This window comes from Cryptomeria japonica, chromosome 4 (assembly GCF_030272615.1).
Source record: "Cryptomeria japonica chromosome 4, Sugi_1.0, whole genome shotgun sequence".
Taxonomy (NCBI): domain Eukaryota; kingdom Viridiplantae; phylum Streptophyta; class Pinopsida; order Cupressales; family Cupressaceae; genus Cryptomeria; species Cryptomeria japonica.
The window spans coordinates 451,293,842-451,365,930 of record NC_081408.1 but is presented as its reverse complement, the minus strand read 5'-3'; the positions used below and the strand labels follow the sequence as shown (position 1 = coordinate 451,365,930).

The 72,089-nt window shown below is 39.4% G+C and overlaps 1 protein-coding gene and 1 non-coding gene across 2 annotated transcripts; both read right to left on the bottom strand.

Moving 5' to 3' along the window:
• Window positions 1-28,649: 28,649 nt before the first annotated feature.
• LOC131875156 (uncharacterized) lies at window positions 28,650-43,403 on the bottom strand. The gene is made up of 5 exons (XM_059219190.1): window positions 43,399-43,403; window positions 29,926-30,203; window positions 29,619-29,634; window positions 29,168-29,372; window positions 28,650-28,790 (listed from the first exon to the last, which is right to left on the bottom strand). The coding sequence occupies exons 1-5, from the start codon at window positions 43,401-43,403 to the stop codon at window positions 28,650-28,652; spliced, it is 645 nt and encodes a 214-aa protein (XP_059075173.1).
• Window positions 43,404-50,075: 6,672 nt separating this feature from the next.
• On the bottom strand, window positions 50,076-50,222 carry LOC131033747 (U4 spliceosomal RNA). Its single transcript, XR_009103658.2, has one exon. It is a non-coding gene; the product is annotated as a U4 spliceosomal RNA (small nuclear RNA).
• Between the last annotated feature and the right edge of the window lie 21,867 nt (window positions 50,223-72,089).

The window sequence follows — 72,089 nt, the reverse complement described above, 5'->3', positions numbered from 1 at the left end:
TATTTATAATCTAGATAATATTAAGTACTATTTTTTATTTACATGGTCTATTTAACAATTGATGACAGAGGAGGAGTTGACACAGATCTAGGAGGGCACCTTGATGGCCATTTCATTTGGCCTTGATAGCTTTACGGTACATATATTATTGCACCTAGTCGTTTGTATTTTATTGTACATACATGCTCATCATTTATATTGGTATTAATTAGATTATGTAGTAACTTGCATGTATATCTTATTTTACTCTTGTAAGGCACAAGTAGCACGAGTGCGAGCTTGTGTGATTCGGGATTCGGTAGTGCAGTTGGAGACAAGGGAAAGGTAATCGAATGCAAATATGATTGAATGAATGGTTTAAATAACTTATAATGATTATACACATCTAGACATAGATTGATAGTTTCACATACTTGTTGTGTATTGTAGACACCTAAAATTGTCATGTCTAATTAAATAAATATTTTATTTATTTAATTATCTAAGCTTAATTCTTCTATTAATTAAATAAATCTTTATTTATTTAATTAATTCATTTATCCTCTTCTAGCCTTATTTCTCATTTAAATAAATACATTTATTTATTTAAATTATCCTTTTCCTAAATTAAATAAATATTTTATTTATTTAATTGTCCTACTTCTTCTATTAATTAAATAAATCTTTATTTATTTAATTAATTCATTATCTTTTTCTACACATGACACATGTCATTCATCTCTTAATTCATACACTATCTACCTCTTTCATTATTTTGGTATTTCTTTTACCTACCCTCTAATCCTAGCCGACCTCTCTTTTTACACCTCTCAATCTTATCCCTCCATTTCATATTGTGTCTTCTATTTAAGGAGATTCTTTCTTCATTGTCAAACCCTAATGATCCTAATCATTTTATGCATTCTAATCACTCATGCTAATGATCTTTCATGCAACTTGCTACACTACGATCCTACTTGCAACCACATTTCGTTCTTTGTTGAGCTCTTGTGCATATAAAATCTGAGAGCAAATATATCAAGAAAGATCAATGGAGATAGGAAGAATGGAGATCAAAACCCTATTGGGCATGTGATGGTATAATCTTTGTGATTTCATGTGATTCGCATTGTCTTAGGTAATCTTCATATGTTATGGTGGATCTTTGTTGATTGTTAGGCTAGGGTTTAGTGGTTGGATTCATTTAGCCTTTCAATATTGTTATTATTGTTATCCATTTTCACCATAAACATTTTGTTATGCCAAGTGCTCCATATATGCCGCATCAATATAGACCTCCATATGGACATGTCTACGATCAGTATCATCCATACATGCAGCAAGCTCCTCCTCAAATGGGTGTTTCAAACATGGGGTATGCTACAAGAAATCAATCTCCTCCCAAAAATAATTTGGAGCAACAAATAAGAGATTTACAAAAGAAAATGGAGGACATGAGTACATCAAAACCAACATACACTATGAGAGATATATGTCCTTATCCCTTCGATAAGAGCATTCCAATGCCTCCATTTCCTACACACTTTGTGACGCCTAAATTTGATAAGTATAGAGGAAAAGGGGATCCTAAGGCCCACATAAGACAATTTTTCACAGCTTGCATTGAGGTAGCTTCAGAAGAGACATATTTGATGAGATTATTCCCACAAAGCTTAGGTGATCAAGCTATGGAATGGTTTTCCCAACTCCCACCTGGTATTAAGTCATGGGGTGACTTAGCAGAGGCATTTATCCAACACTTCTCCTACAATATAGAGACAGACATATCAGTCACTACTTTGTGCAACACCAAGCAAAAAGAGGGAGAATCTTTTGTATCATTTTTACAAAGATGGAGAAATCTAGCCAGCAGATGCTCTTGTGAGATTCCACAAAAACAAATGGTAGAGATTTTCACTCAAAATGTTAACAAGGACATTGGCTATGATCTAAGGAAAGCTTGTTTGTCTAGCTTCAAGGATGTTATTGAAAAGGGCTTAACAACAGAAAAGGTCCTAATTGAACAAGGAGTCATTAAAATATTTAAGGAAAACAAAGATGACTTTAAAGGAAAAGACAAGCCAAGATTTTGGAATAAAAACAAGAATACAGTCAATGATGGTGTTGTTGATGCCAACACAGTGCGACCCAAATTCATCTTTTCAGGATCAAGTTCTACAAACAATCAAGTAAATACTCAAACAACTTCCAGATCACAAAGGAAGTACACTCCATTGGGAGAACCACTTGAGTCAGTTTTCAAGAAGCTTCTGGCAAACAAGGTAATCACAGTTCCAGATTTTCCTCCATATGAACCAAAGGTTAAGCCGAATTGGTGGAATGATGATGAGTATTGTGAATTTCATAAGAGCAAGGGTCATAAGACAGGAAATTGTCATCGACTGAAGAACATCATACAGGATCTCATTGATAGAGGTGACATTGAGATTGAGGGACATTCGTCTAATCAAGAACATGCGATGTTTAAGGAACCATTCCCAAAACATGACAAAGGAAAAGCTAAAGCCACAGAGGATCAAACCAACTATACTAGAGCATCTTATAACTATGATTCAACTATCAATCACATATTGATGGACAATTATGTCTCTACTATTATCATCAAGGACAAAGCGTCCGAGCATTCTACTCAGAGACCCAAGATTGTCCTAAAAGGTATTGGATCTTCTTCTGAACCTACCTCTGAATGTCATGTTACAACTCGTCGAGGTAAAATCACTTTGCAAGGTGCTCCAACTAAAAACACCGCTTCTTCATCAACCAAGCCTGAGTATGACCTTGTAGAATAGTTAGGGAAGACACCCACGCTCATTTCAATCCTTGAACTATTACCCATATCTCCCGCACATAAAGCCATTCTTGATAAAATCTTGAGAGATACTGTTGTTCCTACTGATCTAAACATGGACCAATTTCAAGCCATGGTGGGATACCTTTCCATTCCACACTCCCTTACATTCACGGAAGCCAATGACGCCTCCGTAAGTCAGCCACATAATGCACCACTACACATCGAAGCCTTCATACACAAACATAGAATCAAACGAGTCCTGGTAGATGGAGGAGCAGGTCTAAACATTTGTACATTGAGCACTATTAAACAATTGGGATATTCTAACAAAGCTATGAATTCTACAAACAAAATCACCATCAAGGCATATGATGATGAAGAGCGTTCATCCAAGGGCACAGTCACCTTACCTCTCAGAGTTGGGCCAGTTACAAAGGATGTGGTTTGTCAAATCCTTGATCTAGATCTCACATACAACATACTCTTGGGACGTCCATGGATTCATGAGATGAGCACAGTCCCATCTACATATCATCGATGTATCAAGTTTCCACACAATGGAGTTGAAGTGACTGTCAAAGCAGATCCAAATCCATTCATATATTGCAACAATCTGCAACCTCAATCAGAAATAACAATCCCAGTCAATCGCGAAGCTGTTCCTTCATCGGCATATGTGGATCCTGAATCCTTAAAAGCTTCTACATCCAAACAAGCAGAGCTAAAAGAAAAGTTCATGATTAAAGACATGGGATGTGGTGAGTATATCTTTCATGTTGATCAACTCCCACTATCTCCTAAGCCATTCAGTCGACAAGAACAATCTACAAGCAATATGCAAGACCAAGGAATTGGATGTGAACCACCTAGTGTTGTGGCTACTAAGTTCGAATGCAAATCTCCTCTAGTGGTGCAAGCAACTCTTGATATCAATAGTCCTAAGAGTGGTTCCAACAAAGAATCTATTGAGTCTATCTCCAGCCCTCTTGAGAATTCACATAGCTTTACCATATCATCCACTCATTCCATTTCCACTCCACTCCCAGACTTGGATCAACAAGAATCACAAAAGCCCTTACTCATTAGGGATCAAAAATCAAGCTTTGAAAAGAAAAATTTAAAAGTCAAAAATAAAGAAAAGTGCTTCAGTCCAAATCAAAATCAAAAGCTATTGGACTCTACAAAAATCAAAGTCAAGGATAAAACTCATATGAAGCAAAAAGAGCAAGAGTTTATCTCCCCTAACACCAAAATAACTGGGGGCAAAAGTTCTAAAATTTTAAGTCAAAAAGCATACTTGTTGATCTTAAGTCTCCATCATGCTATCCTACTTTCACTTCTTTTCACAATCATAAGCCTTCATCACTCATCCACTTGTTCCACACATCCTTTCCCTTCTGGCGATTCATCATGGACCTTTAATGGAGCTTCCTCGAAGGACTTTGCTATCAGTGATGCCCAAACTTCTTCAGGTGACATGCATACGAGCCTGTGTAGTCCACACACTAGTAATTCTATCGCAGTTCCTTCATCAAGGAAGACAGTCACTCAAGCTACACATCATTCAGTCAAGGAACAATGCAGTTACAATCATAAGATCAAGCCTCGCACATTTGAGGTAGGTGACTTAGTCCTTAGAGAGAACCCCAAGAATCAGCAAGACAGAGATAAGAAGGGCAAGTTTGAACCAAACTGGCTTGGTCCTTACATCATCACAGCGGTATATGGATCTGGGGCATATCAGCTCTCGACTACAGAAGGTGAACCTTTGGAGGATCCTATCAACAGCATGCACCTTCGCCGGTTCTACACATAGCTCATCAGAGTATCCTAATTTCAAAAATGCAAAAAAAAATTATAAAACAAAAAAATCGTTACTTGGTGAAAACCTGGCAAACAGGCACCTTGTGACAACAAAAAACATTGAAAAATTGAAAAAAGTAAAGAGAAATAATTTCGTCCAACGGTGAAAACCACTTCGGTGGCGCCCTGGGCAAGTACCATGGTGAAAACTGGGTCACCAGCACCATGTGTAGAGACATTGCTCCTCCCTCCTTCAGGATTCTCTTCATCATTTCACTTTGCACACACTCACGACCAATTCGTTCATAATAAACTTACCCATTCCCATCATGGCTTGTTATTGATCTACCCAAGATTGGTTAGCCATTCATAATAAACCTCCCTTTTCACCTCCCTTTCCATCCATAATAAATCATATTCTATCTGTGGCTAATGCAAAATCCTACGTCTAGTAATGGGTGTGGAACTGAGAACATCACATGTTTTGAGGAGTATAGTTTCTTCCAGCTTTCTTCAGTCTATTCGCGCACAATCCGCAATAAAGCAACATTGGCATGACAGATCCGCAATAAAGTTTCATCTTCTCCGCAATAAAGTATCAGTTTCATGGATTCAGTCAGTTTCAGATGAGACACAGTGGCAACAATGGGCCTCAACAAAATCAAATCTTTCAACAGACTCAGACAACATATGGTTCAGTGTTAATCTATCCTTTTTGTGAAAGTGAACATTGTGACCACAATCAAACATGATTTATACAAGTGACAAGAGACACTAAACTTGAGGACTACAGTGGATGTTGGTGTTGATTCTTGGCTTTCTTTTGATTTTATCTTTTTGGTGACATGTCTTTTAGCTTTTCCAGGATGTCTCTGACTAGAGATTATATCTCCAGGATGTCTTTGACTAGAAAGGCGAGGATGGGGTATCGTCACCTATTTTGTTTGCTGTCTGTGGATTGTCTCTTAGTAATGCTATGACTTGTCCAAGGATATGAGGACACTGTGAGTCTAGTATGAACTAGGGCATTCCTTGTTTGTGACTGTCTTATCTCCATGCAAACGGGTACAATGACTTTCTGGGTCGAACATATGCCTCGATTGTCATAACCTATTTTGCCATAATAAAGCTCAATGATGATAACGCACAAGAAGCTCTTTCACTTTCATATCTTATGTCTTCCATCCCCCTTTCTTGATTGACTTCCATCGTCCTTCTCAAGTCTGCGTAGCCTGCTATCACATGACTGAGTATAATGACACACCAAAAACATTTGCATTTCATGTAGCTGCACCTACATTACCACATATAAGCATTTCATACATACATATAGATATCACAATTGCATCACATCCTGCACACAACACCTGTTAGCACAATTTACATTTGCATTATCATATTCATCTGCATTACTTACATTCACATTTGCATCATGCATACACATATAAAACATAAAAGAACAAAAAAAAAAAATTGCATTGTATCATATACATATTTGCATCCATATCATAAGCATCACATAAGAACATCTCATCACATAGGTACACATGCATATAGCTGCCGCAAAGATGCATCATCTCATATATATATATAAAGTGTCATGATACAATGATGTCAAAATCATATGGCTACAATCACCCGCAGGTGTCTACATCATTATACAAAATGGTACAAAACTAATACAGAGGAACTCACTGATCACTCCTGCCAACACTATTGGTAGTGCTAATCCTATCCATGTCATGGTATCCCATGCCACGTGTCCCACCCTCATCTCCAGTCTTGGATCCTAGAACACTCATCTAAGGGCATCCCTGTCTCCGTCTCGATCGTACGGAATCAACTCCCCATCAATCGGTATCCGCATAATCCTATATACATCCTCCAGGGTGACTGTCATCTCACCCATCGGCAGATGAAACGTGCACGTCTCAGAGTGCCATCTCTCAGCCAGCACATGTCTCAAACCCATCTCCTCGATGGCAGCTCAGTCCTCGAGTGACAACTCAGGTCGCAACCTCTGCGTCGACGGGAATCTCTCCCATGACTCCAACATAGGCAAATACTCCTGCAGTCAAGCAACTCAATCATGTCAGTTATAGTGGCATTCACTGTTTATCACAAAATGCTACTCGCTATCTAAATGCATATGGCTATCTACCCTAGTGACACTCACTGTTCATCACAAAGTGTTGCTGATTATCCTAGTGGTACTCCATGTTCATCACAAAGTACTACGTGTGTGACACTCCCTGTTCATCACAAAGTGTTACTCACATTTGCACTCCCTGTTCATCACAAAGTGCTGCTCATATTTTAGTACTCCCTGTTCATCACAAAGTACTTTATCTTGGTACTCACTGTTCATCACAAAGTCCTTGATCTATCCTAGTCTTCCTAGAGGACCTGCTTGAGTGTATCCTCTCAGCAGCTTATCCAATCGACAGCGTATGTTCATCACAGAACTGCCGATTTGACCTAGAAGATGCAAATTCATACTTTTCAAATGCAAACGCTCTTTCCTGACATAAACGTGCATTTATTACATTACCTAGTATGCATTAATGACAACAATAAATGCATCAAAGTACGAGGAGGTTTTGTGGTACTCACTGGCTCTCCTACCTCTACTGGCCTCTAGAATCGGCGAACGCGGTCAAATCTATGAACCAAAGCCATCGCTGCTGACTGTTGCTGCTCTATTTTCGCTCTGCACTCTGCTCTCGTGGATGTGTAGATGACAATGAGGATGTATTTTCCCCCGTGGTCTATCTTATAGACTACCCCTAGCCTTCGTTTCCCGAGTCAGTCTTCTTTATCCCGTGACTTTGTCACTTTATCTGGTCAGTCCATTCTAGCCTCTCTTTCTTATCGAGAGATTGTCTGCAATCTTTTTAGACATTTTCATCCAATCTCTCGAGGGGGCATATCATTCCCATTCTGGGGCAACTCTGTATCAGTTCATCTTATCTTCTTTGAAACAACGCGACAAGCCGCATTGTCTCAAAGAGGGGCAAAATGTAGACACCTAAAATTGTCATGTCTAATTAAATAAATATTTTATTTATTTAATTATCTAAGCTTAATTCTTCTATTAATTAAATAAATCTTTATTTATTTAATTAATTCATTTATCCTCTTCTAGCCTTATTTCTCATTTAAATAAATACATTTATTTATTTAAATTATCCTTTTCCTAAATTAAATAAATATTTTATTTATTTAATTGTCCTACTTCTTCTATTAATTAAATAAATCTTTATTTATTTAATTAATTCATTATCTTTTTCTACACATGACACATGTCATTCATCTCTTAATTCATACACTACCTACCTCTTTCATTATTTTGGTATTTCTTTTACCTACCCTCTAATCCTAGCCGACCTCTCTTTTTACACCTCTCAATCTTATCCCTCCATTTCATATTGTGTCTTCTATTTAAGGAGATGCTTTCTTCATTGTCAAACCCTAATGATCCTAATCATTTTATGCATTCTAATCACTCATGCTAATGATCTTTCATGCAACTTGCTACACTACGATCCTACTTGCAACCACATTCCGTTCTTTGTTGAGCTCTTGTGCATATAAAATCTGAGAGCAAATATATCAAGCAAGATCAATGGAGATAGGAAGAATGGAGATCAAAACCCTATTGGGCATGTGATGGTATAATCTTTGTGATTTCATGTGATTCGCATTGTCTTAGGTAATCTTCATATGTTATGGTGGATCTTTGTTGATTGTTAGGCTAGGGTTTAGTGGTTGGATTCATTTAGCCTTTCAATATTGTTATTATTGTTATCCATTTTCACCATAAACATGTATATTTACAGAAAATTCTTGGCTTCACATCCTTGTTGACTACACCCACTATACCTGAAGAAGAAGAAGAAGAAGAAGAAGATATGCCTCGAGTACATGTGTTTATTTTATTTTGTGTTTAGTAGATATAATGTGTTATTATCAGTGACAATTATACGCTAACTTGTATCAATATCATGTTTGTGAACATATGTAGGTTGTGTATGAAAATATTGAAAACATACCTCCTCTACCGAAGACATACATCAAGGGTCCTTCAAAACCGAAGATAAAATGTGGAGATGAGGTAAACAAGAATAGTTCAATTATAGTTCATTTTTATGTTAACTTTTTGAATGTGAGTTATATAATATAACTAATCTTAATTGTGGTTTGTTTTCTCTTGTGCACGATCCTTCAGAACCGAGCAATGCGGTGAAGAGGATCGATTTTGATGATCCATCAGTAGCTTAAGATGTTATAGATAGTTTTGGGATGATTACATGTCTAGTTGGCATGTATATTTTGTATATGGACATACATTCACGTATATAGACATACATTTTGTTTCAGTTGGTGTTTATGCCATATTTGTGTATGGACATACACTTGTAATCATTTGACATTTTCATATATACAGAAGTTGATATTTGATCATATAAATTGTTTCTCATCTGTGCATGGTGTTATCATGGAAAACTTTAATCTTCAATCCAATAATTAACAATGGTTAATAATGGTTATTTAATGAACAATAAAATTCATTTCATTTCATCGTAAGTGTTGTTTGTATAATGAACAATACTATTCATTTAATAAACAATACAATACAATTCATTTAATGAACAATACAATAAAATTCATTTAATAAACAATACAATACAATTCATTATTACCCTATCCATGCTCCTATTCCCCCCCCCCCCCCCCCCACTCGGTCGAACGCTTGGGGTCATACCCTATCGATTGTTGGTGCCCAAAACCACAGATTGGAAAACCAAAAGATTTGCCAAATCCTTAAGTAGTCCAATTGGCCTTGGCCAACGAACAGGGATGGCCAAAAATCAAATCCCTCTACACTTTAGGCTCCATTGAACCTACGTGGGTGTGCCTTTTCCTCTCAAGCACAAGAAGAGGTTATTTATAGTGAATTTAAACTTTTTAGCAAATTTACACAAACGGCAAATTATTGTTCTGCAACTATGCTTTATTATGTGCTTTAACTGAATGCTTTGAAAAGAAACGATTGTGAATGTATATTGAAAATGAGATTGCTTTCAGGACTTAAATAAAATCTGCATACATCAGTTCATATAGGATTTGGGAAGAATGTTTCTCTATCAAGGACCTTGAATGCATACAGATCAAAACCTTAAAAGATCAATAACAAACCAGTGCCTCTATCCAGGGGTATATATGGCACTTTTTGGACAAAATATCTTATCAACTCAAGAGACAATTTCTCATCAACTATGAAGGTTCAGTATGCGTTACACAAACAATGAGAACTCAATCTTTCACTTAATGCAACGGCATGTGATTCACATCATAGCAAATCTATAAACAGATTTACCAGGAGGACAAAGATAACTCATCAACACCAAAGTATACATAATATTTGGAAAAAGAGACAATGAATCTTGTATATTAATCTTCAGGATATAATTGCATACATAAGCCGCACTTGTAAATACTTCATTACAGATTGTTTGCACAAAATGATACTTTTTCTTCCTATAGACTTCTCTGATACAAAATGATATTCAATCCCTATAGCATTATGTCATTCTTGTGTCTTTGGCCCCTCTTTTTTACATAAAAATTGACTCCCTATAAGTATGTAAATCAAAAGGCATATATGAAAGGAAACACCCTTTCATACACAAAAGTGAGTTACAAACATCTTCCCTCCAAAGGACACTCTTTGGTTTAATAAAAAATTACAAATGAGAACCCTTAAAAAATTCTAAATGATGCTTTAATAATGTGTCTTCTATTCTCCGTCTCGATAAAATTCTTCAGCATATATTCATCATCCTCTCATTATTTTCTACACAAAAAGATAAGCCAATCAAATTCCTTGATTAAAATATCTCACCTCCAATTAGGTCTTAATTGGAAGAATCAATAATCTTTATTTCCTTATGCAAATACTTGTTAAAATAATTCATTTAAATCAAAGTATTAAATACTTGTAAATATTTTTAAATAAGATAATTTACCATAATGATAGTTTTTTCATAATCTAAGGTAAAAGATTTTATATGACAAGTAAAACAAAATACTTCCCTTTTATTATTTTAAGGAATCGGTATTTCGGCCGTATTTCCTCCTTGTAGTCTGAGCTATACTTTTAACTTTAATTTTTCCATTTGCAGCGCATCCATTTGTGCCACGTATCTTCTTCTGGTTCGCTGGTGGATCACCCTTTATCTTTTAGCCAAACTTCCTCATCGGTGAATTGTTCGCAGGTCTTATCGATTCTATAGTTTCATCGATACCTTTTGTTTTATTATGGGACCATGTCTGATTTCTTCAATGAACCTCATATCGATGAAACTACTGCTTTCGGTGAGTCCCTTTTGAGATCCATCATAGCCCAAGTTTGTTCAATAAGCTCATCACTGCCGGACTGTTTCACTTCAACCGTTTTCCTTAACCGCCTCATTCTACCGCCTGATCTGCCTCCCTCTGCGCTCTCCCACGTGTCTTCTTTTGATTGGCTCCGGGGTCTTTATCATGTCACCTCAGCTTGGCCTGGACTCACCGCCAGAATTTGGTCTTTTGAATTGCTTCCTTAGCGGGCCCCACCACTCAGTTGCCATGTTGCGACGAATACACATCGAGCACCTTTTGATCGCGGTATAGCGACCACCATTGGATTGATTCATCTGACCGTCCGATCTTTCTTATCTGCTCGGCCTTTAATCTTGCCAAAGCGGCTTTCTCTTCTCTTCGTCTGTCTATGTCACATGTCACTTTTTGGTTCGCCTACGGATCCTCCTTGACTGCCACTGGACACCATCTGTCTTTCCATTTCATCTACCATTGGACCTAGGTTCCTCTTCTACACTCTGCCACATGGCACATCCTGACTCGCTTGCATATCTACTGGGACGACACCTTATCTACCACCTTGGCAGTCGCTAAATCGCGGGGGATATAGGTCGTGCAACTTCATCTTGTCGTATAGCGACGGCCATTGATCCACTTCGAATGTGTGTGCTTGTTAACCTTCCCTTTTCTACATGCGCTTAGTCACCAAGTTGTGGGTTTAAACCAGCATGAATCTCTATCCTACGGCATAGCGACGGCCATCAGATCCTCTACGATCATCATCTGATTAGTCAAACTTGCTCGATCTTTAACCTCCATCCTCTCCAGTCTATTGTAAAACTTTGGTTTCCTCATGATACGCACGCACATGGGGTCCACTGGCTTCAGCCTTCTTCACGCAAAAAGCCTTTTGTCTTTCAACAGTTATCATACGGGCCGCTTTGGACTTAAACATTAAACGAGCTTATCCCACAAACAATGTGGGATAAAGGTCTTCCCTCTACTAGCACAGCACACTTGAAAGTTTCCAAAGCCTTTTCCATTGTTCTATATGCGCAGGTTTGGGAGTCTTGGTGATGCCAGTTAATCTTTGGACAACTCCATTTTCTTCAGTATGCTCTTGCATATAAAACACCCGCAGTAAATGCTCGAATGATAAGAAAAAGGGCATCTATATATAGCACAAAGTATTTTGTAAAAATATGTGCTAACAATGGCTCTTTCTAGGGATGTATGTTCTCTTTAAGGACATAGCAAGATCCTAGTTATCTCTGGAAAGCAGACCAAAATGAGAATTGAAAACATATAATAGAAAACAAGAGAAAGAACTATATTACTATAATATAAGAAATACTCCCTAATCATCAAGAAAGAATTGTTTGAGATATTGAGCATGAACTGGAAATTCCAACACTTCTCCATCAGTATCCTGCAAGTAATATGATCTTTCTCCACCTTTTACAAAGATGATATAAGGTCCTAGCCAGAGTGCATCAAATTTTCCATGTTTTCCTTTGTCTTGGTCTTTGGCATTCCATTTTAGTACCCACTCTCCCTCTTCAAAAGTTTTGTCACAAGCCCTTTTATCATGTAAAGCCTTAACCATCTATTGCCTCAGAATATTTCTTTCCTAAGCCTCTTTTCTACATTCATCCAACTCAGCCAAAGCCATCAATCTGTCCCCCATAAATTTTACTTCTTCTGCAAATGCCTCTGTAACAAATTTATAATCTGGGAGCAAATTACTCAAAGGTAATCTTGCTTCTTTGTCATACACAAGCTCATATGGAGCAAATCCTGTGGACTTTTTGACTGTCACTCTATTTGCCTATACTGCTAATATCAATTTCAAATCCCAAGCTCTTTTATTATCACCCAACATCCTTTTGATAATCTTCAACAAGTTTTTATTGTTGGATTATGCTTTCCCATTTCCTTGGGGATGGTAAGGTGATGAATAGGACAAAGTAATGTCATAATTTTCACAGAAATTAGAGAACTCATTGGATCTGAAACATTATCTACCACAATTTTCTGAGGTACCCCAAATCTAGTAAGAATGTTTTCCAAAAGAAACTTTATCACAACTTTGTTGGTAGCTTGTCTTGTAGGAATGGCTTCAACCCACTTAGTAAAATAGTCAGTAGTCACCAAAATCCACTTATGCCCACCACTAGATTTGTTTGCTATTTCCCCTATGAATTCAATACCCCACATCTGGAATGGTTCCTCTGTATGCATAGGTCTGAGAGGAATGGATCCATTATACTTAAGTTTTCCTGAGAACTTTTGACATGCTTCACATTTTCTAATAAAAGCATGACTATCTCTGAAAATCTAGGGCCAATAATAACCAACATTTAGAATTTTATGAGCAGTGGTTTTAGCTAAGAAATGGCCTCCACATATGCCTTCATGTAAGTCTCTCAAAACAATAGATTCTTGACACTCATCTAGACATAATAAAAGAATACCATCTCTATTTTTCTAGTATAGGTCTCCATTAAGTAACACATACTTAGACGTTTGAAGCTTTAAAGTCCTCTTCTGACTATCATTTAATTATCTCGACATTTCATGTATCTTAAGTAATATACAATATTTATATACCAAGGACATCTCTCAATGCTAATTTCTACATTTTCCAACTCTACCTGATTTACCTGTGCTGCTTCAAAATCGGATTCTTCCATTAACTTTGCCAAACCCTGACCCCTTACCAACTTTGTGATTTGTAGATCAATACTGAATTCTTGGATTTGATTTATCCATCTACATCTCCTCCCAGTAGTTTATGATTGTCTGAAGATGTCTTTAACAATAGCATTTGGTACATAGGCAATGACAGTGGCACCAACTAGATAGGGTCTAAAAGATTTCACAGCTTTCACAAGAGCATAAGCTTGTTTTTTCATTTAAATCATAATTCAACTCGGATGCTTGCAATTTTTTGCTAAAAAATGCCCCTGGATGTTCATAACCTTCATCATTTTTTTGTAACATGACAGCAGCAATAGTATGGAATGAAGCAAATGAAAACGCTTAGAAGGGTTTAGAGAAATCGGGTGATTTTAATACGGGGGCTTCTTTGATGGCTCTTTTGATATTTACAAGAGCTTCAAGAGCCTCATTAGTCTATTTTATTTCAGCACCCTTTTTCAACATTTTAGCAATAGGCTTTATGATTTCAGAGAAGTTTGAAATAAATCTTCTTACAAAGTTAATTTGACCGAAAAAAGATTGAATTGCTTTAACTGTTTTTGGGATTTGAATTTTATCAATAGCAGCAATCCTTTCTGGAACAATTCTTACACCATCTTTTGAAACAATATGGCCTAACAACTTCCCTTTAGTAACCCCAAAGTGACATTTTTTAGGATTCAAATATATGCCATATTCTAATGCTCTAATAAAAAAAAATTCTAAGTCGTTACAATGGTTTTCTGCATTTTTAGAATAAGCAGTCATATCATGTTTGTACACTGCTAAAATATGATCAACTAACCCTTCAAAGGCTACATCCATGGCCCTCTGGAATGTAGCTCCTGCATTTCTTAATCCAAAAGGCATACTTGCATATACATAAGTCCCCCATGGTGTAGTAAAGGTTGTCTTGTATTTCTCTGACTCATTGACCTTAACTTGGTTATAGCCTGAAAACCCATCCATCATAGACAACAATTCATTTCCTGTAACCTTCTGCAACAGAGCTTCCATGTTAGGCAAAGCATAGTTATCCTTCAAAGATGAAACATTTAGATTTCTGAAATCTACACATAACCTAATATCACCATTTTTATTTCGTACTAGTACTAAGTTTGACACCCATGTTGAGTGTCTTATAGGCTCAATAATCCCTGCATTTCTTATTTTCATTAACTCCTCCTTCATCTTAGGAGCCAAGGTAAGGTTTATAGGCCTTTGTTTTTGCCTGAAAGGTTTAGCATCCGATTTTAATGGTACCTCATGTTGAAAAAGGTCTTCTCTGTATGCTTTAAGGTCATCATATGACCAAGCAAAGACATGCCTATACTTCCTCAATAAATTTATCAATGTTGTTCTAATCTTTGGTGTGAGATTTTTTCCAATATACACTTCTCTTGGATTGCTCTCACTTCCCAAGTTTAATTTTTCAACACCTTCACACCCTCCTGAACTAGGTCTAAAACTAGTCATGTCTTTATCATCAAACATTCTTTCCAACTCTACCAATCCCTTTAGGATTTTATTTGTCTTCAGCTGCAATACCTCTTGCCCAAGTATTGTTTTTGTGCCATCCTTATCTTCTACAAGTCCATTCCAATCAATTTGTTGGTATGCATATTGATCTTCACAAAAGAGAAATCTTAGCAGATCCCTGTCATCATCAAACACTTTCCAACTCTTAACATTATCAGGAACAGATGGTCTTGTTTTAATTTCAACTTGTGTAATATCATCAAAAGGGATATCATTATGTTTAACTATCAAGTTGGCCGTAAAGTCTGCCAAAATATTATCTGACCTTTCAGTCCAATTAACGGAAAAAGAATAAAAAAAATCAATATAATCCCAAACCTCATTCCTATAACTTTAATTTTGTATTTTTTGCAGCAAATTTGCCTCTAACTTGCGAAACAACTAATTCTGAATCACCATAAACTTTTATTAACTTAATGCCATGCTTGTTTGCTAATTTAAGTCCTAACAAGAGAGCTTCATATTCGGCAATATTATTAGTACATTCAAAAGCCAATGAGAAAGAGTATTTAAAAGATTTTCCAATAGGTGAAATCAATACAACTCCTGTTCCATTTCCATCCTTACTGCAGGCACCATCAAAATATAATTTCCAAATTAAACTTTCATTGTGTTTAACAGCCTCTGTAATTTTTTCAACTTCTAAAGGTTTAGAAATACTTACCTGAAAGTTGTCCATGTCGGAATGGCAAAAGCAAGTTACTTGATCCGGATCTTCCTCTATGAGGTAGGGAGATCTTGGTTCTCTGTTGATTCTTACCTTTGCTCCTTTGACTAGGATGGTAGCATATGATAGATCTAATTGCACATATCCACCTACCAAGTTCGACCATTATCTGGATAGCAGCATCCCATAGTTCGCAGGCACTTGTACAACTATTACATCTGTTTTATAGGTAGTGTCTGGACAAGCTGGAAACCTAAACTCAATATCCTTCATGATCCTGACCACTGGGACTGACCTGTTATCCATTACATAACATTTTCCATAAGGGGTATCTACCTTCATTCCCATCTCTCTCATGACATCCTCTAGCATAATATTTATTGTTGCTCCTGAGTCTATCATGTCATTTTTTACCATCTTGTTGTTTATAAGCAATGTTAAGTAAAAAGGATCCACTTGTGTGAAGTTTTTGGTAATGGATGTGCTTAGATATACCATAGGAGTATCTTCTTTTGATTTGGATTTTCTTTATTGTAATGACCCACATTTGATATGATTTTCAAAGTCTCATTATTGTAATCTGGAAATTTCATCACTTCAAGCAAAGGCATAGAAATTTTTACCTGAGACAATGCTTGCGACATAAAAGTTCCACAGTTTGAAAGAGGCTTACTAATTTGTTTTTTCTCTATAGGCTTGACCAACTTCGGAGCATCAATCTGCTTTGCCGGTTCACTTGGATCCTCTTTTCCTTTCTTTTCATTTGCCTCCTTTTCCACACTTTGTTTTGAGACTTTTGTGAATATTCTTACAGGCCTCCCCTGTTCAGGATTCACTGTTTTGTTTCTCAACTAGTAATTACTCTTGGCCTAGGCAACAGCAGCCACTATGAATTCTCTCTTCTCCTCTTCAGTCAAGTTTCTCAAAGAAGGCACTGCTTCCTCTTGAAACAAATTTCTCAAGGCAGGGGTATCTTCATCATCATAAGAAAAAAAACTTGTTGTATGATATGCTGTTGATGGTTTCTCATCCTTTGCATATCTGAATGTTGCTCTTCCTCAGATGAATCCTCATCTCTACCCCACATAGGATCTAATGACAGAACATTGACTGTAGGCTCACATTATTCTTCTTGATGCCAATCCTACATCAAACCCTGTGCAAACATGCATTGATTTTCATCATGGGGAAGGTTGCAGACCTCACAACATGGAAAATATCCCACAAAGTTATTTGCTCTCTTCAGTGGATCTAGAGTTTCTTTACTCGGATTTGGTTTTACTAGCTTCCCATCCTTCCAATTGGTGTTATAAGGCATATCATGGAGTCTGGGCCTATTGAAATTCATTTGCTTATTATTTATGTATGGTGGCTTTTCATTAAGATTTTGTTTACCTTTTATGTCCTTATGCATATCCATGATCTGAGTAAGGTTATATTTCTTGAGAACCCTAGGATTGTATAACTTTGGATCATCTCTTTTAGCAAAGTGGTGCCTAAGGTGCCTGAACCTTCTATCAAGTGCCTGTGGGTCCAGTTCTGAATCATCTTCGGTGTACTATTATCTGGCCATCCCTACTGCTCAAGGTACTGCGTGAACTCATCTTTGCACCCCTGGGCCATAAATTGACATAGTTGTGTCGCGTTGGCTGAATTACCAACCTCCATCTATCCAGTAAGATGAGCCATGCTGCGTGCAACATCCGAGAGTCCTTGTAGCTCTATCAGGAATCGTTTGAGTGAGCCTGCTAGGTCACTCGGATCAAGTAGTGTGATATGGAGTCCAGTGAGAGTCCCCTCCAGGCCACTGTTTTGCTCATCCCTTTCCTACTGCTTCTGATCAGTGGGTCTCTCCTCATCTTGAATAGTGACCTCTCTATCTGGAGTCACGCCTGGCCTAATAGCCATGTTATGTGGTACGGGGGAGGGGGCAAGTGTGGGGCGAGCACGATCTGTCCTAGCCACCCATCCAGCGACGCATCTATATCCTCATTTGTCATAGTACCCAAGGCTGCCTCTAAGTTGGCTGATGTCATACCAATCTCTATTGCCATCGTACCAGCTTCTATTACCGCCGTACTAGTTCTTGTTGCCATCGTACCAATTTTGGTTGTCGTCATACCAGTTTCTGTTGTACCAATTTCTCCTGTTGTCATACTAGTTTCTATTGCCAGAATAGCCAAACTGATATGTGGCAACGATACTCGTCGTTGTGCCGGCGGCTCCCCTTCACTAATCTTCTGGAATAGTACCCCCACTAGTCGTACATCTCCTACTGGGCTGACGACTGCAAGCACCTCCTGAGGTACCAGGTGTGTCGAAGCTAATTTTGAGGGTGTAAACTTTACCCTCGTACTTTTCCATTATGCCTGCAATCCCCCCTATTTCTCCTCTTCTTCATCTTCTTCCTACTGGAATGACTTTGTTTCTTCATCTTCTTCCTACTAGAAGGACTCTGTTTCTTCCTCCTCCTCTATGGTGGTGTGTTCCGACAGATGGAACCCTTCATCCCCACTTTCCTATTCTTCCATTTCTTCTGTTTCCTCAGAATCCTCGACACTGCTAACCTCTTCAATTTCCACAGATATGTCTATCTTCCTCCTCTTCCATGTGGGTTGCATTGTGTCGCCAAGGATGTCTAGGTGAATGTAGTAGTACATAGTGGGTTTATTTGGTTTGACCCATCCATGAGGTTCAAATGTCCCCCAATCCTCTAGCGGTACCTATAGGTGTACGACATCTAGGAACAAGCTAATGGCATGATGGCACATGTAGAATGCTTTGTGTTCTAATCTTAGGAAGTTGTGAATGCGTTCTACCAGGAGTTGCCCCTAGTTGTACACTTTCTCGCATCTGATCTCGTTCATTAACCCAATCATCCATATGGTGATGTCTGAGGCCCGGCTGGCTCCTGTCAGGTGGCTTTTAACCAGGTCCATCAACATCCTCCACTCTCTTGGTGCGATAAAACTACGCTTCATTCCCCTCCTATTGACCTAGATGCTCTTCCACTGTTCTTTTGTGAGGTCGTCTTTGCACACCAGGTCTATCAACCATTTTTTCTTTTCTCTGGTAAGGTTTTTGGTTGGTTTGGCAGCAGATGCTCCTCTATCCAGTATGTCAAATACGCACTTGAAATCCTCAGGTTTGAATGAAACCCGCACTATGCACCCTTGGAACTAGATGACCGGAGCTTGTTCATGAGGGTTATAACCGGATACCATGGTCCATAGGACTGGCTCAAACTCCTTAATGTTAAATATGGGCATCTGCACAGCGTGGTCAACTTGTGCTTTTTTCAGCGATTCCTTTATCACATGGTCTGGAGGGTTTTCCTCCCACCAAGTACGGCATTCACTGCCAGTCACACTCTCGAATGCTATGTTCGCTATCATGAGCTCCTCTGAACCATTGTTGCCTTTGGTCTACTCCTGGTTTTCCTGCTGCTGGCAGGCTCTGCAGCAGTCATGGTTGTACTGCAATTGCCTTTCTCTGCCCTTCTGCCCATACCCCTTCCTAAGTCGTTATTATAACCGTCTGACAAACTGTCTCACCATTTGGTATGGCCCATTGTGTCACTTCCAGTTTCCTTGTTTTATGGTCCCTTCCTTATGTTCTACCTTTCACCTCTTATACCCTCGTGCTTTGATTGTCTCACCAAATGCCTGTTGTACGGGCCGATTGTTGTCATCGTACTTCCCTGTCTTCCGTCGTATGGATTTTTCTTGCTTCTGCTCGTGCTGGGTTGCACTGACCGTACACCGTAAGGTGGAGATATGCCCCTTTTTCGTGTCTTGTCCGTACGGCCAAGTCGTACACCGTACGGTTTTTTACTCTGGTCTTTGCAATGGTTTACGTACGGACAAGAAATATGCACTGTACATCGTACACATACGAATGCACAAGCAATATGTCATACACATTTGGTGGATGGAGGTTGTATGTCGTACGATGGTCTTTTCTCATGCCTAATGCTTTGTACGTCGTACGAGTACGGTGATCTCACATTTTTTATTGTGCTTCAGGTGTTGTACGTCGTAGAGTGGTTCTTACTTAACTCCCTAGCACCTTGAATCCGTACGTCGTACGGTATAACCTATCATCCACTACCTGTAATCCATATGTCTTACGGCTTAGCTTGCCTTCCATGGTTCTTGCTTGATTCCCCTGTGCCTTGAATGCATACGTCGTACAGTATAACCTGTTGAGCAATCCATACATTGTACAGCCCAGCTTCCTAACGCTCTTATCTTCCAAACTACGTAATCCGTACACCATATGAATTGGTCAATTCCCTTGCGCTTCCTTCTGCGTCCGTACCAGCAGTTCTACTCAATGTTGTCTGGCTATCAGGTTCATCCTGCTCTCTTTCCTGTGTTGTGCCTAATGGGGTCTCCTGGCAACTTTTATAAGCACTTTTCTTTTTGAGGGTTAGGGTTAGGTAAACGTGCTTTATTAATTTAACATAAAATACTTGCTTTTTCAGTAATCGTAATTTTTCCTTACTACGTTTACTTGTACTTGCCTGACATTCCAACTTTTTAATGCCTGTTGATTTGGCCTTCCTTGTTTTTTCCCTATATTTCCCCTCTTCAGCTTTTAAGCCCCCTTGTTTTACCAGATGTCTTATTTCTTTTGTCTGGTATGATTTTTTCAATATTAGCTTCCTTGCCTTCAGTTTACCTCGGTACTGCTTGGCCTACTTGTGCCTTCTAATGTGGGCCCCTGGTCAGTTGATTGAGTTTATTACGCGCAAGAAATTCCCTTGTTTCCTTTGTTTTCTTTTCCCCAGCCTTTTACCTTGCCTTTTCCTTCATTCCTTCCTTGGTACATCATTCCTCCCCTTGTCCTCCTTCCATTTCTTATTTGGTTCTGGGTCTCTCTCTTCATTGATCCTTCTTTTTACTCCAGGTGTATTGTTGGGTGTCCTCATTTTTATTTCTGAGTCGTGCAACCATGTACACACATGTGGTAATCTTCTGTAGCATTCTTGGGTGCAGCAGGTCCCTACATATTCCACGTCCCATATTTTATCCACTAGTGGTGCAGATCCCACACCCTTGTAGCGGCCGTCAATGTACCGGTCCCCGTATTGGTGGTACCATTTTACTCTTTCTCCGTCAATTTTCAGTGGTCCAGTTAGGTTGGGAATCACCTGATATAATGAGTTAGGTTTGGCTTCCACCTCACCTACTCCGAACACGATGACAAATAGATCCTCTATCTTCAGTACCACTTTTAAACATGGTCCTAGGGTTTCCCCATATTCTTCCAGGTTGAGTTCTTCCTCTAGGTCCCCCGGCTCTACCTCTTTAAGGGAGTTCTTAGTCTTCCTCCGAGCTTCTGCTTCTTCGTTAATGTCATAAGTGACGTACCCCTCCCGAGCTCCTTCGTATGGAGCCCATTTTTTCCAATATCCTGACACCCGTACCCACACCGTTGGGTCTCCGAAGTATGCATTCGTGAGATGTTTGTGAATCCTGGGGACTGCTACACCTTCCACCCTTTTTGGTACAAGTCACTCTTCCATGGCCGATAAGATTTTTTCCCAGTTGTCATCCCTCTGGTAGGGTTCCCCTTGTACTACCAGGTCTTCCTTGATCTCCTTGTTTTGACCAATGGTCCAATGTCCTCTCGTGGCATATCCTAGCATGTTGATTCTGATCACAGGTTTATTCCTTTCCCTGTAGATTTTCAACTTGGAACCGTTCATGGGGTCCCTGATCAGAGTGTTATCCAGAGTCGCAAGTTTCACTGTGTTAGGGTTTCAAGCAGATCTGAAGCAAATATGAACTAACAATTATATGCAGATTTAAATACAAAAAATAAAGAAATAAAACAAGACACAGATAAAACAGAGATTTAATGTGGTTCACCCAGAATGGGTTATGTCCACCATACACAGCCGTCCAATCTTTCTTATTATCCAGCAAAAATAGTACATCAACCTTACAATGCCTTAAGCATCCCAGCCGCTTATAACATGCGTTTTTAGGGCAACAAACAAAGTCAGCCTTTTTAGGGTTTTATTACAATGTCGGTTTTCATCAACGAAAAATGGCAAAAAAAAATTTCTCGGGGGCTACCGCCCCCAAACCCCCACTTTTCTCCAGGGCTGCCGCCCCCGAACCCCTGCCCGGGGCCCAGCCCGACCCCGGACCCCGGCAAGGATACATGCTGAGTGTACAGTACTTTGCTAATCAGTCACCACATTTCAACACACTGATCCGTTCCTACAAACCTCCCTGACTTTATAAGGCCCGAGCCAACGGACCTTGAACTTCCCTGGTCGAAGTTCATTCCAACCATTATACTTCAAAACTAACTGTCCCGGTCAAAATTTGGCCTTCTACAGATGTTGGTCGTGCCAATGCTTTCGTTGATATTGTGCCACCTCAATTGCCCATTGTGTCATCAGTCTCCATTCAACCAACCCATCAACCCTTGCATTCATGCTTTCGGTGTCCCCTAATCAATTTTCTACCACCACTCGAAGGCTTGGCATGGTGTACTTAGTCGGTACCACTACCTCCTGCCTGTACATGAGCTGAAATGATGTATGCCCGGTAGTGACTTTGTATGTTGTACGGTAGGCCCATAGCACAGCTGGTAGTCTTTCCTCCCAGTCCTCCTGTTCTACCCCACATGACTTGTAGATTATTGATACCAACACTTTGTTGGTTGCCTCCACTTGTCCATTAGCAACGGGGTAGTACGGGCTGGATAGGTTATGGAATATTTTAAACTCCATGATCATGGTACCCATTACTTGATTGACAAAGTGCACTCCTCTGTCACTAGTAATTCGAAGTGGTATCTTGTACCTGGTGACAATCTATTCATACAAGAACTGTGCCATACTCAAGGTTGTGTTATCAGGCAAGGCCCTAGCTTCTCCCCATTTAGTGAGGTATTCTATGGCAACCACAATGTACTTGCACTAGTGAAGGCTACTTGGTTTCAGAGGTCCCACAAAATCCAAGCCCCATCATTCGAATATCTCTTGCAGTTGTGAGGGGAAGAGAGGCATGAAATCCCTCTTGAGAGGTTTTCCCGCTCGTTGACAGGTGTCGCATCCGATCACCCACTCTCAAGCATCCATGTGTAGAGTTGGCCACCATAGCCCTGCCAGAAGCACTTTCCTGGCAGTTGCATCGGGTCCCATATGTCCACCTGCCAATCTGTCATGTGCCTCCTTTAGTACACCACGAACTTCCTCCTCCATGACACACCTTCTCAAGATTTGGTCGGGGCCCATCTTGTATAGAATTCCATTAATTAGCTGGAAGGTTTTGCTCTTTAGTGCCAATTTCCTTCGTTCCCCTCGAGGCATCTCTCTTGGAAATGTGGAAGTAGATAGGTACTACCCTATCTTTTCATACCAGGTTGGCAGTATTGCAATTTGGAACAAGTGTGCATCTGGAAAGTCTTTGTTTACTCCCTCGGCCGGTTCTCCTGATCTGATCCTTGATAGCTAATCTGCTATCTCATGGGACTTCCCTGGCCATACGATAATGATGAAGGTGAATTCTTGTAAAAGCAGTAGCCACCGACTTACCCTCCCTTAGATGATTGGTTTATTTACTAGGTACATTATTGCCTAGTGGTCCACATAAAATGTGAACGGTGTGGCTAACAAGTAGTGTCGAAACTTCTTAACTGCATACACCATCCCTAGTGCCTCTCATTCCGTTGTGCTATAGTTCCTTTCTGCTTTTGACAGGAGTCGACTTGTGAAGAAGACGGAATGGTCTAGTCCTTGTGCCCCTACTTGGGCGATGGTAGCACCAATTGCAAAGTTGGAGGTGTCCACGTGCACATGAAATTCCTTGTTCCGGTCTGGGTATACTAATATCGATGCACTCACTAGTCGGTCTTTTAATTCCGTGAAGGCTTCTTCTTGCTCCGTACCCCATATAAACGGCTCACCCTTCCTTGTCAGCTTATCCAATGGCCAAGACACCTACGCAAAGCCCTTGATGAACCTCCGGAAGTAGCCTACGTGGTCGAGGAATGATTTCACCCCTGTTACGTTCATTGTACTTTCCATGTTGACAATCAACTCCTATCTTATCTGGGTCTATCTTCAATCCTTCCTTACAAACAATGTGGCCCAGGAGTTTCCCCTGTGGTACCATAAATCTGCACTTCTTCAGGTTCAGGGCTAGCCTAGCCTTCTGACATCATTCCATGCATTCTCCCAAAGCCTTCAAATGGGTATCCTGATCGCTGAAAATTGACCAGTCATCCAGGAATGCTCTGAAATTCCCTACCGACATCTTGTCAAAAATGTGCAGAATTATTCCCTGGAAGGTCACGGGTGCATTGCATAGCCTGAAGGGCATGCGGTTATAGGCATACACTCCTTCCTCCACCACAAATGTGGTCTTTAGCTTATCTTCCTCCACGATACTTATTTGGTTGTACCCAGAGAATCCATCCAGGAATGTGTACATTTCGTGCCCGGTGACTTCTTCCAGAATACTATCCGTGAATGGAATCGGAAATGGGTCTTTTATGGTTACTGCATTTAGGTATCTGAAGTCCATGCATATTCTTATCTAATTAGCTTCTTTTTTAAGGGAGATGACTATTGGGGAGACCTTGTCACTTGTCTCCACTTTGAATATAATCCCTGCTTCTAGCATTTTGTTGATCTCCTCATTGACTTGGGCTGCATAGTTTTTGTTCATCCTATACGGTCTCCTTCATACCAGTTGGGCTCTTGGTACGAGGGTTATGTGATGCATGCACAGCTCTAGCGGTACTCCTTTCAAGTCTTTGTAGGTCCAGGCGAAGACATCTTTATATTCCAGAAATATCTTGAAGGTTGTTGCCTTCAGTACCGGGTTCCAGTCATCTCCTACCAGTATCATCTGAGGTACTGCTTCATTTCCTAGATTAATCTTCTCTACATCTCGTTCTTCATACTTGATGGGTTTATCCCTATCAAACTAGTGTGATAGCATGTCATCCATTATTTCCATTCCCTCTTGATATCTACCATACTCTGGGGGAAAGGATTGTTCCTCCATCCCCCCACTTGATTCTCCTAACTCACATATTTGTAGCATGTGACATTCCGGGTGGAAGACCTCATAGTCCTCCATTTGCCAATGAAAAAGTCCTACCACTGAGCTGACTCCATCCTCTGAACATCCGTCCAACTCCAGCACTACTTTGTCGAGCTCTTTCCCGCCTCTGCCTCCTTCAGAGCCCCACTCCCAGTGATTGGAATCTTCTGAATCGGAGTCTGATGATGTGAGCTCTTTGTTGACGAACTGGTTCCTGAGATCAATTACATACTTATGACCATCACTCTCGATTGAGATCATATTCCTTTTCCAGTTATGATTAGCTTTGGCCATGATCAACCACCCCCTTCCTAGAAGAGCGTCGTACACTTTCCTTTCTAGTGGGATGACTATACGGTCTCCTTCATACCAGTTGGGCTCCTGGTACGAGGGTTATGTGATGCACGCACAGCTCTAGCGGTACTCCTTTCAAGTCTTTGTAGGTCCAGGAGAAGACATCTTTATATTCCAGAAATATCTTGAAGGTTGTTGCCTTCAGTATCGGGTTCCAGTCATCTCCTACCAGTATCATCTGAGGTACTGCTTCATTTCCTAGATTAATCTTCTCTACATCTCGTTCTTCATACTTGATGGGTTTATCCCTATCAAACTAGTGTGATAGCATGTCATCCATTCTTTCCATTCCCTCTTGATATCTACCATACTCAGGGGGAAAGGATTGTTCCTCCGTCCTCCCACTTGATTCTCCTAACTCACATATTTGTAGCATGTGACATTCCAGGTGGAAGACCTCATAGTCCTCCATTTGCCAATGAAAAAGTCCTACCACCGAGCTGACTCCATCCTCTAAACATCCGTCCAACTCCAGCACTACTTCGTCGGGCTCTTTCCTGCCTCTGCCTCCTTCAGAGCCCCACTCCCAGCGATTGGAATCTTCTGAATCGAAGTCTGATGATGTGAGCTCTTCGCTGACGAACTGGTTCCTGAGATCAATTACATACTTATGACCATCACTCTCGATTGAGATCGTATTCCTTTTCCAGTTATGATTAGCTTTGGCCATGATCAACCACCCCCTTCCTAGAAGAGCGTCGTACGCTTTCCTTTCTAGTGGGATGACTATAAAATCCAGGAGGAACTGTTGTGTCCCAATTACCACCTTTTGTGTCATGAGAGTGTTGAGAGGTTTGATACCATGTTGGTTGGCACCGACAAGGGGGAAGGTTGGTGGCTAGAGGGTAGGCTTGCCAAGTTCCCTCTGGTAGTATGTTGACTCCGGACCCGCCATCAACAATGGTGTTGGTAAGCTTTTTCCCCATTATATCCATCTCTACTACTACTAGTTTCTGTCCAGCACCCACCGCGAGTAGCATAGGACTCATGGCATCCGTACCAGATTCCTTCACTAGGTTCGTACTACATGGTTTCGCCACCGTTTGGTGTTCCTGCCCAGGGGAAGTGTCCATGGTTATATTTGTCAAAGCCATCCTTATCTGTGGCATGGTCTGCAGAAGGTCGTACACCCGCACGGGTATTGTGGTTTGTAACATCTGCTTGATGATAGTTTTTTCTGGTTCCAGCCGAGCTAGCGAATTGGCAGCCAGGTGCAAGGCCCTCCGCTCTCTAGCCATCGCCCGCTGGATATCTACCCTTGCCTCCTGAAGTTTTTCTTTTTCGGTGCGAGGGTCCAGGTACATGGCTTTCTTGTTTTGCAACCTTTTGATTTCCAACACGTCTTCTTTTGATCCCTCTACATCGAGCATGTTCACTTCTTTTTGCTTTGGACAATCTATGTCCTCGTGATTCCCTGGACCGCACCATCTGCACAACAAACTTCCTACAACACCTCTGTTTTGGCATTCTTGGGCAAAGTGGCCCCATTCATTGCACTTCTTGCACTGAATCATGGGTCGCCCCTTCCCATCGTATTGAATTCTGCTCCTTGGTGTGTTATTATTGGATCTGTTGTTCCCCCGCCGATTGTTTCTATACCCTCCAGGTGAGGCGTCAGGGTTTGTTGTTGGCCTTGGAGGCATTGCTGGTGGTATGGTTTGGTCGGGTTGGGCGTAGATCACTTGTGTGCTCCGTGCCTTCAAGTTGTATGGGTATTCCTTGGTGGAATGTCCCATTATTTGGCAGATGTCACAGAAGACTTTACGGGGACAACCTCCTTTAGTGTGCCCTTCGGTCTTGCAGTCAGTACACCATAGTTCTTTTCCTTCCCTACCACTTTCTTTGTCACCTTTTAACTCCTTCATCATTCTCATCATATCTTTGCGGAGTGCTTGCACTGTTTTTGAACCCCCGTCACTGTCGTCTTCCATACTGTCACCATCGATGGTCCGTCGCTTCCCCCGGGATGTCTTGTTTTCACTTTCAATATCCATGGTGCGATTGTATGCTTCATCGTATGATGGCGGAGGTACTACTTTCATCATCCTTCTCAGGGATGGTACCAATCCTTCCACAAACCATCGCTTCTTGAGGCCATCTGTCGACTGGTTCTCCATTTTGTTTAGTAGTTCCCTCAGTCGTCTGTTATATGCGTGAACGCTTTCATTTTTTCCTTTTTTGGTGTTGTAAATTTCCGCCACAATCTCGTTGTCGTCTCGTAGGAGTTTGAATTCTTCCTCGAAGGCCTTCTTCAGGTTGCTCTAGGATGTTTTATACTGAGCATCAAGGTCTGTGTACCAGTCAATAGCTATTCCCCGTAGAGTGGTTGGAAATGCCTTCACCCAATAGTCTCGATCGTCCTAGCCATTTGCTTCCCAGATGGTGACGCATGTCTTGCAATGTTGTACGGGGTCCTTTGACCCGTCGCCCATGAATTTCGGAAGTTTTTGTTTCTCCGGGGTGTGTGCCATCATTCTTTTCTGTGTGGCTTTATGCAGCGCCTGGAAATGGCTATATGTCGGGAAGGTACTATGTGTCTGGATGGTGTCATATGCTCCTAGTCTGGTTGGGTCCCTGCTAACCGGGCTTTGGTCATCTTCACTTCTATAGTCCCTCCTTCCTAGGGTTTTCGGATCCGATCTTCCTATTTTGATGCCCTCTAACAAGGACAAGTTTTTAATGTCAGACAACGTTGCTTCAAAAATAGTGGCGATTTCCTCGTGCAGGTCTTGTACCGCCTCCTCTCCTTGTTCAGAAAATTCTGATTGGGTGTTTTGTGATTCGGTTCCAGAGTCTTCTTCACTTGACGTCGAGTGTGGGGCCTGATCAGCGAGATCTTCCTCCGCTACGTTTGGAAGTGGCAGGTTTCTGGTGACCTCGGCCAACTCCTTCCACGTGCATGGTTTTTGCCTCTCCCAACTATGACTCTGACTCACACTCCGACTTCTGTTGTGTTTCTCCGGACTCCTTGAGTTGGCAACCTCTCTTAGTCACCATCTCTCGTTGGCCTATTCTTTTATGCGGAGGGATCGTCATACAATTCCCTTGTTTACTCCTTCGGTAGCAGTGGTACGTCTATCTTTGTTCGGCCGTAGGGGCATCAAGTGCCACAGGTACGGTGCTAACTAGCCTCCCTCTCCTCCTCCTCCCTACAACTCTGTTCCTCATACCGTCGGAGGACTTGTTGCCACCGAAGTTCATTTGTTGTTTCTTCTCTTTGGTTTTGTCATGCAATCAAGTTTCTGGCAAGTAATCTTGGAATGCTCCCGAGGAGGTCAAAGACGGGGGTGCTGACAGTGAGTTCACCACGTACCGTGCCTTCCGAGATGGCTCTCTCCTAAGCCTCTCACTGCACATACTACGTGACCGACACGTCCCACAACTCTAGCAAGTCCGCCGTCAACTGATCCTCTCGTTCCTCTTCCACGGTACTCTCCTCATACGTGTCGCTATCCACGACAATTAATTGTTGTTCAAACGGCCGGCCCATTAATTCTTTCTGCCTGCCGCCATAGTTATCTCCAGGTTCATTTAGGCAACGACGCCAAAAATTTTAGTCCTAAAGGTATAGTGATGAATAATTAATAACCCAGTAGTACATGCACGTACCAAGCATTCATAGAACAGAACAATTGTACATCATAACATAAATGACAGATGATAATAATCAGACCAGAAAGTTATATCTTTATTCCAATGTCTCCAATTGTCCATACATGATCCCCTGTCGAGGTTCCAACCAAACAATATATAGACCCGACGGTTGGCCAAGTTGCCAACTGTCACCGACTCCCAACTACCTGATGGGAACCTCTCAGTAATAGCAAAACATAAACACACATAACACACTTATAATTATTATTCATACTAACATACGTTTTTACCCCTAACAATGTCCTTATGCATATCCATGATCTGAGTAAGGTTATCTTTCTTGGGAACCCTAGGATTGTATAACTTTGGATCATCTCTTTTAGCAATTTTCCCAGCAACCTTCCTATTGTTCTCAATAGTAGCAGCAATGTTGAATGCTTGTTGTAGAGTATCATGTCTATGATACAAAATCTCATAATGAGTTTTGCTTTCAAAAGCACTCAAATAAAAGTTAATCAGAAAAGAATCAACATGTGTGACATCTCTGGGTATTCTATTTAATACTTTATTAAATCTTTTGTTAAACTCAGCAACTGATTCATTATGATTTTTCTTTATACTTGTTAACTCATGGGATGCAAATGAAGGATCATTGTGATCTACAAATTCTTCCAAGAACAACGTTAAAAACTCATCCCAATTGTCGATACATCCATGAGGAAGATTCCTATACCATTCCCCTGCATCTTCTGTCAAAGATTGAACAAATAACTTCATGAATATATCCTCATGAGGAAACTCAAATTCTTCAATGATATTTTTTACATTAACTACATGTTGTTCTACTAAATCAGTTCCATTCCCTGAGAATTTGGGGATTGCTGATTTTAAATTACTAGTGATCTGATTTGTATAACCAACAATGCCAGTGAAATCCAATTGTTTGTATCTTTCAATGATCATAGACTGTCTGTCGACATGATGGTTGCCTTGATTGTTCATACTTCCTCTATTGAATCCACCATTGTTGCCATAATTACCATTGTTCCCACTGTTTCCACTGTCATTACTATTGCCATTGTTTCCATTATTACCTCTATTGCCATTATTATTGTTCCTATCTCCACCATTGCCATTTCCATAGTTGCCATTGTTACCTCTATTATATCCATTATTTTGACTATTGCCATACCCATTACCTCCTGTATGGTTACCCCTATTTGTGTTATTCCAGTTCCCATCATTTCCCCTATTTCCATTCCATCTTCCATCCTCATGCCTTTCTTCACTTTGATCCCTATGTACATCCCTCCATCTTCTAGTTCCATTCAATAACGGGTTATCATAAGTTACAAAAGGCTTCTCTATTCTTTGCATATGAGGGGGACTATATTTAGGAATTGCTGGCCTATTTTCTTGACCTTTACTTTTGTCTTCAATTTCTTCTGGCCTAGGGCTTTGAATTGTATCTCTGTTTATTCCTAGTTTTTGCAACACCCAATCCGGTTGTCTCTTAAGAGCTTTCACCATCTTGGATTCATCTCCATTTAAATCGACCATATTAAGTATGATTTCATCCAGTTGCTTGTCCTCCTCAATCAAGATCTCATCATGACTATGTCTATTATCTTTTGTAATTATTTTATAGAAAGGATTTTCCTCCCTATTTTCAGATTTGCTAGCAGATGAAGAATCTTCCTCCCTACTAGTAAATCTCTTATATCCTTCAAACGTCATGTTTGATTTCTTCTCTTCGTTCCTTTTCTTGGGACTCAACTGAACAAAATCTTCTTGTCCCTTGTGCAGAGACCTCCTCCCCTGCATAAATCTTATGGACAAATTCCTAGGGGTTTCTCTTATTTTCTCAACATACCAATTATTATTCATGTATTAAAATGTAGAGTCGCCACCTCCTAAGAGGAAATATTACCAACTTAACTGATCTTCTGGGATCTCTCCTTCAGTAGAGTCTAAAACAAACTACCAAAGATTCTAAAAAATTTGTGTGACAACTCCCCAGCAGAGTCGCCAATTTGTTGGTGCCCAAAACCACGGATTGGAAAACCAAAAGACTTGCCAAATCCTTAATTAGTCCAATCGGCCTTGGCCAACGAACAGGGATGGTCAAAGACCAAATCCCTCTGCACTTTAGGCTCCACTGAACCTAGGTGGGTGTGCCTTTTCCTCTCAAGCACAAGAAGAGGTTATTTATAGTGGATTTAAACCCTTTAGCAAGTTTACACAACTGGCAAATTATTGTTCTGCAACTATGCTTTATTATTTGCTTTAACTGAATGCTTTGAAAAGAAATGATTGTGAATGTATATTGAAAATGAGATTGCTTTCAGGACTTAAATAAAATCTGCATAGATTAGTTCATATAGGATTTGGGAAGAATGTTTCTCTATCAAGAACCTTGAATGCATACAGATCAAAACCTTAAAAGATCAATAATAGACCAGTGCCTCTATCCAAGGGTATATACGATAATCTGTGGACAAAATATCTTATCAACTCAGGAGACAATTTCTCATCAATTATGAAGGTTCAGTATGCATTACACAAACAATGAGAACTCAATCTTTCACTTAATGCAATGGCATGTGATTCACATCATAGAAAATCTATAAACAGATTTATCAGGAGGACAAAGATAACTCATCAACACCAAAGTATACACATTATTTGGAAAAAGAGACAATGAATCTTGTATATTAATCTTTAGGAAATAATTGCATACATAAGCTGCACTTGTAAATACTTCATTATAGATTGTTTGCACAAAATGATACTTCTTCTTCCTATAGACTTCTCTGATACAAAATGATATTCAATCCCTACAGCATTATGTCATTCTTGTGTCTCCCCCCCCCCTCTCTTTTACATAAAAAATGACTCCCTATAAGTATGTAAATCAAAAGGCGTATATGAAAGGACACACCCTTTCATACACAAAAGGGAGTTATAGACAGTTTCCTTTCAAAGGACACACCCTTTGGTTTAATAAAAAATTACAAATGAGAACCCTTAAAAAATACTAAATGATGCTTTAATAATGTATCTTCTATTCTCTGTCTCGATAAAATTCTTCAGCAAATATTCATCATGCTCTCATTATTTTCTACACACAAAGATAAGCCAATCAAATTCCTTGATTAAAATATCTCACCTTCAATTTGGTCTTAATTGGAAGAATCAATAATCTTTATTTCCTTATGCAAGTACTTGTTAAAATAATTCATTTAAATCAAAGTATTAAACACTTGTAAATATTTATTTAAATAAGATAATTTACCATAATGATAGTTTTTTCATAATCTAAGGTAAAATATTTTATATGACAAGTAAAACAAAATACTTCCCTTTTATTATTTTAAGGAATTGGTATTTCGATCGTATTTCCTCCTTGTAGTCTGAGCTATACTTTTAACTTTAATTTTTCCCTTTGTTGTGCATCCATTCGTGCCACGTATCTTCTTCTGGTTCACTAGCAGATCACCCTTTATCGTTTGGCCAAACTTCCTCATCAGCGAACTGTTCACAGGTCTTATCAATTCTACAGTTTCATCGATACCTTTTGTTTTCGATGGGACCGCATTTGATTTCTTCGATGAACCCCATGTCGATGAAACCGCTGCTTTCGGTGAGTCCCTTTTGAGATCCATCATAGCCCAAGTTTGTTCGATAAGCTAATCACCGCCAGACTGTTTCACTTCAACCGTTTGCCTTAACCGCCTCATTCTACTGCTTGATCTGCCTCCCTTTGCGCTCTGCCATGTGTCTGCTTTTGATTGGCTCTGGGGTCTTTATCTTGCCGCCTCATCTCGGCCTGGACTCACCACCGGAATTTGGTCTTTTGAATTGCTTCCTTAGCGGACCCCACAACTCAATCGCCATGTCGCGACGAATACACATCGAGCACCTTCCGATCGCGATATAGCGACCACCATTGGATTGATTCGTCTGACCGTCTGATCTTCCTTATTTGCTCGGCCTTTAATCTTACCAAAGTGGCTTTCTCTTGTCTTCGTCTGTCTGTGCCGCTTGTCACTTTTTGGTTCACCTGCGGATCCACCTTGACTGCCACTGGACACCATCTATCTTGCCATTTCATCCACCATTGGACCCGGGTTTCTCTTCTACGCTCCGCCACATGGCACATCCTGACTCGCTTGTAGATCTATTGAGATGACACCTCAACTACCACCTTGGCAGTCGCTATGTCGCGGGGGATATAGGTCATGCAACTTCATCTTGCCGTATAGTGACGACCATTGATCCACTTCGAACGTGTGTGCTCGTTAACCTCCCCTTTTTCGGACGTGCTTAGTCGCCAAGTCACGGGTTTAAACCAACATGCATCTCTATCCTGTAGCATAGTGATGGTCATCAAATCCTCCGCGATCACCGTTTGATAAGTCAAACTTGCTTGATCTTTAACCTCCATCCTCGCCAGTCTGTTCTAAAACTTTGGTTTCCTCGGGATACGCATGCACGTGGGGTCCACCGGCTTCAGCCTTCTTCACACAAAAAGCCTTTTGTCTTTCGACAGTTATCATATAGGCTGCTTTGGACTTAAACATTAAATGAGCTTATCCCACAAACATTATGGGATAAAGGCCTTCCCTTTGCTAGCACAGCACACTTGAAAGTTTCCAAAGCCTTTTCCACTGTTCTATATGTGCAGGTTTGGGAGTCTTGGCGATGCCAGTTAATCTTTGGACAACTCCATTTTCTTCAGTATGCTCCTACATATAAAACACCCACAGTAAATGCTCGAATGATAAGAAAAAGGGAATCTATATATAGCACAAAGTATTTTGTAAAAATATGTGCTAACACCAGCGTCGTCCCTTGAGCACCCTAAGTGCTAAAAATTGTCAAACTTTGACGAGCCATAACTCAAAATCCATGGCATCTGCGAATGATCCGTTTGAACCTACGAGGCCATGAGAGGGGTCCCTACAAAATCCTATCTCAGTTTTTCAATTTTCCCTACGGTTTTATTAGGGCAGCATTTTTTCAGTTGGCAAAAAAATCATCAGTCTCATTCAATCGAATGTTGTCGCATGGCCAATTTCTCATTTTGCTCATCATGATCATGAACCGTCAATTCTAACATGTCCAGTTAGGCATTATTACCCTATGCATGCTCCTATCCCCCCCCCCCCCCCCAACTCAATCAACACTCGGGGTCATACCCTACCGACGTTGTCCCTGGAGCACCCTAAGTGCTAAAAATTGTCAAACTTTGAGGGGCCCTAACTCAAAATCTGTGGCACCTATAGACAATATATTTGAACCTATGGGGCCATGAGAGGGGTCTCTACAAAATCCTATCTTGGATTTTCAATTTTCCCTACGATTTTATTAGGGCAGCATTTTTTCAATTGGCAAAAAAATCGTCTCATTCAATCGAATGTTGTCACGTGGCCAATTTCTCGCTCTTCTCATTGTGATCATGAACCATCAACTCTGACATGTCTAGGTAGGCATTATTACTGTATGCATGCTCCTATTTCCCCCCCCTCACTTGGTCAAACGCTCGGGGTCATACCCTACCGGCGTCGTCCCTTCAGCACCCTAAGTGCTAAAAATTGTCAAACTTTGATGGGCCCTAAGTCGGAATCTGTGGCACCTGTGAATGATCTGTTTGAACCTATGGGGCCATGAGAGGGGTACCTACAAAATCCTATCTTGATTTTTCATGTTTCCCTATGGTTTTATTAGGGCAGCATTTTTTCAGTTGGCAAAAAAATCATCAGTCTCATTCAATCTAATGTTGTCGCGTGGCCAATTTCTTGTCCTGCTTATCATGATCATGAACCATCAGTTCCGACATGTCCAGTTAGGAATTATTACCCTATGCATTCTCCTATTTCCCCCCCCCCCCCCCCACTCGGTCGAACGCTCGAGGTCATACACTACCGACGTCGTCCCTTGAGCAACCTAAGTGCTAAAAATTGTCAAACTTTGACGGGACCTAACTCGGAATCCGTGGCACCTGTGAATGATCCATTTGAACCTATGGGGCCATGAGAGGGGTCCCTACAAAAGCCTATCTCGGTTTTTCAATTTTCCCTACGGTTTTATTAGTGCAGCATTTTTTCAATTGGCAAAAAATTTGTCAGTCTCATTCAATAAAAAAAAATAGATAAACAAGCATTACACTATAGACACATAATGATCATCAATATTTCCATGTATTGTATACGCATAATTACCATTACACTTGCATGTGACATCAATGAACGAATATGCAAACATGATTTTTCATCATTATCAATACAACTGCACCAATGTACTCATGTACAAATACATTGTATATCATCAATATAACTAAACCAGTTTTCTCATGGACATCGTATATCATCATAACAAAGTTACATCAATTCACATCCATATACAGATACAACATCCCACTTCATCTGCATCAGACATCCTCATTTCCTCAGAGAGAAGCTTGCGTACAACAATGCCTGCATATAAATGAAGACCAAAATAAGCAACCTTTTTATGCGGAATGAATGTGCTACAAGAAACAAATTATGACACTTAATACAAATTATTTGTCAAATTATAAATAGATCATTTGAAACATTTTTAAGACGTACAAGACTATATAATTACATAAATTACCAGTTTCTCTACAAAGTCTACAACCATAACTTTGAAGAAAGACACATGTTGATTAAGACCTTCTCACTGCATTTCTCTGCATGGTTGAAGACGATGGTAGATATTGTCATTTCTAAATGGCAATACATTCACTTGACATAGTGTGTGAAAGTTTACAAAATTTAATCACATTAACAAAGTGAGGGACTTGGTGTTTATGCACAAAATTTAATCTCATTAATGCACAAAGGAATATGTACCATCACCAAGAGTAAACTAGTCAACGGTGAATGATCTAGCATGAACCTGTATTTTTAAGAATTGTTAGTCTACACATAAAATACATGCATGAACATAAAGGCTTTATGATAATCACTTCAATTGAAATGCATGATAATAAATGAAAAGGTGGGATTATATACCATAAAAATACGTCCCTTCGAATTATATCAAGAGAACCCACTATGTTGACGCAAAAATCATAATGTGATAGTGTTGTATATCATCAAAAAGACCTGCATGAGTATAAAGGTTTTGCGATAATTATATCATCAAAAAATGTCAAATAGTGTTGTCTAATAATAAAAATTGTAAAGCTCATCAAATGCATGATAATAAGTCGTATTGCAAAAATATGTCCCTTCGAATTATATCGAGTGTACCCGCTATGTGCATGTAAAAACTGTGTTGCCAAAAAAACATTCATCAATAGACCTGCATTTTGAACACATCCTTAATATACACGTAACAAACTTGAACATTAAGGTTTTATGATCATTGTTTGAAATGAAATGCATGATAAAAAAAATAAGGCACCATTAAAGACCTACTACTCAAGAATGCCTGAAGGGTCATCTCTTTGCTTAAGAGTATCCAGTATTGCTTCATGATCAATAGTAGTCACTATCCACAGGTCTTTGGTCTTCGGTTTTTCTTGATGATTCAACAACTTGACATTTGTAGCTATAATAAGGTGTGAATACATGAGAATGGTTTTGTGTCTCTCATAGTCTTCAAATGTAGGTATGCTATTCTTTCGAATCATGTAAATTCGCAACCAAGTTCCCACAACAACAACTGAACCTGTAGGATATGTGAACCCATCATCACTTGTCATTGGTTGTGTTAGATTCTGTTTTCCTTGTACATATCATGCCAACTAATATTCTGATCTCTCTTCATTCCCTTGTGGTGCAACAACTGCAAAAGAATGTCCTAGATGTACAAGATCTGATAGATGATGATATATTGTTTGAGATAAAGGAGTTAGATATTGGGAAACCCATGTATCAACCCACTCAATTGACTCGCACTTATTCCCAATCATACCAAACACAACTCTGACAAAAACAAGCCAACGCTCGTGTCCAAATGGTCCATGTACTTGCATCTGAGCTGAGAAATGAATACATCTTTGAATAATATTTATTTTTTTGACAATCCAATTCGTATCCCATTGTGCCCTCCTCAACCAACCAAAAGAATCTGGTCACTATTGAATCAAGAGTACCTCCAAGTGACAATGTTGAACTACACCAATCAACAATAGAATGTGCATCAGATAAATTTGCACCTGAAATCCTCAATTGCTCCTTAACTAGAGCTCTCTTCAAACATGCACCTGCTCCATCATGCTCCCCCTTCCCATGCCCTGCCTAAAAAAAAATACCAAATATGAGGTATACGCCTCTCTACATGCATTCTACTCAACCAATAAAACATACTGGCATTCTTGAATTGACCCGTACAGTTTGTTGACCATATGATATGTCGATCAATTGCAATATCTTTCTCATGCAAGAACTCAAAAAAAATCTCAAAAGAATGTTGCACATACTCAGAGGAGTGTGATCTATCGTAACTCATATAAAAATGACACTCCCTGATTATCTTCCTATCCTATTCTATACTATCAGGAGCATGTCTATATGTAATGTGAACAAAAATAACAATCTGGATTGAATTGTAGTACTGAGACTGTACCTCATTTTGTGGTTGCAATGTATAGTTCTCTGCAAAATCAACCACTGATACAATAGTACCAATCGGGAAAGAGTTCTTACACATCTTGAACTGTTGATCCAACCACTGAGACCTATGGGTGTGCCTTGCATACTTGTAGAAAATATTTTCCTTAAAATCCAAAATAAAATCAGCAACACTCACTTCTCTTGAGACTAATTTGCATCTAGAACCTTCACCTCCACTCTTCAAAGTATATTTCACTATCTCATATCTTTTTTTCTCAACATAATTATTTCCAAACCCATGTTCACTACCCTCATGAAAACATGAAACAAACTTTGACAACTCACCACATTGTGAGCACTTCTCATTCAAACAATCATTTCTATAGAAATAGCAGCCATCATCTCTAGGGCATAAAAATAGATCTTGCAAGTCTCTTGATGGTCTTGGAAATAGCATTGCACCACACTCCTGCAACATCGCATTAGTATGCGTTGTAGAACGAATATGGCATAAAAGTTCATGGTACATTGAAACTCCACATGGTACTTGAAACAACAAGTATTACGAATCTTAAGAGGTACACAATAAAATGGTTTCAAAGATTCAATGGCCCTTTGTGATATTTGCAAAGTTGGATGTACTTCACAAAAAAAATTGTACAACATTGTTTGGCTTGATTCCAAGAAATTTTTGGGATGTGGTGTGTGGTCTCGATTGCTGATTCTTAATTTCAAAACTTCCTTTACATTGGGCGATACTCTAGAATTAGAGTGCCAAAATTGTTGAATCTCCTCCTTCACATTGTCAGTCAACTTTCTATCAACACGTGGAAACCTCCCACCAAAAGCCCATGTATCATGTTGAAGTGGATCGTCAAGTCTTTGTCTTCATGCAAGTGCTCTATCCAAAGTTTTACGATTTATGTTCAAATCAACACAAGTTTGTCTCATTTGACGAGCCTTCCTCAATTGATGGCTTACTAAGGAGGTTGCAATCACTCTTCGAGCGGCTCTCTTATCTCTTTCCTTGGTATTCTTTCCAGTAAAATTGAGAGCATCAAATAGATTTTTGGCAATAATATAATTTCTCTCCATCTTCTTGTTCATAAGAATCTTCAATTTGTTTAGCAATGGTCTCATCTTTATCATCTTTAGCAATTGAACAAAAAGTTGGCATTGCTCGGTCAATGTCTTATTGCTAAAATTTTGGTCGAAAAGTTGTGTAGCCCACAATCGAACAGTTCTTGTTGACCTCTTGCCTTCAAGATTAACAATAATGTTCTCATCAATTTCAAGTAACCATTTTGGGGTTCTTGAAGGTCTTAAGTAATTAGGTGTTACATATTGTTCACTTGGTTGAGCAATCCCACCTTCAATGTCAAAGTTTTCCACATTTTCACCTCCAATGTCAAAATTTTCCACATGTTCACCTCCTATGTCAAAATTTTCTACATTTTCACCTCCAATGTCAAAAAATTTCATATTTACACCAAAATTATGGACACCTTCATTGTCAACTCCCAAATTTTCACTTTCCATTCTCACATCATGTTGAGAATTTTCATTATCACTTTAAACATGTTCAACATTTTCACTTTCAAAATCTACATTTTCATTTTCAATAACTTGTTCAGCATTTTCAAATTCAATTTCCCCTTCACTTGAAGTAACATTAGCAATATTTAACATACCTTTTCTTCTCCTCCTATGACCTTCTTTATCTCTTTCTCTATACACTTCAATTTGGTCATTTGAAAGCTTTCTTTTGCATTTAGACTTCCGACGACTACTACTCCCCATTTACCTCCACAAAGATGCTCCTAAATGATTGACAATGTAAGATTTGACTTTAAGAATCTCTCAAAAGCACAAATTTGTCTCAACTTGTTTGAAAACTTTTGATTGTCAACAGAAAATGGAATGTGAAGAATGTGGGCCATTGGAATCCACAAAATGGCCCACAAGGCTCTTTTTTATTTACAAAAATCGGATATCCGATTTTAATGCATAAATTTGTGGTCCCAAAAATAATTCTCGTTGCCGGCCTTTTTATTGTTGCCACATTAATGGTAGTGGCAGAAATTGAATATCTGATTAAATCAGATATCTAATTTTAGTACTCATATTTTAGAGAGAGAGAGAGAGAGAGAGAGATTAGGGGAGATGGAGAGAGAGAAAAAGATTAGGGGAGAGGGGGAGAGGGAGAGAGAGAGATTAGGGGAGAGGGGTCATATGACCCCTTAGGACCCATAACGACCCAATATGGTGTCATAAGGGGTCATATTATGTCCTAAGAGGTCATATGATGTCTTAAAGGGGTCCTATGACACAATATGACCCCTTAGGACACAATATGACCCTTTACGACTCTATACAATGTCGTTATGGTTCATATGACCCCTTATGACACCATATGGTGTCATTAGGGGTTGTATGGTGTCCTAAGGGGTCATGGGATACCATATGACCCCTAAGGACAACATATGACCCCTTATGACACCATATTGGGTCGTTCTGGGTCATATTGTGTCCTAAGGGGTCATATGGTGTCTTAAAGGGGTCATACGACACAATATGACCCCTTAGGACACAATATGACCTATAACAACACAATTTAGTGTCGTAAGGGGTCATATGATTTTCTAAAGGGTCGTAGGACATAATATGACCCCTTAGGACACCATAGGACCCATAACAACCCAATATGGTTTCATAAGGGGTCATATGTTGTCCTTAGGGCTCATATGGTATCCCATGACCCCTTAGGACACCATAAGACCCCTAACGATACCATATGGTGTCATAAGGGGTAATAAGGGGTCATAGGACCCATAACGACATCGTATAGTGTAGTAAAGGGTCACATTGTGTCCTAAGGGGTCATATGGTGTCTTAAAGGGGTCATGTGACACAATATGACCCCTTAGGACACAATATGACCCATAATGACACAGTTTGGTGTCATAAGGGGTCATATGGTGTCCTAAGGGGTCGTAGGACACAATATGACCCCTTAAGACACCATAGGACCCATAATGACCCAATATGGTGTCATAAGGGGTCATATTTTGTCCTTAGGGGTCATATCGTATCCCATGACCCCTTAGGACACCATATGACCCCTAACGACACTATATGGTGTCATAAGGGGTCATAAGGGGTCATATGACCCATAACAACACCATATAGAGTCGTCAAGGGTCATATTGTGTCCTAAGGGGTCATATGACATAATATGACCCCTTATGACATAATATGACCCATAACGACACAATTTGGTGTCGTAAGGGGTCATATGATGTCCTAAGGGGTCGTAGGACACAATATGACCCCTTAGGACACCATAGGACCCATAAAAACCCAATACGGTGTCATAAGGGGTCATATGGTATCCCATGACCCCTTAGGACACCATATGACTGTTACTACTTATCAGATTGTCATTAGTTTTATGTCAAAGTTATTCTATATACTCTAGTCGGTTATCTCTAACGAAATATTCAGTCGGTATGAACAGTCCAGTCGGTTACAGAAGAAAGTAGTCTCAGAGCGTAGTATACACCGAGCTGTCTACCGAGTATCATTACATATCTACCGAGTAGCAAAGATGACATACCGAGTTAATATACACTGAGTGAAACGTGCTACCAGATTTATTGAACCTGGACATGCATATGAAAACTTGTTACAAGATCGAGGCACATCTAACCATTATCACATTGGAAATTGCACTTAAAGATTGTGTATGATTTTGAGGTCATCTAACCAATGAAATATTTTGTATGGTTATTCATTCGATAAATCGTATTTGTAAGATCGAAGCAATGAATTAGATCACCATCATAAGAGATCTATTTATACAACATGAATTGAGATCAAAGACACATGTAGCATGACAGAAAGGATGATACAGAGATATATGAAGAAAGACATGTGAAAGCACTAAGTGTTATGACTGTTACAGAGACACAGAGGTCACCGAGAAGGTTTTCAAAGAACAGTCAAAGAACAGAGTAAACAGAAGGGTTTACCGAGTTACTATATGGGTTACTGAGGTATGCTACAAGCAAGGTAATCTTATTCTGAGCACATAGAATCTGCTATTACATTCTAGACGTAAAGTTGCAGATATTTGTAATATTTTATTGTAATATTTTGAAGTTGTAAGAGAAACCTCTAACAAGGTAAAAGACTCTAATCAAGTCTATAAATTGTAAAGCCTCTAACCAGGTGCAGCATTTTAGATGAAGTGTTTTAAAATCCTTTAGCAAGGTAGATCTAACAGATCTTGTTACTTCTAACAGGGTATGCTATCAGAAATAGCTAAACATGTAGCTCTAACCGAGCACTCTTTATTATTGCAGTAGTGAAGTTGTGGGTACCATCCCCACCGTAGTTTTTCTCTCTAACCAAGAGTTTCTGCGTAACCAAAATATATGTGTTATGGAGTGAATCATGTATGATTGTTATCTTTTTGTTTTAGCTTTATATTATGTTACTGCACTATTCGGTTTATGCATAACAGTAAAGTTATTATTGAAGAAATGTTTTGAAGTACTGATACACCCCTCCCCTCTCAGTACATTAGCTTTCCACATTGGGCCTAACAATGACCTCTAACGACACCATATGGTCTCATAAGGGGTCATAGTGTGTCATAAGGTGGCAAGATGAACCATTATTACAATATAAAAAATAGTGCCAATATTGCTTACAAAAATTTGACACCTAGAGGGTCATATGGTGTCCTAAGGGGTCATAGGAAACAATATGACCCCTTAGGACACAGTATGACCCTTTCCCCTCCTCTCTCTCTCTCTCTCTCTCTCTCTCTCTCTCTCTCTCTCTCTCTCTCTCTCTCTCTCTCTCCCTTCCCCCCTCTCTCTCTCCCCTAATCTCTCTCTCACTCCCCCTCTCCCTAATATCATATACTAATTTATTTATGAATTAATATATTATATATTAAGTAACAACAGATTAATTATGTGCAGATTTAGTTATTGAATTTACTTATTAAAATCGAATATCTGATTGTATCGGATATTCGATTTTTGTTGTACAAATTTCAAATTTCAAATTTTGGCTCGAGTTTGCTTTGGGATTTCGCTTGGAAGTGACAAGCCTAGAAAGTCAACTGAAAAAACGTGTTTTTCAATATTCGTTGATTTTCCAGACTTTACATTGGTGGCTGATGACTTTTTTATAGCCAAAAATGATAAAACGAAATGGGTTTTTTAAGGACGTTTTCAGCTTTCCAACAATACAAGGCTTGTCTTATTTCGACTTTAATAAATAATTATTATTTATTTTCTAATTGAATTCTGACAAAAGTCCTGATTGATAGACTAATTGAATAAAACTCATAACTTTCAAATGGTATAACATTTTTTGAATCCAAAACATGTGTCACATCCTATGCTTCATCTACTATAGGGAAAAAATTTTAAAAATTGAATTTCATAAGGTTTTGACCAAGTTAAGGCGGTCAGACATAGGAGTTTCTGAATTTTTGAAAAGTTGTAGTAAAAAATTCATAAATAATTATTTTCTTTATAAAAATTATAAAAAAATATGTGTCACATCTGGACATGAGTATAATACTTATATTATAAATCTTATAAAAAAATATTATTATTTGATTGTGATTAGGGTGGTCAAACATACGCCTACTTCTTATCTTTTTCCTAAAATTTTAGTACCACTGCATTGAAATTTGAAATTTTCATCAAATGGGATTTTTTTTTCCAAAAAACAACTAGTAGCTTAGAAACTACATTCAATTTTTTATAGATTCTCTTCTTACATATTTTAAAAATAATATTTACAACTTATTCAAATTTTCATGTCAACTTGCATAACTCTGATTTTCTGAAATTTCATTGCCACTGAAGGGCCTGTTTTGGCACACCATGATCCTACACATACCCCATCGCTGGAAGTTTTGAGACCAGAAGAGCACACAGAGATAGTTTTTGGCTGCAGGTCTTAGCAAAAACCCTAAGGACAGGGGCGTGGCGCCATGGTACTTCCCCCTATCAGCAGGATTTGGCAAAATAGTGTCTTGCAGGCTTCAAAACCCATCCTGTCAGTTGCAGCTCCAGACTTGCAAAATCAAGACAGTGGTGTGGCACCCTGGTCCTGAACATTTCTGCTTATATTTCAAACACAGTTGCACCTCTGATTTTGCCTTTTGATCTATACTTTTTAGTAGTATATCAGTTATCCTTTGATCTGCATTCTCATATTAGGGTTTGCTTGCTTACTTGCATCCTAGGTTAGATTGAATTCTTGAATCATTCCTCCCTCTCATTTGCAGCAAGGGAATAGAAACCCTAAGAGGTGATCCTCGACTCTCTCTTCCATACAAGAAGTAGCCCGAAGTATGTCACCTCCCTAGGCTCTTTTGTATTCAGTGAGTGTGTATGAGAGTGGGATTAGGGTTTTCATTGAGAACATGAATAGAGTTAAAATTTTGAGTTAGAAATATAAGTATAAGCTATTCACCCTTCAAAAGAAAATTTATAATTAAATTCTTTATTTAACAATATGAATTTCAATTTTTTACTATGTCTAAATTTTAGTGATGAATTTCAGATTGCAAACTTCCAAAATCGAAACCACATCTAAAAATCTTGGTTTGGAAATATAATTGTGATTTTTCACTCTTGCCAAACACAAATACATAACACAATTGGAGTAAAAAATTTCTCTCTTCAAATATGAATAGCCAATTTTCAATCAACCAAAACACAATTACTGTTTAAATATGAAGAGACAATTTTCAATCAACCAAAACACAATTACTATTTAAATATGAAGAGCCAATTTTCAATCAACCAAAACACAATTACTGTTTAGATTTTAAATTATTTAAGTTTGCATATTAGAGTTCAAATCTCAAATCATGATTACAATTAAAATTTTGGAACACCTTGAACAAGAAATATGAATCTGAATATTTCATTTTTTTAAATATGACATTTTCTCACCAAGATATGAATCACAATCCAAACTTTCAAACTATTATTAAATTCTTGGTCTGATACTATTGGGATGCACAATTAAAATCAATCTCAATCTAGAATATAAATATTGAACTTATATTATACTTTCACTCTCCCAAAGAAGAACTATGGTAAAAATTCTTGAGCTAGAAATACAAATATTATATTTCCTTAAAATAGTTGAATTCAGATAAATAAATATCATATTTCCACGTCCCAATGCACATCTTCAATTATAACTATGACGAACAATGTTTTTTTTTATGAATAGGCCTTCTCTATTAATAAGAAATATTAAAGTACATATTCACAAAAAAAGGTCGGGGGATACAAGATCACCCCATGAGAGTCACTCGGCTAGCGGCCGAAAACAAAAAACAACAAGCTATTCATCAAAAAATTCCTCAGGCAGCCAAAGCAGTGGCAGTTGAGGGAGGAGGATTAGGGTCATCTTTTTTGCCCCATACATCAGCGGGGCTAGGAGTTGGGTCTGGCACAGAGCACCCATCTTCAGGATCTAGTCTTTCAATTTCTCCTTCCTCTTGCCTGGGAGGCAAGATCGCCAAAGCAAGGTGAGGAAACTTGGAGGTGGTGGCAGAGGGCCACCCGGAATCAGCAGCAGGAGGAGCAAAGGTCATAGGAGCATCAGAGGGCCACCCCGAGCCAAAGCCATGTCGCAGTGGGGAAGCCGAGCGGCGACGCCAAGCAACATCTCTCCCGCCCGAGGGGCGACGGGGAGGCTGGGACCGCGGTTGCTGAGAGCGGCAGGCAGAGGAGCTGCGACCGCGTCGGCAGCCACGGGGCGGAGTACGATCGGCAGAGACAGAGTCCGGCGGTAATAGGGAAATCGCACAAGGGGCATTACCCCAATGTTGAAGAAGCTCCTGAAGGTGGGCCACCTTGTCAACTTGAACCTGAATCTGCATTAATACATTGTTGCAAAGGCAAGCTTTAGCATAAAGTGAAACATTAATATCCAAGCAGCTGTGAGAAAAAATAACAGCATTTATATCCTTCCAAAGAGTGAAAAGGATCTCCATTCTGAAAGAATGCCATATCTGGGAGAACTTATAGGCGATTCTACCCAGAAGAGCCATGTGCCAAGAAAATGGCTCAGGCCAAAAAGGCCAAAAAATGTCATGAATCCAACTCCAATACTGCTGAGCTCTTCTACAGAACCAAAAGATGTGCATAAAAGTTTCTGGGTGACCACAAAAAGAGCATCGAGGGTCAGGCACTCCCAAATGCTTGAGTCTGGAACCCAAAGGCAAACCTTGCAGAAAGAGAACACACCAAGCAAAGTAGGCAATCTTAGGCTCAGTGATGGCGGACCAGACAGCCAAAAACCTGAATCTCCAGGCAGTTTGGGAAGATTGCAAGTGCCACCGCTGGTTGAGAGTATGAGCTATAGGCAAGTGAGGAACCAACCAGAGATAACCCATTTTGGGTTTGTAGTTGGTAAAAGGAGTCCAAAGATACCACTTCCAGTCTTTCCACCAAGGTCTAACAGACCAAATACTGAGCTTATGAAGCAAATTTGAGGGAAGGGCCGAAACCAGGAGGTCATAAGTCTATCGATCTGGCCGAGACAGGTGAAACTGGACTTGGAGGTCCTCCCAAGACCAGAGACTCATAGTAGATCTGGAAAAAAGATCCTTAGGGGTACGAATGTCGTGCTTGTGAAAGCACAAAGCACTGACACCTTGAATTTTGGCCAAAGGTATCCCTTGCACCTGAAAAAGAGGGGACCGCCAGAGGTTGTGCTTATTCATGGATAAGTCATCCCGAAAGCCATCGTAGCCCATCGCAACTAAGGCTTGATAGCTTCCCAAGCATGCCAGATACTTTTGACCACAAAAGAACCCTGTATCTAAACAGTGTCTGTCATGGTGAGCAAGTTTTGCAAGCCTATCCCCTTCTAGGCTGGCCTTTTAGAAGGAAAGCTTGAAGAAATGCAATGTCGGAGAAGAATTTTCCAGGCCTCATCTCCATATAAGGCTCTGATAACCCATTTAGCACATAAGGCCAACCCTTGGTTCTGGGTGGAAATAAGGCCGACTCCTCCGGATTCCTTGAGGAGACAGCAGTACTCCCAAGCAACCCAAAACCATGATGGTTAGACTCAGAGGCCCAAAGAAAGGCCTGCAGAAGTCTTTCCAACTTCATGTAACAAACAACAGGCTTTCACTAGTAGTGGTTGTTACCATCCAACTCCAACCATAGAAAAGCTTTGCAGTTGGACCCAATTTCTATCTCCATAACATTCATTTTCTCATATAGTTGTGAATGTTAAACCTTGTCAACTTAATTTTTTTTCAACATATACAGAAACCAACTTCATGCAATGAGATACTGAACAAACAAAAATTGTACCCACTCAATATTTTAGAGATACGACCACAACCTTATTTTTCCATCTAAAACCTGTAAAGACACAACAGACCAAAAAAGAAATTTCTGAAAGCTGACCACAACCTAATTTTTTCATAAACACAACATTGTTTGTTTGTTTTTTATACTCATCCTTTTCATCAACATTGTGCCTAGTAATAATGTTGTTTTGGGGCACTAGAACTGAATAGAAGCTATACTATTTTTTTTCCTATGTTTGCGAGCGAAAATAAATAGAAATCATCACTTTTTCTACAACCAATAGCAACAAATAGTAAAATTGCACAATACCTAAGCAGGAAAAAAATAAACTTAAAAATTAAATAGCAGCTGTAGGAAAATTCCATTAAATACGGTAATGTAATATATTTGGTGATATGACTAAGTTATGCAATTAATTATGCTGGTTAATGAATCGTCCTATGTTTGGATCTGAAGGAAGCCACGCATGTTGACAGTAGTGTATTTGCTGGGTAGATATTGCATGGAGATTCTTTTTCGAAGAATGTATTGTATGGTGTTCTCCTACCATAAGGGTGAATATTTTATGCTAAGCATAGTGGATATTAGGATGTATTTGCCCGTGGACATGTGTTGTGGGGTCTCTATTGTATTTCTCCTTGGGAGTAGTGGGTATTGGGTCAACTTCCATGCTCATTTTGCTCAGAAGCAACTCCAATGCATTCATTATCATATCAACCGATACACACCAGTGGGAAAAACGGATTTGACTTTTAGTGTTCATAAATTAGGTAAAAAAAATTCTTGCACATATGTCGGCAATGAAACAAGATATTTGTATGCTTGTGACAGCAACAAAACACTATGATGGGCAAACCACGACTCACCTGAGTCACCTCATTGATATGCTAGGGTAAACTTTTGTTTTCCACCTTCCAACGTTGTCCATTAGTTCTCCACTCTGCTAAGTCTAGGTATATAAATACGGTTCACTTAACAAAGGTCGTTCAAACAGCACGGGAGTCTCATTTGAGCCTAGTTTTACCATGTATGATTCAATTACAACGCCACCTTAATATTAAGCCTAATCCAGAATGATTTCTTCCCACCACGTGGCAAATTTAAACACACTCTTGTGGCAAGCGGTCATCGTGCCAAGCCTTAACAACCCTTTCTAATTCATAAAAAATTATCTTAGATTAAAGATATGGAATAATTACAATAAAATTCAACAAACAATAATCTATTATCAATGTAAGAATAGACTCCTAGGAACGTCTCCATAATTTCTGTATATAGAAGTGAATTTTGACAATGAATTCTATAAGCAAACTGACTTTGACACTCAATTTAACACAAATTGCCATAAGAACTCTGCTAGTTCTTATATATTAAAGTTCTATAATGTATATGTGCATGTTTTATCCATGTTTTCGTATGAATATTTTAAATTTTCCTCTTTTTATATAGCAGTCGCCTTTGTCGTCCCTTAGCCGCCCTCAAAACTCGGGGTAACATAGATGTAAGATATTAGAAAGTAATGTAATGGCTCATTTTAATGCTAGGTGTATTTGTAATTCTAACTCATTCCAGAGCTCTCAAAATGATCATAATGAGTAGAAAAGGACCTAAATATTTTGAATGATAAATGTAAATATTATTTGTAGGAAGTCCATTTGATAGAATTAATCAGGAATTTATGACAGACAAATGAATATTTCTTAAGATGAATAGTATTTATCAATAAGTATAAAATAAATCAGTCTCTTAAACTAATAGATTAATATCATTATAATATATCTTTAAAATTTTTGTAAAATGTAGAAAAATCTATTTCTAAATTTAATCTTATTTTACTAATAAGAAACAATTAATCAAGATCAATAATATTTAAGAAAAATTGATTATAAAATAACAAAAATATTATCTTTTTATTAATTTGATAAATCAAAAAAACAATACAATCCACACATACAAATCACAAAACAAGAACACATCAAAACATAACGACTAGTCACTAATTTTTCTTAATTATTATCTTTTAAACCTCTTTATTCTCTTGATGTTGTTCACCCTCCTTTTCAGCATATCCAAGAATTTGTCCTTTAGTCTCGTTCTCAATGCTCCCTTTCTTTCCCTCTTCTTCCCTTTCCTTTTCCTTTTCTCCATCTTCCTTGTCAGTAGCCTGCACGTAGAAAGGCCAACAATACATTCATATAAACAATACAAACCAGATGAAATTAATTTCTTATTACTGGACTCTTTCATATTAAAAAATGATTCAATTAAAAAAATTGGATAAAGAGATTAAGAGAAGCTAGAGAGGCAGAAGAGGTGATTGTGAGATGGGTTTTCCCTTCGCTATCACTCGGCTCTTTGGGCTCCACCACAGCTGCAGGGTGAACATCTTTTTCCTCTTCATTCTCTTTCCCAAGCATTACTTCATGTGTCTCCACTATTATTTCTCACACACGAATATCTTTCATCAAATCCCCTTCCTGTGTCTTTACTCCACTTTCACTTCAGTATTTGGGCTCCATAGGATTCACACGAAATGCATGCTGTCTTTACTCCAGTTCTTACCAGCATGCTGCTCGTTTGCATTTCTTTCCGCCATTAATTAACACAAGCTAATAACTCGACAATACAATAAAAAGAATGTGGTTGAAAGAGTTTGATAAAATGGTTCCAGGTAAAAATAGATTTCAGGTTTGGGCAGGTATGGAGGACGTGCTTAAGGCGATTGTTAAGATAAGAGGCAGGCATCTACAATGACATCAAAATGTTCATAAATAAAAATTTATTTTTGATACAATTTGACATGTAAACAAAATTCTATTTTTCAAACAATTTGACATACAAATGACAGATAAATGCATGAAACATACCATATTTCAACTTTTGTGGAAGTATCATTTTATTATTCCAAATAAAATAGAACCCATACCACTTGTTTTCAGCTAGATTCAACGCTTGTCATAAAGTGCAAACGAATAAAAAAAGAAAATGGACAATTTCAAATAAAAAAAAAAATGGACAGAATTTGGAAGAGTACGCAATTCATGTATAGAAAAGAAAAGAGAGTGAATCGAAGGCAACTTGACATGTGAGACCACCAAATGAACGGCTGGTTGATGTATAATCCATCGTCAAAATCACCTTCAACCATCTAAGCTGAGATCAATTCAGTATTTGATTGACGTTACAAAATGAAAACATATCATTTGATTTTTTGATTTGTTGGGCCCATCTGAAAGAGTGGCCTTCAAAAATTCTCGATGGCCTACCATTGAAGGAAGGCCAAAGAGGGGGTTTGGAAATAGTTTTCAACCAGCAATTGACGCGCCTCGGTTATGACCTCACTAGCTGCGTCATTGCCCCAAGCGCAAAGATAATTACAGAATCCGTCATATCGTCTTATATAGTGCCTTTTTCAACGGTGTAATTCTTCACACTGCATGTGGGACTAAACGTGGCTGTGTCAAATGAAAGATCAAACCGCTCTTGCTTGCAGCGTATTTAGATTATTTTTTAACAAAACGTCTTTCTAAATAAATACGAACACAGTTTGAATGCAAAAGGAGTAGTTGAATCCTTAAAACACCAAAGCCCGTGTGCAATTGCAAAATGTGTGATTGGGAGAGCAATGAAGCAGGGAATTATATGGATCGAGAAGCCGAGAAGCCCTGAAAGCCCGTTTGCAATTGCAAAATGTGTGATTGGGAATGGTCTACAGTAATAAATGTAATCACTAAAAGTGAGTTTTTTAAACAACCCGAGCTACTCTCGGTTGCTTTATCATGCCACTTGGCCCTGCAAAACACCAAAGCCCGTGTGCAAGAACCAAAACAAATAAACCAAGTAACCTTAAAACCTAAATCCTTTATGACAATTCAAATTCAAAACTCTGAAACATATCAGGAGTAACGAAAGATAAAGAAATGAATATTTATGTACAAGAGAACACTAGATTTATGTGGAAAATCTAATAAGGTAAAACCTATGGTGAGATCTATCTTACAATATATATGAACAAGAACTACAATTTGTTTTAAGGCTCACTACCTAAGAAAGCTCACTACTCCCTAAAGGACTTTCTGAAGAAGTTAACTACCTCAAAGAAATATACAAAGGGCTTGCTAAAGAAATTCACTATCTCAAAGTAAGATACATGAATATTTGAAATACAATGAATAAGCCTTAGAATGTAGGTTCTCTTGTCATGTTGTCTCAAGAAACCATTAAGCAATTGACCTCCAAAACTTCCAACACACAATTTAACTACGTCAACCTCACATCTTTCACAATCCATGTGCTTCAATCTCTTGCAACTATTTTGATCTTCTATACATATATATCCTCCTCAAACAAAGAAAACAACAAATTAAGTCAACCAGAATAGGAGACAAGCAATGAACCCAACAAGTCGGTCTCAAAAACATATTGTCCTAAAAGCAATCCAAACCAAGAGATTGAGTGGACCTAGAACAACTTATTACATGTTTCCATGTATCCCTATATATGAAACACGTTGGTCCACACCTTCCCAAGTCACCAACAAGGTAACGTGTAGCACTTGCCCAATCAAACCAAAAACATAGCTTCCAAATGAATTTGCATAATACAACTCAAATTGAGACACAAAAGGTCCTAGACACAACTAAACATAACCACCAATGCTAGTGCATACCTATAAATGCATATGTCACAAACCATATTTATCTATAATTATTTTATTAGGAAAATAATGCTTATTTTTCATTTATGAAAATTGAAATGAAATGGAAATGGAATTGTTAGTGAAATAAGATAATAAAGAAATAGGAGTTCAAATGCAATTGAATGATCAGTATTATTTTTATTATGAAATTGGGATCGTCATTGCTAATGAACAATTGAGTGCAAGTGAATGTAGGAACTGGTGAATGATGATGAAGGTGAGAACATGGTTCAGGTATAGTTGTTTTAGCTCTTGGACTTCGCTAGAATAGATGGAATCTCACACACCACATTAAAATTCATAATTTGTATCTTGCAAAGATAGACGATTTAAATGACTTTATTTGAGTGTTTGTTTAAATTAGAATGATGAATTTGGTATGAGTAGTCTTAATTGACATTTCTTTAATTCGAAGAAAGATTGATTTTTAATGTTTTTAAATGATTATACATGTATTTTGATGATTGTATGTGCATTTTGTGTGCAGATAATGTATAAATTTCATAATGAAATGGATGAAATATCATGCTTATATTTCTATTTTTTGATTTCTAGATAATGACATATATATATATAAACATATATATGAGTATATGTGTATATGAATTCGATAATATAAGTATATACACATATATATACGTATATGATTTATATAATGTCTTGAAAAAGAAAAGATAATTAAACTTGAATTGATTTTTTATTGTAGTTATATTTATATATATAATTATATGTATTGTATATGTATATGAGTTGGATTGAAAAAGAGCAAAAAAGGAAAAAAAAAAATGACGACTGAGGCGCGGCAGGCTGAGTGCAAAGAGCAGAGGACGGAAAGCGAAGTGCAGAAGGAAGCTTTCGGGGGTTGCTCGTTGGAGGGCGAACTACAGCAGAAGGCTCGTGACTATATGTGGAGTAAAATCAATGGTCCAAGAAGGGGGAAAGGAAAGGAACAACCTGCGGATAGGTAGACAAAATGGTGGATATTGGAAGTCGACTGGGATAATCAAGGGCCAACACACAAACTCCGAAATAATGATGAAATCCCAGAGGAGAAGGATGATGCACCACATCAGAATTCTGCGGAAGAAAGTATCACATCGGGACTGGTAGCAATCGATTTAACAGAGGAAGTTGTTGATGACAAATGTATCTGGGAGGATCTCGCAATTATCGCCAGAATCATTGGCCTGAAGAATCCTAGGCGAAACATTACCCCTTGGATAGATGAGAATTGGGGCAGTCAAGTCATGGTGAAGTTTCTGCCAAAGTGTTTTTTTGTGGCTGTATTCACAGAAAAAGGAGCAAGGGATCAAATCTTGAATTCAAAAAATTGGTTTTTCGATAATTTACCATTGTACATCCTGTATATGGTGAAAATGGATAACAATAATAACAATATTGAAAGGCTAAATGAATTCAACCACAAAACCCTAGCCTAACAATCAACAAAGATCCACCATAACATATGAAGATTACCTAAGACAATGCAATCAAACGAAATCACAAAGATTATACCATCACATGTCCAATAGGGTTTTGATCTCCATTCTTCCTATCTCCATTGATCTTGCTTGATATATTTGCTCTCAGATTTTACATGCACAAGAGCTCAACAAAGAATGGAATGTGGTTGCAAGTAAGATCGTAGTATAGTCAATTGATCAAGTAGTTAGCTTATTAGGATGCATCATTAGGGTTTGATAATGAAGGAAGCATCTCCTTATATAGAAGACACTATAAGAAATGGAGGGATAAGATTGAGAGGTGTAAAAAGGAGGTCGGCTATGATTAGAGGGTAGGTAAAAGAAATAATAAAATAATGAAAGGGGTAGGTAGTGTATGAATTAAGAGATGAATGACATGTATCATGAGTAGAAAAGGCTAATGAATTAATTAAATAAATAAATATTTATTTAATTAATAGAAGGAGTAGGATAATTAAATAAATAAGAATATTTATTTAATTTAAGAAAATGATAATTTAAATAAATAAATGTATTTATTTAAATGAGAAATAAGGCTAGAAGAGGATAAATGAATTAATTAAATAAATAAAAATTTATTTAATTAATAGAAGAATTAAGCTTAGATAATTAAATAAATAAAGACATGACAATTTTAGGTGTCTACATTTTGCCCCTCTTTGAGACAATGCAGCTTGTCGCGTTGTTTCAAATAAGATAAGATGAACTGATACAGAGTTGCCCCAGAATGGGAATGATATGCCCCCTCGAGAGATTGGATGAAAATGTCTGAAAAGATTGCAGACAATCTCTCGATAAGAAAGAGAGGCTAGAATGGACTGACCAGATAAAGTGATAGAGTCACGAGATAATGAAGACTGACTCAGAAAATGAAGGTGAGGGCTAGGGTAGGCTATAAGATAGACCACGAGGGAAAATACATCCTCATTGTCATCTACACATCCACAAGAACATATTGCAGAGCGAAAATAGAGCAGGAGCAGTCAGCAACAAGGGCTTTCACTCACAGATTCGACCGCGTTCGCCGATTTCAGAGGCCAGCAGAGGCAGGAGAGCCGTTAAGTACCACCAAACCTCCTCGTACGTTGTCGCATTTAATTTTGTCATTAATGCATGTCGAATAGGGTAATAAATGCGCTTAGACTAGGGTCCAAAAAGTGTCAAAAAACGTTTAGGCGCGTCTGCGTTTGTGCCAGGCGCGTCTGTGTTCGATAGGCACGTCTGTGTTTGTGCTAGGCGCGTCTATGTCTGGACCCGCGTCTGTGTCAAATGCGGTCGCGTCTGTGCTGTTTAGGCGCGTTTGTGCCAAGAAGGCACGTCTATGTCAACTAGGCGCGTCTATGCAGAGCATAGGCATGTTTGTGTTGTTCAAGCGCGTCTGTGTTGTTTAGGCGCGTCTATGCAGTTTTTGAGCGCGTTTATGTCATGTAAACGCGTTTACGTTTGAAAAGTATGAATTTGCATCTTCTAGGTCAAATCGACAATTCTGTGATGAACATACGCTGTCGATTGGATAAGCTGCTGAGAGGATACACTCAAGCAGGTCCTCTAGGAAAACTAGGATAGATCAAGGCACTTTGTGATGAATAGTGAGTACCAAGATAGAGTACTTTGTGATGAACAGGGAGTACTGAAATATGAGCAGCACTTTGTGATGAACAGGGAGTGCAAATGTGAGTAACACTTTGTGATGAACAGTGAGTGTCACACACGTAGTACTTTGTGATGAATAGTGAGTACCACTAGGATAAATAGCAACACTTTGTGATGAACAGTGAGTGTCACTAGGATAGATAACCATATGCATTTAGATAGCAAGTAGCATTTTGTGATAAACAGTGAATGCCACTATAACTGACATGATTGAGTTGTTTGACTGCAGGAGTATTTGCCGATGCTAGAGTCACGGGAGAGATTCCCATCGACTCAGAGGTTGCGACCTGAGTTGACGGCCGAGGACAGAGCCGCTATCGATGAGATGGGTCTGAGACATGTACTGTATGTGCCTGAGTTTCGGGCAAACATGGGTTTGTTGACTGCGCTAGCTGAGAGATGGCACTCTGAGATGTGCACATTCCATTTGCCTATGGGTGAGATGACAGTCACCCTAGAGGATGTATACAGGATTCTGCGGGTGTCGATCAATGGGGAGCTGATCCCATACGATCGAGATGGAGACAGGGAGGCATTGAGACGGGTATTTCAGGACCCTGGATTGGAGATGAGGGCAGGACACGTGGCATGGGACACCATGACAGCCATAGGGTTAGCATTGCCGACAGTGATCGGAGGAGCTATCAGTGGGTTCCTATGTCCGAATAGGGCGACACGAGGATTGGTTGTGGGTTGGGGGGGAGCACTAGAGACGCTGATGACACAGCATACCAGATATGCCTGGGGACCATGTGTGCTGGCACACTTGTATTACGAGCTGCATCAATTTGTTTATCATGGATCAGTGGGATTGGGCTGTGGAGTGACATTGCTGCAGGTATGGGCCTACGAGCATCTGCCAGTTACCCGATCGATACACTTCATGGGCAGAGTTCATGGATGCAGCTTTGTGTATTTGTACGATATGATCACATCACAGCCATGGATTGGTAGGCTAGAGTATTGGCGGCGAGTGATTGATGACATTGATGAGGTCATATGGAGACCATATCTGGGTTGCGAGCAGTGGGAGGATGACGTAGTTGAGCTACCGTACACCTTTCAGAGCAAGTACCTGATTGGGCGGACGCCCTATGTGCTAGAGAGGCAGCTGGTAGACAGGATTGGCCGACAGTTTGGTCGGATTCAGAGGATGCCCTGGGGATCAGGCATGTATGCCCGCACGGTCAGAGATCAGGCATAGTTTGGGTCGCTACTGTCATATGATCAGGCAGTGACTCAGCTGGTGGAGATGATACCTCTTCCTTGGGACATGTGGCCTAAGATCGAGGACGTCGGGATGGATGCTGAGTATACAGCATATTGGGCAGAGCATCCATTCCCCCGATTGACAGATCCAGGAGAGGCACTGGAGGGAGATGGTGGTGGTGACGAGGATGATGGTGGAGGCGAGGGGGGTCGAGGCCGACGGAGGAGGAGAGGAGTAGTTGGGGAGAGGCGAGTTGCACCTCGGAGAGAGGGTGGAGAGGAGAGGCAGGCTTGAGTGGTGAGGGGTCGCGGTGGATTGCCTTTACAAGTGCCAGCAGCACAGGGTCCCAGGCAGGTGCAGATACAGGGACAGGGACAGAGACAGGTACCAGTACAGGCACAGGGGCAGGCACCCACAGAGGAGGAGCCACAGGCAGGGGCAGAGGCAGAGGGGGTTGACCCAGTGGAGGCTGAGTTGCTGGATCTGAGGGAGATCTGCCAGGGCCAAGCAGATGATATCCAGGAGCTGGAGAGGGAGAGGGATCAGCTTAGGACGAGGCTCAAGGATACTGAGCGAGAGCGGGACCAGGCTATCCAGCGCTACACAGAGGCTGAGACAGCACTGAGAGCTGGGAGGCAGGCAGCAGAGGACACAGGGGCCGGATATGCCTATTTCCTGCGGGCAGGAGAGGAGATAGCCTACTGGAGGGACCTCTACTATGGTGCAGTGCCAGCAGATCAGCGGGCGAGGAGCTTCCATAGACCGTCGCGTACAGCGACAGCTACGGGAGGGAGCCGGGGGAGACAGGCATCGAGTGGTGGGGTCATGGGTCCTCCACCACCACCAGATAGAGGAGATAGGAGGGATGATCCTGGGGTGGGTCCTTCAGGGGCTCAGATTCCACCGAGGCCAGGCGGCTCCGAGGAAGGGAGTTCATCATAGCCTTAGAGGGCTCCCTTTGTATCAATTTTGTACCATTTTTGCATTGTAGACACCTGCGGGTGATTGTAGCCATATGATTTTGACATCATTGTATTGTGACACATTATGATTATATATGAGATGATTCATCTTTGCGGCAGCTATATGCATGTGTACCTATGTGATGAGATGTTCTTATGTGATGCTTATGATATGGATACAAATATGTATATGATGCAATATTTTTGTTCTTTTATGTTTTAAAATGTTATACCAATGCAAATGTAAATATATGTAATGCAGATAAATATGATAATGCAAATAATTATTTACATGATGAAAATGTAAAATGTGCTAATATGTGGTGTATGCAGGATGTGATGCAGTTGTGATGTCTATATGTATGTATGAAATGCTTATATGTGGTAATGCAGGTGAAACTACATGAAATGCAAATGTTTTTGGTGTGTCATTATACTCAGTCATGTGATAACAGGCTATGCAGACTCGAGAAGGACAATGGAAGTCAATCAAGAAAGGGGGATGGAAGACAAAAGATATGAAGGTGAAAGAGCTTCTTGTGCGTTATCATCATTGAGCTTTATTATGGAAAAATAGGTTATGACAATCGAGGCATATGTTCGACCCAGAAAGTCATTGTACCTGTTTGCATGGAGATAAGACAGTCACAAACAAGGAATGCCCCAGTTCACACTAGACTCACAGTGTCCTCATATCCTTGGACAAGTCATAGCATTACTAAGAGACAATCCACAGACAGCAAGTACAAATAGGTGACGATACCCCATCCTCGCCTTTCTAGTCAAAGACATCCTGGAGATAGAATCTCTAGTCAAAGACATCCCAGAAAAGCTAAAAGACATGTCACCAAAAAAGATTAAATCAAAAGAAAACCAAGACTCGACACCAACATCCATTGTAGTCCTCAAGTTTAGTGTCTCTTGTCACTTGTATAAGTCTTATTTGATTGTGGTCACAATGTTTACTTTCACAGAAAGGATAGATAGCACTGAACCATAATGTTGTCTGAGTCTGTTGAAAGATTTGATTTGTTGAAGCCCATTGTTGCTGTCTGAAACTGACTGAATCCATGAAACTGATACTTTATTGCGGAGAAGATGAAACTTTATTGCGGATCTGTGATGCAAATGTTGCTTTATTGCGGATTGTGCGCGGATAGACTGAAGAAAGCTGGAAGAAACTGTACTCCTCGAAACATGTGATGTCCTTAGTTCCACACCCATCAATAGACGTAGGATTTGCCTTAGCCACAGATAGGATCTGATTTATTATGGATGGAAAGGGATGAAAAGGAATGTTTATTATGAATGGCTAACCAATCTTGGGTAGATCAATAACAAGCCATGATGGGAATGGGTAAGTTTATTATGAACGAATAGGTTGTGAGTGTGTGCCAAGTGAAATGATGAAAGAGAATCCTGAAGGAGGGAGGAGCAATGTCTCTACGCATGGCGCTGGTGACCCAGTTTTCACCATGGTACTTGCCCAGGGCGCCACCAAAGTGGTTTTTACCGTTGGACGAAATTATTTCTCTTTACTTTTTTCGATTTTTCAATTTTTTTGTGTCACAAGGCGCCTGTTTGCCAGGTTTTCACCAAGTAACAATTTTTTATTTTTTTTTTATAATTTTTTTTGTATTTTTGAATTAGGATACTCTGAAGAGCTATGTGTAGAATCTGCGAATGTGCATGTTGTTGATAGGATCCTCCAAAGGTTCACCTTCTGTAGTTGAAAGCTGATATGCACCAAATCCATATGTTGCTGTAATGATGTAAGGACCAAGCCAATTTGGTTCGAACTTGCCCTTCTTCTCTCTGTCTTGTTGATTTTTAGGATTTTCTCTGAGAACTGAGTCACCTACCTCAAATGTGCGAGGCTTGACCTTGTGATTGTAGCTGCGACTCATTCGTTGTTGGTAAGCCTTGAGATGATTAAAAGCAGTTTGTCTTCATTCATCCAATAGTTCTAGCTCTTGTTAGCGAGAGACCTTGTAGTCTTCATCACTGATGATGTTTTGCAAAGGGACCCGTAAAGAGGGTAGCTTGACCTCAATAGGCAAGATGGCTTCAGAACCATAGACTAGTGAATAGGGTGTAGCTCCTATAGGTGTACGGACACTTGTGCGGTAGGCCCAAAGTGCAAGATTAAGTTGGATATGCCAATTATGACCAGCATCGTCGACTGTCTTCTTTAGGATTTTAAGGATTGTTTTGTTAGACGCCTCAGCTTGGCCGTTACCTTGGGGGTAGTATGATGTGGAGAAACGATGGGCGATATGGAAGCGGTCACAGAGTTCGCGAACATCCTGATTTTTGAAGGGACGCCCGTTATCAGTGATAATGGAAACAGGAATACCGTATCGGCAAATGATATAGTTAAGGATGAATGTAGCAATCTATTTTCCAGTAACTTGTGTGAGAGGCACGGCTTCAATCCATTTTGTAAAATACTCTGTGGCAGTGATAATGAATTTATGACCATTGGAAGAAGGAGGGTGAATCTTGCCTATGAGATCGAGTCCCCATTGACAAAAGGGCCAAGGAGACGCAAGTGGTTGAAGTTCTTGTGCTGGCGCATGTATGAGGTCTCCATGAATTTGACATTGCTTGCATTTCTTGACAAACTGATATGAGTCTTTCTCCATATTAGGCCAGTAATATCCAGTCCTGATGAGTTTCTTGGCCAAGGTAGGACCACTAGAATGTGGACCACATATCCCTTCATGCACTTCCCGTAACGCAATCTGAGCTTCGTCGCTTTCTAAACATCTAAGAAGAGTGCCATCTAGACCTCGCCAGTATAGGATATCAACTAAAATGACATATCGAGAGGATTGGCGAATGAAAGTGCGACGTTGGTTATTTGATAGATCAGGAGGTAAAGTATTGTCATGTAGGTATGTGAAAATGGAACCATATAACTGGGATTCGGGACCGACAATGCATAGCATCTCAGTAGGCATGATCTCATATGAAGGGACCAAAAGGTTATCCACCAAGAACTCATAGCGGGTCTCATTTGGAGGTAAATCAATAAATGAAGCAATTGTAGCCATGGCATCTGCGGCTCGATTCTGTTCTCTTGGTATCTGCTCAAAGTCTATCTTTGTGAAATGTTATTTCAGACCATCCACCATTTGTTTATAAGGCATTAAATTTTCATCTTTTGTTTGGTAATTACCAGTTGCTTGACGGATAACAAGTTGGGAGTCCCCAAAAACACGAAGTTCCTGGATCTTCCATTGAACTGCAATTCGTAATCCTGTTGTTAATGCCTCATATTCTGCTATATTGTTAGTGCAAGGAAATGATAAGCGGTATGATTTTGGTATAGAATCCCCTTGAGGAGTTATAAAGAGGATGCCAGCTCCTACCCCATGCTGTGTATATGAGCCGTCAAAGTATAGTTGCCATGGCTTTGCATGTGACATTGTCAAAATGGATTCATCTGGAAATTCTGAACTTAAGGGAACATCATCTATCATGGGAGCATCTGCTAATTGATCTGCAATGGCTTGTCCTTTTATTGCTTTTCTGTCCACATACACGATGTCAAATTCACTCAATATCATACCCATTTGGCTAGTCGCCCAGTAAGTGTTGCCTTATTGAGAAGGTATTTCAATGGATCTATCCTTGCAACTAACTTTGTCTTATGAGTAAGCATGTAATGTCGTAATTTCTGTGAAGCAAAGACCACAGCGAGGCATGCACGCTCAATTGGTGTGTAGTTTAGCTCATATCCCACCAATGTGCGACTGATATAATATACTGCTTTTTCCTTGCCTTCAGCAATTTGTTGTGCTAAGAGTGCCCCCAATGCTGTTGGAGTAGCTGAAATGTATAATAACAGTGGTTGATCTAGAACTGGTGGCATCAGAACTGGCGGATTTAGAAGATAATCTTTGAGCGTCTAGAAAGCCTGTTGACAGTTGTCATCCCATTTGAATTTGATGCTTTTATGTAGCAGGTGTTGAAAAGGATTACACTTATCTGCCAGTTGTGCTATGAATCTTCGAATGGACTGGAGTCTGCCTTGTAAGGATCGAAGTTGACTGATATTTCTTGGTGGTTGCATTTCCAAGATGGCCTTCACTTTTTCTGGATCGGCTTCAATTCCCCTTTTGGATACAATGAATCCTAGGAGCTTCCCGGAGGTTACTCCAAAGACACACTTCTTAGGGTTTAATCTTACTTTGTATTTTTCCAACCGATCAAAGGCAACTGAAAGTATGTCCAAATGTGTATTTCTGTCTATTGATTTGACCAAGAGGTCGTCAACATAATCTTCCACAGTTGCATGCATGAGATCATGAAAGATAGTAGTCATGGCTCTTTGATATGTAGCACCTGCATTCTTTAACCCGAAAGGCATGACATTCCAGCAGAAAGTTCCCCATGGACAAGTAAATGATGTTTTGTGTTGATCCTTAGGCGCGATCCTTATTTGATTATAACCAGAGAATCCGTCCATCAATGATAGCATTTCATGACCTACTATGAGATCAACAATCAAGTCAATGTTTGGTAATGGAAAGTCATCCTTTGGACAAGCTTTGTTGATGTCTCTGAAATCTGTGCAAATTTTGATACTGCGATCTAGTTTACTGACAGGTACCAAGTTGGAGATCCATTCAGGATAATCAATTGGGCGTATGAATCCGACATCGAGTAATTTCTCAGGTTCTGCTTTGACTAGTAATGCCACTTGTGGATGCATTTTTCTTAATTTCTGTTTTATTGGTTTTGCCCCCGGTTTAACTGTCAGATGATGCATTACCAAATCTGGATCCAATCCAGGCATATCAGCGTATGACCAGACGAAGTTGATTTGTTGCTTTTTGAAGAAACTTATGAATTTTGACCTTTCAGACTCTGTCAGTGATTGAGCTAGGAATAGGTTGTGTGGAACCTCTTCTATACCGATGTTTGTTTTGATAGTCTCTTCTACCAACATGGATGATTTTTCCTCATAAGATGATGGGAGAATGTCGAGCCTTCCATCTTCGGGCGCCTCAGAGAGATTTTCACCCTCAGATACGTCCTTTCTTTTTACTTTTTTGGGGTCAGATAGCGCCACAGTGTGGTTTTCGCCATAAGACCCTTGATTTGTTCTTATTTTCACATTTTTGCGACTGGAAGGTCCGACACCCTCACCAAAATATGCCACGCTATTGAGTTCTATAGTGTATCCCGCTTTATGGTCTCCAGGGGGAAGATCATCTCGTATGCCTAGATAGTCAATAAAAGCTTCATCATTTTGGAATGTATCCAACTGTGCAGGTCCTTCATGATCCCAGTCAATGAGTTGGTGGTGAACAAGGGGAAGGTCGTTAATGTCTTCGAAGTTAGCGGGGCTAAGAGTGAAGATGTGATTATATTCGGGTATGTCAAGGTAATTATCAAGGTCATCGATGGCACTCTCCTCATCAGTCTCGATCGTGAACGAATCCACATTATCATCACTAGTAGCGCATTCCGGAATAGGTGTTCTCATCCTATGTGATTTCAACCTAGAACCTTGAGACAAGGACTGTGTAGACTCCTCATGGGTTGTTTCTTGACCAACTCTGAATTTGTTATAAAACTCCTCCTCTTCTGTGGGTTCACCTGGCTCTCTGAATGTCTCGGTGAGCTCATAGTCACTGGAAGACTTGTCGGAACCCCATTCCCATTCGTTGGAATCTGTAGAATAGCGATTCTCTTGTTGAATTTTGGCAGCTTTGATTTGTAAGGCTTCTTCTGTCCTTTGGGTGTGGACCTTGGAAGTTAAGAAACCAAGTCCTTTCAAGCGTTCCTTCTTGAAAGTCAATTCAGGTTGTAAAGGTTCAATGATGCCTTCCTTTCGTAACCCCAGAGGGATTTTTCCATCATACCCGAATTTTTGTAGAATTTTGAAGCCTTTGCCATATTTCTCACATGGTAGATTGACGTGATCTTGTGTTTCCTCTTCATTATCTCTGAAAAGCATTTGGTATAAACCTTCCTCTTCTAGTTCACCCCATCTTTGAAAGATAGTAGGGTCCCATTTGAGCGTCATGATGGAGATTTGCTTGTTACGATGTGGTCTTCCATATTCTTTTGGGGAACTCATGACTTGTCTTAAGTACATGGTCTGATTGAAAGTATATTCCCCCATGCCTTCGTCCTGAAACTTGCCTCTAAGCTCACCTTGTTTGGATGTCGAAGGTTTTAATGACTCAGGATCAATGTATGCCGACGAAGGAACAGCCTCCCGATTACTAGGAATGATGGTCTCAGTCTTTGATTTCAGGTTATTGCAATATATGAATGGATTAGGATCACCGTTAACTGTTACCTCCACTCCATTATGAGGAAACTTAATGCATTGGTGATATGTGGATGGAACTGCCCTCATTTCATGGATCCAAGGATGTCCTAACAATATGTTATAAGTGAGATTTAAATCCAGGACTTGACAGATCACGTCCTTTGTAACTGGCCCAACTCTGAGAGGTAAGATGATTGTACCCTTGGATGAATGCTCTTCATCATCATATGCCTTAATGGTGATTTGATTTGTAAAATTCATAGCTTTATCAGAATATCCCAATTGTGTGATAGTGCTTAATGTGCAAATGTTTAGACCTGCTCCTCCATCTATCAGGACTCTTTTTATTCAATGTTTGTGTATAAAGACCTCAATGTGTAATGGTGCATTATGTGGCTGACTTACGGAGGCGTCATCGGCTTCTGTGAAAGTAAGGGAGTGTGGAATGGACAGGTATCCCACCATGGCTTGAAACTAGTCCACGTTTAGATCAGTAGGAACAGCAGTATCTCTTAAGATTTTACCAAGAATGGCTTTATGTGCGAGAGATATGCGTAATAGTTCAAGGATTGAAATGAGCGCGGGTGTCTTCCCTAACTGTTCTCCAAGGTCATACTCAGGTTTGGTTGATGAAGAAGCTATGTTTTTAGTTGGAGCACCTTGCAAAGTGAATTTACTTCGGCGAGTTGTAACATGACATTCAGAGGTAGGTTCGGAAGAAGATCCAATACTTTTAGGACAATCTTGGGTCTCTGAGTAGAATTCTCGGATGCTTTGTCCTTGATGATAATAGTAGAGATGTAATTGTCCATCGATATGTGATTGATAGTTGAATCATAGTTATAGGATGCTCTGGTATAGTTGGTTTGGTCATCTGTGGCTTTAGCTTTTCCCTTGTCATGTTTTGGGAATGGTTCCTTGAACATCTCATGTTCTTGATTGGATGAATGTCCCTCAATCTCAATATCACCTCTATCAATGAGATCTTGTATGATGTTCTTCAGTCAATGACAATTTCCTGTCTTATGACCCTTGCTCTTATGAAATTCACAATACTCATCATCGTTCCACCAATTTGGTTTAACCTTTGGTTCATATGGAGGAAAATCTGGAATAGTGATTACCTTGTTTGCCACTAACTTCTTGAAAACTGACTCAAGTGGTTCTCCCAACGGGGTATACTTCCTTCGTGATCTAGAAGTTGTTTGAGTATTCACTTGATTGTTTGTAGAACTTGATCCTGAAAAGATGACTTTGGGTCGCACTGTGTTGGCATCAACAACACCATCATTGACTGTGTTCTTGTTTTTATTCCAAAATCTTGGCTTGTCTTTTCCTTTAAAGTCATCTTTGTTTTCTTTGAATATTTTAATGACTCCTTGTTCAATTAGGACCTTTTCCGTCACTAAGCCTTTTTCAATGACGTCCTTGAAAGTGGACAAACAAGCTTTCCTTAAGTCATAACCAATCTCTTTGTTAACATTTTGGGTGAACATTTCTACCATTTGTTTTTGTGGAATTTCACAAGAGCATCTGCTGGCTAGATTTCTCCATCTTTGTAAAAATGATGCAAAAGATTCTCCCTCTTTTTGCTTAGTGTTGCACAAAGTAGTGACTGATATGTCTGTCTCTATGTTGTAGGAGAAATGTTGAATAAATGCCTCTGCTAAGTCACCCCATGACTTAATACCAAGTGGAAGTTGGGAGAACCATTCCATAGCTTGATCACCTAAGCTTTGTGGGAATAATCTCATCAAATATGTCTCTTCTGCTGCTACCTCAATGCAAGCTGTGAAAAACTGTCTTATGTGTGCCTTGGATCCCCTTTTCCTCTATACTTGTCAAATTTAGGCATCACAAAGTGTGTAGGAAATGGAGGCATTGGAATGCTCTTGTCAAATGGATAAGGACATATGTCTCTCATTGTGTATGTTGGCTTTGGTGCATTTATGTCCTCCATTTTCTTTTGTAATTCCCTGATTTGTTGCTCCAAATTACTCTTAGGTGGAGATCGACTTCTTGGACCATATCCTATGTTTGAGGTACCCATTGGAGGAGGAGCATGTTGCATATATGGATGATATTGATCATACACATGTTCATATGGAGGAGGTCTATAATGATGCTGCGTATATGGACCACTTGGTATAGATTCATGTTGAGGAACCCCATATCTATTTTGTGCATGTATACCATATTCTACAGGCATGTCATGTTCCATTGTGTTGCCCCCAAATTTGACATGAGGTTTCCTTGTGTCCAAATTTTGAGTATGCCTTTGAACATCCAATTGCTTTGGTGGTTGATCCTTAGCATTGGTATGTGATTGAGCATATTTTTCTCCATAAGACTTCCATAATGGTTTGCGAAGGTGAGTATCATATGTTTGACCATGTATATGTGGGACCTCTAGTTTTTGAAGCAAAGCTGATGGTGATTCAGGTACCATGTGTGGTCCTCTATTTCCTCCACTATTAGGTCTCCTTTGATCCATATTGGGGTGAGGTTGTTGCAAAGGTCTATGTTCCATTATTTGAGACATGTCAAAATCATGAGGTATCTTGGCTCCACTTTGTGCCATCATTTGTAAGAAGTATTGTCTATCCCTCCTCATTATTTCCTCAATCAATCGATTGAAATGGGGATTCATAATGGATTCTTCCACATCTGCTGAATGTACTGAAAAGTTGTCCACATTGTCATTGTGTGTAGCATTGTTGTTTATAGTGTCCATGTTCTCAACATTTGGAATGTTTCTATAGACATCCATGTCAGGTAATGTAGTATGATCAGAATTGAAAAAGATATCATTGTCATACTCATAAGAACTCATGTTTGCGGACTCTTGAGCCTCTTTAGTTTCTCTCCTAGATTTTTGAAGACGGGTTTCAACCATGAACTAGGTATTGACCAAGATGTGAAAGACTAGATGAAAAATGGAAAGAGTATGGAAGACCAAGAGTTGAATGAAATGTAAATGAATCTGAAGTGTACTTGCAATGTCCAAAGTGTAAGACCAAGTATGTATGTAGTAGAGTAGGTGTGACTTCCAAAGAGAGGATAGTTTCTCTTGATGAGGTAAGTTGACCTTGACTCTAAGTAAAACCAAATGAGACCCAAAGGTAAGAAACCTTGATGAGGGACCACTTAGCAAAGTGTTGTTGTATGTAGTGTGTTGACAAAGTATGATGAGGACAAGCAAGTGACCTTTTGACTCAAGTGTAGACAATTGTGAATGTAATGAGAGATGTAAAGCAATGATGGACTTTGTGAGACCCAAGGATAGGTTGACTGCTAAATGAAACCCTAGAGAGATGACCTAGGAAGCTCAAGAATTCTGAAACTGACTATGTTGTTTGCTGGACTGTAACAGTTTTTCAATTCTGGACACAGACGCACCTGTATACTTCACAGACGCGGTTTCCCGACACAGACGCTTTTCTGATTAACACAGACGCGCTTCTGAGATTTTCTTGTTTATGTTTGCTGGACTGTAACAGTTTTTTAATTCTGGACACAGACGCGCCTGTATACTTCACAGACGTGGTTTCCCGACACAGACGCTTCTCTGCTTAACATAGATGCGCTTCTGAGATTTTTTTTGCTTGCCAAATACAATGTTGACTGTTGGAACACAGACGCGATTCTGTCCTTCACAGACGCGACTAGACAACACAGACGCTATTATGCCCGATACAGATGCGTTTCTGCAAATTTTGTGCAATTTTTCCAATCTGTGAAGTTGTTTTGTTGTGATCAAATCTGACTGTTTGACTGTTTTTCGTGACAAGAGGACACAGTGTTGATGAAGACCCAATGTTTGCAAGTGTCTAGACTCAAAATGACTCCAAGAAAAGTGTGTTGTTTGATGTAAAAATGTTTTGCATACACTTGAAGACACAAAAGACACAATGTTTTTGCTGTTTGGTCTTGAATGCTTTGAATGTTTAAAATAAGTCAAGTACAATTCTTATGGCTGGCCAAGACAATAGTTGTTGATCCCACATGGGGTTTTACCCTAGAGGCTACGCTATTCAGAGCGGATACTTAGATGCTTGACCTCACTGGCTCCACCCTCGGCACTCACTTCTCGGGTCAGCCAAGCATCAGTCCCCATAAAAACTCCCCATGGCGAACTTTGTATCTCTACTAAGAACCGTATGTGTGTGGGCCGCTACCAGAGGTCTGACCTCCTGCCCCAACAACTAGAAGGATTTGGGCTTCTAAACAAAAAGGTGCTAGTAAGGGCATCCGCTCGTGTGGCCATACATGCGGCACTTTCAGCTCTGTAAATACAGAAGGCTCCTAGCCGGTAGGGGTTACGCCCTACAATTGATCAAATAAATTTGATCAAACGAGTTTATGGAGAGACATAGTGTCGGTATGAACTAATCAGCACACGTTATTCATAGTTTTCACCATGAATACATTTGATTATAGTGGTTCGGATGAGGTGGGTTTTTCTCGCTACCACTTGGATCGTTCTCTTCTCACTAGTAGTCCTAATGACCACACGGGAAGACAGGCCCTCTAAAGATTAAACAAAAAGAGCCTATTGCTCAAGACACAAAAGACAATGATTCAATTTTAGTGCACCAATGGAAGTGTTTGCTAGTCTATGAAAACAAGGCACACAATAAAAATCCAAAAACCCTTGCCAAGGTCCTGCAACAAAGAGTTGTTAGTAGTTTGGATTTGTTTGAAATAATCACCCCTTCCTACAAGCACACAAGTTAGGTAAATTTTAAAACCCAAAAGACTTTGTGAAAATAGGGGCCTTCAACCAAACGATTTTGCCTTCCAGACAAGCTGCACCAATTTTGTTAGCTAGATCTGAAAATGTTAGTCCAAAAATCAAACCAGATCTGAAACCCTAAATGCAAAATCCGAAAACTGAATCAATGAAAAATGCGAAATTTCAAAACTGGTGAACACAGACGTGGTTACCCTCTACACAGACGTGCCTCTGTGACACAGATGCGGTTCTGTGAATCACAGACGCTGGTAAAAAACACAGACGCACTTCCCAGACGCAGACGCGGATTAAAATGACACAGACGCGTTTCAATAACACAGACGCACCTTTCGGAAACCTGCAAAATAAAATTTTGTTGAAAACACGGACGCGATCCAAGATGTCGCAGACACGCCAGAAAATCAAAAACGCGATCCGAAAGTTCGCAAACGCGGAAATGTCGAAAATATTGTCGAAAATGCCAGATCTACAACTTCAAAATACAAAATCTGCAACAAGATGTTAAATGCAAAAAAAAGGGACAAGAGTCCCACCGGGCGTGCCAAAATGTATATGGTGAAAATGGATAACAACAATAACAATATTGAAAGGCTAAATGAATTCAACCACAAAACCCTAGCCTAACAATCAACAAAGATCCACCATAACATATGAAGATTACCTAAGACAATGCAATCAAACAAAATCACAAAGATTATACCATCACATGTCCAATAGGGTTTTGATCTCTATTCTTCCTATCTCCATTGATCTTGCTTGATATATTTGCTCTTAGATTTTACATGCACAAGAGCTCAACAAAGAACGGAATGTGGTTGCAAGTAGGATCGTAGTATAGTCAATTGATCAAGTAGTTAGCTTATTAGGATGCATCATTAGGGTTTGATAATGAAGGAAGCATCTCCTTATATAGAAGACACTATAAGAAATGGAGGGATAAGATTGAGAGGTGTAAAAAGGAGGTCGGCTATGATTAGAGGGTAGGTAAAAGAAATAATAAAATAATGAAAGGGGTAGGTAGTGTATGAATTAAGAGATGAATGACATGTATCATGGGTAGAAAAGGCTAATGAATTAATTAAATAAATAAAGATTTATTTAATTAATAGAAGGAGTAGGATAATTAAATAAATAAGAATATTTATTTAATTTAGGAAAATGATAATTTAAATAAATAAATGTATTTATTTAAATGAGAAATAAGGCTAGAAGAGGATAAATGAATTAATTAAATAAATAAAAATTTATTTAATTAATAAAAGAATAAGCTTAGATAATTAAATAAATAAAATATTTATTTAATTAGACATGACAATTTTAGGTGTCTACACATCCAACCTTGGACACCTAATTTTAACCCACTCAATCTAGCAATTTATGAAACTCCGGTATGGATCAGACTGTATAATCTCCCAATAGAATATTGGGGGGATCTATGCCTTGAGAAAATTGGTCGAACGCTTGGTACTCTTATGGAGATCGATGAGGGTATGATTGAAAATGATTCATATGTATATGCTAGGATGAAAATTGCAGCGGTCAAGCAGATTCCATCCCATATAAATCTTATAACGACTAATGGACTATGGAAACAAGGCATTGAAATTGAGAAAGAACTCTATGTCTGCCATAAATGTGGAAGCAAAACCCATCAAGCCAAAAATTTCAGAATTTATGTGCGAAGGGCATATAGTAATAAGCAGAGGACAGAAGATAAGGAAAAAGCGATGTGGTTAAAGAAAATGAATGAGTAGAACCAGAGGCCTCCTGTGATAAATAAATCATTGCCTGATGCTAAGGCATATCCGGAACCTAACTCCCAACCCTGTTAGGTGGAACCAGAAATGAATAATGTGGAAAGAGTGGCTATACCAAGCCAATTTTTGTCTTCTCCACTAGGCTTTCAGGTTGATAACACTATTGAGGAATGCACAAGCGATACTGAGATAAGTAATTCAAACCGGGAGGATGAAGATGATGTCTTGAACAATCTAGACCCCAGATGTATTAGCCAATCAGCCAATACCCTCCTAGGCAGAGAAAAAGGGGCTAAAGGCAAGAAAAGAAATAAACAGATTAGAGAAGAAAAAGCATCAGAAAAAGGTATTGTTAGTGTTCTGGACTTCATGAAGAACTCCAAGGGAGGCAGACCCTCCCTTGGGCAGAAATGAGAATCACATCATGGAATGTCAGGGGCTTAGCGGCCCCTAACAAAAGACGCTTGGTCAAAAATATCTTTGGCCAAGTTAGAATCCGAAATGATCTTACTTCAGGAAACTAAATTGAATGGCGATAAGGTGTCTGAATTCATCAAATTTTGCAATAAGTGGGAGGGATTGTTTCAAGACGCCAAAGGAACTGTTGGAGGTCTTGGAATCTTGTGGAACTCAGAAGTCTTTGAGGTGTTCCCATTAGCATCCAACAACTTTTGGATGGCTTGCAAAATTGTATACAAACTAGGAGGTATCGATTTTCCCCTGTTTAACATCTATGGGCTGACTAAGACAAATGAAAAGCTAAAAGTATGGGCAGAGATATATGAGCAATTGCAATTATTGGAAATACATAAGGTAATCTTGGTTGGGTACTTCAATGCAATCTTAGATATTGATGATAAGGAAGGAGGGCTGAGAAAGAGCACAAGAGTAATGGAAGACTTCAGAGAGTTCATTTCGAACTGTCAAGTGGTGGATGTTATTCTAAAAAATGGTAAGTTCACTTGGACCAACAAAAGACTTAACTTCTCAAAAATTTCTGAAAGATTGGATCACTTCTTTGTGGGGGAATGGTGGATTAGGGGAAGAGCACCAGTAGCCATCATAGCTAACTTCACGCACCCACAGATCCTAAACGGTACATCAGATTTTGATTTTTTTTTTAGTTGTCTTCGTATGCGACTTAACTGCTTATAGCTATTGATCTGGCTTCTGGGTAGTAACGATGCACGTTGTGGAATCAGTTATGCGCACAAAGGTCAAAAAGTACACATTTCAAAGTGTCGCTTGATACCTAACTGAAGATGTTCCAGTAACCGTCAACTCAAAATCGCTAGTACTTGTTGACAAATGTCCCAATAGTGGTGCACAAATGTTCCAATAGTGGTACACAAATGGGACAAATGTTCCAATAGTTGTGCACAAATGGGCCATTTAATTACAAAAAATGATCGGCTATTGGTACAAAACAAATTTATTAATGGTGTTTTCACTATGATGGCTATTGGGGGGTCAACATGACAATAAGGTGACGGTTATTGGAACTATGTTATCTATTGGTGCTCTTCCCCTAATGGCAGCTTCGCCATCAATACTAACGTCATCCCGCAAGCTGGATCGGATCATCTCCCTGTTACCTTGTCTATCAATCATGAGGCTCCTAAGAACAGACACTACTTCAAATTTTAGAGTATGTGGTGGAGGGATCCTAAGCTCATTGACCTACTCAAAACATGGTGGTTGGAAAGAAACACCTTTTCAGGCTCTCCTAGCTTTTGTTTTGTAAAGAGAATTCAATATATCGAGAACAAAATTAAGCACTGGAACAAGTTCTCATTCAAGAATATCTTCTCTAAAAAACTTAGAATAGAAGAAGAATTGGAAGAAATTAATAATAGAGTAATGTTGGTAGGGATGGTCAGGGAAGATTATCTGAAAGAAAAACTCCTTAAGGAACAATATGTGGAGCTGCTAAACAGAGAAGAGGTCTATTGGTGAGATAAGTCGAGAGCATTATGGATTGTTGAGGGTGATCGTAATACAAAAATTTTCCATGCGAGTTCAAAAGTCAGAAGGAATAAGAATAAAATCACTGCAATCATGGATGGTGGAGGGACTTTGAGAAGTATTGAGGCTGAGTTAGAACAAGTGGCACTCGATCATTTTGTTAAATTATTGGGAAATTATTGTCAGACAAGGGATGTGTCGGATAACAGGCTCTCCGAACTTGTGCATAAGTTAGTCTATGTGGATGAGGCTAAAATGCTTTGTGAACCTTACTCTTTGGAAGAAGTTAAAAGAGCTACTTTCGAGCTTCACCCTCACAAGGCTTCGAGCTCAGACGGTATGACTGTTGAGTTCTATCAGAAATGTTGGGACTTTATGGGATACGATGTCTGGTTGGTTGTAGAAGAATTCAGGAAAAGAGGGAAATTTGTAAAAGAAATGAATAATACATTCATTGCTTT

Coding starts and splice junctions, on each gene's coding strand:
- LOC131875156 (XM_059219190.1), bottom strand. Junction 28,791..29,167: donor ACATTGTTAGGGGTAAAAAC/GTATGTTAGTAT, acceptor GGCGGCAGGCAG/AAAGAATTAATGGGCCGGCC.